We start from the raw sequence: 72,089 nt of genomic DNA on the forward strand, positions 1-72,089 counted from the left end.
CCACTCATTATCATCTTGTACATACAGTTAGGAATTTATGAATACAAATATATATTTACACTGTATTCTTATTTTTATTACCATAATTGATGTACTTTATTTTGTACAAGGATGCTTCTGCTTGATCCATTTTTGACTTTAGTCTTTAGGGGCAGTTGTTCCATGAGGGTATTTTAAAAATTGATAACAATTACATGGCCATTTTTCTTGCTCACTGTGTCACAGCTCTGAGTTACACACACTATACTGGTGTGTGTGTGTGTGTGTGTGTGTGTGTGTGAGAGAGAGAGAGAGAGAGAGAGAATGGTCTTTTCATTTAACTTCAAGGATGGTCACAACTGTAAATATTTCTGGTTGTATGCCATGCTTGTTAATATCAGAACAGTTTGCTTCAGTCATGGACTTCCACCGTGCGTACCTTCTCATGTGATGAACTTGTTTCCTACTGTAAATGTTTTAACAGGGGTTACATTTGCTGCCATATAACTTCTGACAAAAGGGTTGCAGAACACGTATGTCATCGTAAAAAAGAATTACATTAAATAAAAATGCTGTTGATAAACAAACTAGCGGTGCTTTCAGCGGTTGAACTCTACTCCATAAAGTGCTCTATAAATATCAACATTTTTATGCTGGTGATGTAAATTATGTTTACAGAGATGGAACGATGGCCACTTCAATCTCCCACCCAGTTAACACGGGTTGCTAAGGTCTGATTAGATATGATAATGCGCTGCTGACATCAGAAGAAATGTTGGAAAGTGCAGAGAGCCCACAGCCAGCAGTAAACATGTTATTTATGGCGGTGTGAATGGCTTGGCAAGTGCTGTTGCTGGTCTTCCATCCATCAGCCACACCAACCTTGGTGCCCGTGTCTGCCTCTGGCTTCCTGCCACTGGCTGATGCATCACCTGGATTGCAGTCTCCATGCAACAGGCTAAAATCGGCAGCACGGCACGGCTCATTCGAGCCTTTTTAAAAGCCTGCTCTTACAGCTCGGGTCACTGCTGTTAGCCTCCATGGCAATACTGTGCTACTGCAAAAATGTAGAGCAGTTTATTTGGTAATGGATTAAAAATCTATATTAGTTTTATTCAGATGCTTATTAACAGTTGAACTGAAATGCTGCCATTTATGATGGCTTTCAAGGATACCACCTCATCTTCCTGGTGACGAGGTAGTATCCTTGTGCCCACTTCAAGGATTCAAACACCTCATTGTTTTTCTGACAAATTTCATTCACTCCTGGAAACCTGTCCTTGTATCCATGTGCTGTGGCTGAGGTGATCCTGAAGAGCTGCATTTAAGAATATAAAGAACGTGCAAGGATTGTCATTATACCCTTCTAATGGTGCTGAGTAAGGAGCAGGGGTGCCATTAGGTGAAGGGCATTATCGCGTTCTAACAGATGGCACAGGAAGAGTTTTGGTAAATCATCCATACTCTGGTAAAGCAACAGTTAAACTCTTCAGCGGATGACTGTGATTTACGATCGCCATTAGAGCGTGTCCATATTTTGCTCTAATGACACACGGGAAGATGTTTACCGCTAGTGTCACATTCTCCAGTCATAACAGCTAACATCTAATTAAATGGCTTCTGAGATGAGTGAAGAAGGGGTTTGCTATATCCTGTGTTTGCCTTCGCGGACTGATTTGGGGGGGGCAATACAAACTGATTTGGGAATACCGGAATTTAAACCATCCGAGCACTGCCCAGCTGGAACTGGCATGTTAAAACTCCAGCAACACTGTTGCACAATTCTGGACAGCCTGATGAAATGCCTCCAGTTACACCAGCTGCTTATTTTGAAGACTTTTTGCTGCAAACATCCTGTCCTTCCAAAAACAGGTTAAGTACTCATTTACACTAACTGCCCTCCTCATTAGGTATACCTGCTCGGTCACTGATTAACACAAATGTTTAGCCAATCACATGACAGCAACTCGATGCATTTAGCCACGTAGGTCAAGACAACCTGGTAAAATTCAAACAAAGCATTTGAATGAGGAAGAAAGGTGATGTAAGCGACTCTTACATCACCTTAGCCAATTTTTCCTGCACAACCTCTCAATCTCTATGGTTTACAAAGGATGGTCCGAAAAAGAGAAAATATCCCAACTCTGGGAGAAAATGCTTTGATGAGGTCAGAGGAGAATAGCCAGACTGCTCCAAGGTGATAGGAAGGTAACAGTAGCTTAAATAACCACTACATACAGCCAAGGTATGAAGAAGAGCATCTCTGAATACACAACATGTGGGCTACAGCAGAAGAAGACCACACGGTGTCTGGTAAGAACGGGCAGCTACGGCTACATTTCACACAGGTTCACCAGAATTGTACTATAGAAGATTCAAAAAAATATTGGCTGCTAGAATAAATCTTGATTTCTACTGCAAGATGGGGATGTTAGGGTCAGAATTTACCCTAAATGATATGAAATCATGGATCCATCCTGCCACGTATCAGTGGTTTAGGCTGGTGGTTGTGGTGTAGTGGGGTGTTTTCTTGGCACACCTTGGGCCCCTTAGTACCAAATGACCATCATTTAAACACCACAGCCCTATCTGAGTATTGTTGCTGACCATAACCATCCCCTTATGAGGACAGTGTACCCATCTTCTGATGGCTGATGCCATAACGCACCTTGCCACAAAGGTCAAATAATCTCAAACTGGTTTCTCGAACGTGACAGTGAGTTCTTTGTGCTCACGTGGCCTCCACAGTCACCATATCTCAGTCCAATAGAGAGCCTTTGAGATGGTGAGCGGGAGATTCGCAAGTCAAGTCTGCTGCAACTGTGTCATGTCAATATAGACCAAAATCTCTGACAAAATGTTTTCAATGCCAAGTATTAGCACTACCACCCATTAGCCATGTGTTAGTCGAGTTACTAAACTAAAACAAGATTTAACCCATTAGCCTTATAAGGTAAATCTAACTTTTTAAAACTGTGAACTTTAAATTTGATTCATTTTTAAAAACTGCAGACTCTGTCTGCTCAGAACCTCTTTGGAACATTACATTTCTTTTACTTAGCTGAATACTTCAGTTAACAGCATACAGACACAATAATGTGTGGGCCTTTGTGAACATAGCCATCACATCTTGAAACTGTATACATTCTCTGAAAGTCAGTAATATAAGCAAGATGACTTTTGCGCATATTCCCTTGGTGGCCTGTTAGATGAATTGCACCGCGCTCTTGTTTACCAGAGACGGTTTGATTTATTCCAGCTCGGGATTATCATCAGCAGGAGTGGGGGGGCGGGGGGGAGTCTGATCATCGCCATTAATCTCCACCCTGTGTGTCCCTTCAGCAGAGACAGATGACCTGCCCTTCACCTCTCCGCCACCTTTGCGGAAGAGGAGATGCCATGTCGATCGGATCATTTCTCAGCTTTGCAGGGTTGGGTAAGAGGGTCCTGGGACTCATGGCCCTGATGATGCATGTGTGTGTTTCTGCTTTCTTAAGCCTCTGGGAAACAAGGGACTGTGACACATCAGGTTCTTCTCAAATGAATTGATTATTTATGGGAGCTGTCAATGCACACGAAAAAAAAAAGACTGATAGAGGGGTTGAGCAGTACAGTACTGGAACTCATGAATATCATTCTGGCCAGCATCCATATGCAAGGTGAAGGAGACGTGTCTCTTGTCCTGACATTCCTCCTTATGCCAAGTACATAAAAAAAGGAGCTAAGACAGTTCAGGCACTAAGTGTGTGGGTAACCGCAGCAGACAGGCTTAGCTCCAGAGCACCACAGATTGATTTCAACATGGACATGGATTTTAAATTTTCTTGTTGTTTGCTCTCTGTGACAGATTCCCCACCCTTGGAAACAATAGTGAAGATGGTGTACAGCTGTTTTGGGTCTTTATGTGACCGCTGTGGTTTCGGGTGTTGTTTGCTTTTTTCTGCAGAATCAGAAATCTAATATTGATGTAAATATTTTGTCAACAGATTGTGAAAGCACGTAAGCCTTCTGCTGGCCTTCTCAAGTAGAAATGACAGTCAGAGTCCTCATCCGTGCACTTTGGTTGTTGATGTTCCAGTATCCACGGAGGATCGGGGCCTCTGTTTGTGAGAAGACTTGTCTTTATGACAGGTCCCCGGTGCCCCAGCCGCTCTCGGGGACAGACATGACAGACGGGGGTGAGCCCAGGGCACGCCCTGTCACTCACTGCGTGTTTCACTATTTTCTGTCTCTACATCATAAAAAACATTAGGAAAAAAAAGGTTCATGGGGAAGTATCTGTTTCCTATGTGGTAATTACAGTTATAATTATGTACTGCAAGGTATCATTAAAAAACTATTTCTCATCTGGTATAATAAACACAGGGAGAATGTCTAAAGGCTGTTTTTGTGTTTTGACTTTTCATTTAGTAACTAAGCATTCCTACTAGTACTAAAAAAGAAGGAAAACTGTGGGATAATATTCAGACAGGGCTTTTTAATAGCGTCAGTTATTATTTAAATACTGTTACACTTGAAATACTTAAATGTTGGCTAAATGGATGAATGGATTGATAGATGGACAGAGAAGGAAATGATAAAAATAATAATATAATAAGAAAAATAAGTTAGAACAAAAAAAAAATGCTGGAAAGTTTTCAAATGTCAATAAAATGGCTTAATGATTTGTACTATGTACAAATGGTACCATATACACAGAAAGACACAGCATAGAGATGTTTTATATGTAAATGAAGTGAGAATGATGATATGTATTTCATAGCTGGTATTTATCATATGTGGATATTTTACAGTCTGAACAGGTACACCCATTTAACTGCTTGTTAACACAGTCCTCTAATTCGCCATGTACAGCATTTCGGTGCATTTAGGCATGCAAACACATCAAGACAGCCTGCTGAAGCTCAAACAGAGCATCAGAATATTGAATGTGTATCCTAAAACTGTGAAACGTCCTTTCAAACCCAGATTAAGACTATTTGAAATACTAGCACCTTTGGGATGTGGTGGAAAGGAAGATTTGCATCATGGATGTGCAGCCAGCAAACCTGCAGCAACTGTGGGAAATCTCTGAGGAATGTTTCCAGCTCAATGTTGAATTTTTGCCACAAAGAATTAAGACAGCTCTGGAGGCAAAAGACAGTCCAACCCAGCACTAGCACTAAAGTGTCTGGTGATTGTAGGTCTGTTGCCTCCTGCTCTTTAAGTATCTAAATGTCCTGATAACTCTGGAGAAATACGCCTATAACAGCACTTTCCTGCAATTTCCAGTCTGACCTTTTGAACCAGCATTGTTTACATAAATGACCCAACATACACACTGCTGCATGTAAAATGACAGCAACACACTGTATTTAAACAAAAAATGTAAAACACTGACAGTATTCATTTAGGATCTGCTACAGTGTTTTTACTATATCTATATATTTCATCTATTTTTAACAGCTTCCTGATATTATTTTTAACTGCACACAGGCTGTAAAATAAAACCAGTCTCCTGTTAGCCCATTTTTCAAAGCAGTTATAAAGTGCTCCGTGTGTGGGCTACAGCACTTTATAATAATGCCGGTGATTTACAGTATCACTTTGATGTATGGATCGGGTACTTACTTAGTCCTTGGCGGTTGTTACTGGTACTTAAATGTAGGTGCAGAGAATCACAACAAGACTAATGGCAACAAGTGGATGAGCGCAGGGTTTTAAAGGTAAGGAGAGAGAATGTTGTACACTCAAAAAAATAACTCTTCAAATGAACATAAAAAAATCATGGAAAGAATTTCCACGTGATTAAATTGCTTTATTTTAGCACTATGCAATTCTGTTACTCCAACTTAATGCACTCATGTTGGACCAACTTAATTAAAGATTGATGAATCAACGTATTTACTGCATTTTGATCCAATATATTTCAATAGTGTTGATCCAACTTGAAGAGTTTTGTTCCAACTCAATTCAGTAGGTTTTCTCCAACTAATTTACTAAATTTGGTCCCAGCTTAAGTTAATTGAGTTGAACCAACTCATACAAATTAAGTTATTCCAACACAAGTCTTTAATGCTAATAGAAAGCAATTTAAGCACATGGAAATTCTTTCCATGATTATTTTAAGTTAATTTAAAGAGTAATTTTTTGGAGCATTTAACAAAGTCTAGAGTCTGGTTAACATAGATTTCACTATTACATCTAAAAATTTGTCATACACATCTTTTTGTTTTCTCCAATTTATTGAATTTATAGCAAATTTCACATAACGTATAGTTCGTGTGCATCTAATTCCATAAGAATCTTCTGCAGGACCTCAAAGGTGTACCTGAGTTCCAGAGGGTAGCTCAGGTTCAGTGAATAGACCAGACCAAGCAACATTGTCACTGCAAAAACTACATTGCCCAACTCACCCATCACTTCCACCCCCTCTAGAACAATGATAACATCCTGAGGGTCATCGCCAGGCTCCGCACCCTCTGATCGAAAGACACAGATGCTAAAGACTGTCTCTGCTATGGCAGTGGCGATGCTTTTATCAACTTCCTGTAACAATAAAACAAACAAAAAAAAAGATAAGGATTTCTCACTAATATCCATTGCAAACCGTTTTAAAAGTACATATCTGTTTTACATTAATGTAAAATACCTAAAAGCTTTATTCATTCAAGCTTTATAATAATGTAAATGACTGCCCGATATTTTTCCTGACTCAAGAGAAGTTCATTCAATACCTCAACAATGTCCTGTCTTTCAAAATCTTGTGATAGGGGTGACTGTGGCACAGGAGATAGAGCAAGTTGTCTACTGGTTTAATCCCTGGCTTCTCTAATCTGATACTAAAACTATCAATGGGTAACATACTGAACCCCAAGTTGCTCCTGATACATCCATTGAAGTGTAAATGTTACATAAAAATCTTGTATGAATGTGTGTATGAATGAGGTTATTATAATGATATTATAATAAGGTTAGTATAAAACACTCAAGAATGGTGCGTGTAGTATCCAGTGGGAAACATAAAGCTCTTACTTTTCCTATTTTAAAAGGTCATTTTTTACAGCCACCGGTAATTTACAGGAAAACCCCATCCCCTGAAACTTTTTGTATGTAGTTCAAGCTTATCTTTGATCGTCTCCTTAGTTAAGGATACAGGCAAGTTAACATACCAGGTAATCCTTCACCAGCTTCTCAGGATCTTCATTCAGGTACACGCAAAGACCTTTGGCGATGTATTCTCTTCTGATTTCAACAGCATCAGTCTTTATACACAGAGGGGGGAAAAAACAAATATATACGGAAATCCATCTCAACGACCTAGCAGTGGGATTAAAGAACTTTTAGTTGAATTACCAGGAATTTGTGAGAAATACAGAGGCTATTGTTTTACAGTCTTAATCTTTTCAAATAGTATTTATGCATTTTAGACAAGTCTGTCATTTTAATATTGTTTTTTACTTTGTGTATTAATTTAATCAAGCCATACCCCCATTCAAGAAAGTTTAGATGATGTGTACATAAAATCAGAATGCAATGTTTTCTTGGTCTCAAAACTACATGTCACTTACAAATGAATACATTTGTAAGTGACATAACATGGGAATGTGATCATTTTTAAGAAAAATATTAGCTCACCTTGAATTTGATGAACTGGCCTGCCAGCTCTCCAGACCTTTCACCACCTGATAAGATTAAACATTTATTATCTTTACAGGAGGGAACTGCAAGTCTGCAAGTTTATTAAGTAGAAAAATATTTAATTTCAAAAAAATTAAAAAACAGGAAAACATATCTGTTCATGTTTTGTCTTTCCTCCTCAGTGTACTAAAAACACATAAATTGTTAAATAAACCACTGTCCATCAGTTGCAACTTACAAACTTACAAATTTCAACAACCCACACGTAAAATGTAAATTTATCACAACAGTCTCTGTGGTAGAGCCAAACTAGCTTATGTGCAGAGGTTAAGTTATAAACAATATCTATATTTGGAGTAGCTAAGTCTTTCATATTAGGCTATCATGCTAGCATGACATTGTGCTATATTCTTCCAATAACGTGTTAGCTAGCTAGAATGGCATAAACGAACAGATATTTGTTGTTGTTTTTTAAAAACAAAAAAACAAATGTGAATAAATAGAACTGAAAAGAATCGACAAACTAATGATACCTTTGTGCAAAAAGTATTTTCATCAAGATGGATGAAGATAGATTCACTCTTACCTTTCCAAGATGACCACGAAGCAAACCATGTGCTTTCCTGCCTCTTGTTGTTTAGAATCTCACATCGCAAGTCTTTAAGGCAGCTAACCACTCTTGTTAGATTTTATGATGTCATATCAACAAGAATAAATTTAAGAGGTGCTAAGTTGGTAAATTTCATGTAGATCCTATATGATTTTATTACGTTCACCTTAGAAACATAAATTCATTGTGTTTAAATTACATGTTAGAGTCTTGTAAATGCAATAACCACCAAATTTCACTTTTTTGAGTGTAAGTACCAGGTATGCCTGCACTATGTGACAGAAAGCTGGGAAGCATTATTAGTAGTTTTTCAAGTGTAAGCGTTAAAGTCACTATGATTTGAGTGACTTTAGTCATAGTGTATACTTTACCAAATAAAGCCTGCATTAAAAAAAACTGAAAACAAACAAACAAAATGCAGTCTTTTGTATGTCTGTCATGATTTGTCCAAAGAATATTCATGGCGTCTTGAGGCACAGGTGTGGTCAGGTAAATGAGATGGGTGAGTGTGTTTGTTTGGTGTTAAGCTTGCAGAGGGGTGGAGAGGGGGTAGTGGCAGTGGTGCCTGCCTGACAAGGTGTGTGTGTGTGTGTTGGCGTCCATAGAAAAACTGACGCCTACAGGCATGGTCCCGCCTCTTTCCCACCAGATCGACTTTCTTCAGCACAGGAATGAGACACAGACACCTCCTCCAGGCTGAGACATATAATCTGGGCCTGTCAGGGCCTTTATCAAGCGAGATCAACTGGCGTGCCGGGTCTTCCTCCACAGTCCCCACAGGCGGCAGGATACCTGCACACGCATTCCTCCGACACATCCCTGTCCCAAGAGGCGTATCGCTTGTCTTTTATGGCAGCTCCGCTCGAAGGGCGGGGGTACGGGGTACAGTTGCTCCTCTGCATTGTGAGGAATGGAAACCAAGACAGTAGCACAGTCTTGAGTTTAAGAGGATTTTCCTGACGCTCAAGGTCTCAATATGACAGACTGATGATAAACTGAAAAATATGTAGCATTTTCTTGTCTGCAGCCGGTTTCCAGTGAGAAGACAATGACAACATGACGAGCTGATTGTAGGAGGTTAGCTCAGCAAGCCTTTTACGGGTCCACCTGGGAGAGCTTAGTTGTTTCAGCACCAAATACCCCCCCCCCCCACACACACACACACACTCACACTGTGAGTGACCAAATGAAAGAGGGTATGAATCAAAGCTGCGGCGTCCTCGTACAGAAGACTCTAATCATATCACTTGCCCCTGAGCCATATGTCTTTGTACTCTCTTTAATTGAATTGAGCCTAGGATGAGATGGGCTGACATACCTTCCAGCGACTGTGCCTCACTTAGAGATAGCAGGGCAAGGAATTAGAGCAATTTGGAATGGTTGTTTTCTTGGCACAGTTTGGGAGGAAACCTTGAAAGTATCCAGCCTGCTTGTGCTCTGTCCCTTGCTTTCCATTTCACTGGCTTAGTTGGAGTAGTAACACCTGACTGAGAGCTCTAGCTTTATTGTCTTATATAAAATGATTATCAGTTTTACTGGCATGTTTGCGACTCTGCGATTGGCCGTCGAAGACAGGTTCAAACGTGATATATTCGTGTGGCCTGTTGTGACAGACACTTACTAACTTATTGAATTTTTGGTCACGTGTGAATGCATCAATGGCTCCTGACTCACCAGGCCTGACGTCAGCTTGTCCTCAAATTCAGCCAACTCAGTTACTGGCATGAATCGGCCGACGGCCTCATGGAGACACCTGAAGATGAAGTTAATGATTTAATGCCTCAGAATCCCCTGTTTATTTGTGCCCTTGTCTATCTCTGTTAATCAACTCGTGTAAAGAATTCCAGAGGAAGTGCACACGCTGCGCCGTGTCTGCGTGTGCGCACGTTTGACTGAAGCCTTGACAGTTTTGTGAATCCGCTGCCTGGAGCGGCTCTGATTTTCCCTGAAAAGAACTGAGGTGAAGCAAATTTCACCTCTCCTCCTACTCAGTTTTTTTTCTCTTTGCCTTTTCCTGAACAGTCACCATGCCAAACTATGAAAACCAAACAGAAATTGAAACAGAGTGACAGAGAGGTCTTTTCAGGCTGCTTGGCACATAATCAGAATGGGATGTGGGTTTGAAACGGAGGAGAACGGGGACGCTGTTCAAGTTGTGACGTAAAGTTCCAGTTGTCCAAATAGGGTTGATTCCCGGTAAGGCAGGGCTTTGGGGAGAAGAGGTGAAAAGTCTGGATTTTAGAACACCTTCGTGCCAGACAGCAGAGGATATAATGGGATGGTGAGAGTTTGGCAGACGAGAACACTTGTAATGTTCAATGACTAATTTTTGCCAAACTCAGCAAGTGTTCCTCTTAATGTTGAGCTCTCAGAGTGAGTGGTAACTTGGCTGAACTTTCCTTGATTGCCCGAAGGGCTGATATGAAACAAAGCAGTTCAAAAGGCACAGCTGTTAATTCCATATAATTCCTGACTGAGAGATGTGCTAAGGGTGCACTGCCTGTAGAAGCACAGTCCTCGAAGTTTATCCTCGGGGCTGTTAATGCAGTTACAGAATAAGCCTTGGATTATTCATGTTCTACTCGTCTTATGAGAAAAAATATCAAATTATTTATTTCTGCTGGCTATAACTAACTAATTGAAACAAAACTATGAAGAATTAAAAGTGAAAATGATGCGACAGTGTGCAACTTTTTTCTGTTTAATAGTGTTTTATAGACAGTTTTTGCTCAGTGTTTGCTATATAGGCCACAAATGTTATGCACAGCTTCATTTGAACTGCTTTAATCGCAGCCAGAAACAAGCAGACAGGGATATATTCCTCTGGAATAGGCAGAGACCAAAAGGAGGGCTAAAAATGGGTAGAGATGTGATATTAAACAAATGATGACACACACACAAAAGCTGTAGTATTATTTGCTTCTTGTTGAGATTCACAGTGCTGTGTAACACTCTTGACCCACCCCTCGTTTCTTTATATTTTGCTAGGGAAATAGGAAGTAGGTGCGGCAGTTTACTGAAACATGCAAACATACACGGATTTCCATGTATGTATACAGTATATATGTGAAAAAACAGAGTTTGCAAAGTTCTAATAAGCTTGAAAGTCAATATTAGGTATGACCACAGTTATTCTTCAACACAGCCACACTGCTTCAATAATACGTGTGTGTATTTTTCTATAGGTATGCTTTTCCTGCATTAGCAGTATGTTGGGATGATTAGCATGCTGAAGGATGAAACCACTGCCAATCTGACACTTATTGGTACTACATGGTTAATCAAAATCTGACTGCACAAACTATGACAGAGCCTCCACTGTGTTTTACATATGGCTGTAGACACTGCTGTACCTCTCCCCTGACCTCCTCTGTAAATACTGCTGACAATTTGAATGTTTTAAAAACACACTGCACTCCACCCTAAAATCCCGAGCCACGTTTCTGGCTAATATGTCCTCGTGAGTAATCTTGTTGATAAGAAAATAATATTTTAAAGCTGTCAGACTGTGTTATCTTTGGCATTTTTTTCATGGATTAAACTAAAGAATTTGGAATAAATAATTTAGTCTGCTAACAACAAAGATACAATTTAAATTAGCTTCTTTGCCAATCCCTTGATTTAGGTGCCTTTTTTAAATGCTTGATTGAGCCACAGGTCAGTGTTAAGTGGCTTGACAAACAAAAAAGATTCCTTTGAGAAAGGGTCAGATACAAGGACTGGACTGACAATGAGTGAAAAAGCAGCCAATATCCAAAGATCAACTTTGCAGTACACCTGGAGAACTATTGCTCAACATCACTTCTCAAAGCAAAATATAAAGAAATGAGGGGCGACATTTTTTTTTGCACAGTACTGTAGATTGTAAGCTCGGTGCCACTTTGATGCACTTCTAAAACTGAGTGATACTTTGTTCTAAGCCGAACTAAAAGCCTGCTGTGGGTACACTCACATCATGACTAAAGCTGACTGGAAGACTTCTCATCTATGTCTTGGCAAACAAAGCAATTCAGTGTTTAATTTTTTAAGGGTTCATTGTTTAAGACACTGAAATCATGCATGCTCTGATGTCATGATCGACTGAATTCACACAGCACATTTTTCCAAAACAGTATTTAAAACCGAGACCTATGATTTACTAAGTACACTTGTATGGGGAGAATTTTGTGGATTAAGCTCAGCGGCATTTCAGATTCCTCCGCATGGGCCATGTTAGGGTTTCCAGCTGCTGTTTCATGCTCCCTTCTTTATGCCATGCAATTATGCTGGTTCCCACCGGAGGTTTCGGATTGGGTGGAGCTCTGCAAGGACTTAACTGCTCCTGACTTGGCATAACTTGCATAAATCTACAAATACAGTTAGCACAAAAAAAATGAGACAAGTGCAAACACGCCACATGGAGTACAAAAGAAAATAAACAATAAAAATAGCTACTGTACAGGAAATGGCATTCCTAAACTGGATGAGGCACAAAAGAGACACCACCCAACTTTGTAACTGCTTCTCGAAAGCTGTTGCTGCAGCTTCACGAGTTTGAAGATTTTCAAAAACACTACACTCTTTAGAAGCTGCTCATAGATATGAATCAGACTGTCCCAAGGCAAAACAAATATATGCCCCATTCAGACATTTTTTGGTATTTTCTGCTTTTGGACATCAAGTAATGGGTTTGATTGTGTTTCACACAGTAAATCAGAAGAGAATATGGGACTGAAAAAACAAAAGCAAAATCACACTTTTGGTTACATGTGTCTGTTAAGAGTTACCCTCTACTTAAAAAAAAAAGTACAAAGAGCTGCTGCTTTGAATCAGATGATTAAAACCACATGCTGTGCGTCTGGGTTGGGAACAATGTGCTGAGACCTGGACAGACAGCACGTCGCAGGGTCTCTGCACTTGTGACAACAGAGTCGTTGTGCAGGAAAGCTGGTAATGCCTGGCACTGAGGTTGCAGCCCCTGCCACCAGCTACTTGGCCACAGTGCAGCTGACAGCCCTAAACATGCTGTACATTTTATTGACAACAGCACCACCTGGTGTCTGGAGGCAGTACTGAGTTTGACAGGGATTGCGTCTAATTCACGCTGGCAATCTGATGTTTATCAGATATTAGATGATTATCTTCATAATCCTGTTGCTACTTCTTTTGATAAACAAAATGAAAATATTCTAGAGAAAAAAATATTTGTTTTTGTAGAAAGGCACAAAGAGAGACTCTTACAGCTCCCATTGTGCATTTTATTGCATTTAGCAGCATGTGTTTTACAACATTTAAGCAATCAAGATTTCAATTTATTATTTAATTGAAAACGCTTTTTTGAACATCTAAAGCTCACCTAAAAAATTAGGTGATGGAACTTACTTTTAGGGTAATTGCTGTGTAGACAGTGGTTTTAGTTGTGTCAACACAAATAAATAGTACACTTTTCTTATATTTGTAATTGCACATTTGTTTATTCTGATCCCCATTACCTGCATTATGTATTTGAATATATTAAAGCAACGTGTATCACCATATAAACAATCTGTAGCAATAACACACAAAAAACAAGGGTTTGTTTTTCAGCCATTGTTGTTACTGATTACACTTTTTCCTGTTTACTTACACATTTGACTGCCGAGATTGAGAAACTCATTTCAGATTATTTCATAACATAATAATACACTTCTGTATATTGGGTAGCATTCATATTCTCCTTCTCACTTTTTTCTTCCTTCTTTTTGAGTCATGTTTATTTTAATACCTTCAAAATAAGAGAAATCTCAGCACTGGCTGCTGTTTAGAAGCAGACAGAATAAAAACACCCTCCCACACATACAACCACTGACACATGAAGTCATGCACGCACATATTGCCTGTGTCTTTGATGCCTCCTTGTCTGCTCTCCTGACTGCAGAAGCTTGACAGGATTCTGCACCTGATGAGACGTCTTCTACAAGACCCTCTCATCTTTATCCCGTCTCTCCCTGCTGCTGCCGCTGTTTTAGAGGTTTTCTGCATGCGTAATAGTAAATAATTCACTGTCAGCGGCACTGCAAACAGGTCCTGGTGGAGAGAAAGCAGCCTCGCTCATCATTCCTGCAGTGTGCATCCTGGCAGCAGCTCCTGACAGGGACACAGAAAAAGACTGCACAGATCCAGGGAGGCTGCAGAGCACCCACGCCCACCGAGGATACACAGGCTTACCCTTATTCGCCCTCCTTTCTACCTTCCTTTCCTCTCTCACCCACATCCCATCTTATCTCTCTCTCTCTCTTTCTCTGTCTTTTGTGCGCTTGTGTTGTAGGCAGGCTGACCACCGCCTCTCAAACACGCCACTTGCTACTGATCTAAAACTTTAAGAAGAAGCTCACTCAGACAGCTCCCCTTTCCTCCCGACCAACGATGCTGGAAATCGGACCAAGATGGGTGAGGCTAGCCTGCTTGTCGGTTCTGTGTCTGTTTCTCTGCCTGCCGGGGCAGTCAGACAGCAGGAGAGCCCCAAAGATACCCCGCTGCCCTGCAACCTGTTCCTGCACCAAAGACAGTGCCTTCTGTGTGGATACCAAGGCTATCCCCAAGAGTTTCCCCCCTGGAATCATCTCTCTGTGAGTTCTCTGTTTATATGTTTCCCTCTCGCTCAGCAGAAGCATCTTTATCTTAACCTGTGTGAAATCTCGGCAGTCTGCAGGCTGGCACCGACGGCTACATCACTGATGTCACCCTGCGTTATGTAATGATGCATGAAAAACCCCTCGCTTGCCTTTTAGTTACTTTAAAGTGAACAAAGGTGCGTCTCCTGCTGATGTTTTCACAATGCAGCTCGCCTCTGCATTGGCAGTATTATGTAACAGTGACAATAATGTCCCTTTACGGCGAAGGCATGGTAAACTTAGTTGAGGGAGCATGGCAGTAAAAATCCTATCAAGCTCCAGGGAGGAATACTAACAATAGCTCCCCTCTCTCACTGCAGGAGACCTGCTTCTCCTCTGAGAGATTTAATCTTGAAGAGGGCACAGAGAGCTGCTCGGTAAATGGAGCACAAATAATGAGGAGTGAAAGCTTGACTGGGGCAAGGTTATGTTTCACCGAAAAGGTTACAAGGCGCTGATGATGTTAACCCCCATCACTAGTGTTTGACTGTTGGGTCAAGGGAATTGAAGAGCACGGGCTGGTGGTGGTGCCCTCATTTAGTAAGAGAAAAAAGTAAAGTTCTGTTGGCCTATCGAATGATGCAGCCACGACTGCAATTCAAGCTGCAAGCACATGACAGGCAAAGATGACAGGCTTATAAAATGACAAAGAAATATTAAAAATCTGGTGTTTTCAACCCTTAGACACAAACATGGCGTGTGACACATCTGATGACATCTGCTGTTGTTTGTCTACACAGGACAATGGTGAACGCAGCCTTCACTACGATCCCTGAGGGAGCCTTCTCACACCTTCACTTGCTGCAGTTCCTGTGAGTTGCCTGACCACGCTACACCCTTAAAACTGCACAACATTGCAAACTTTTGACTCACAAGCTCTCAAGCAACCAGTGTACAGCTATTACCCCCTTTATAAAACGCACACACGCTGTCACGGCGCTTTGTCACACAGGTACGCTTTCATACAGCACGCGGGCATCTTTTGTTTAGCAGGGACAATGAAAGGACTTGAGCCACTGTACTAGAAATGAATGGTTATTGAAAACAGTGGTGACAGCGCAAGTAATAAGGGTTAAGTGGCTCTGTATCAGTGTCATTGCCAATGACTGACTCCCTTCACTTGTGCTCTTCTAAACAAAAGGGCCTTTATGTCCTCAGATGCAATCATAAGTAAGGCGCTCGTGTGCACATCTGCATTTGTGCGTCTCCTTATAGTCCTAATGTGTTATTGTTCAAAACATTTGCCTTGCATTGAGATTTACACACTGAAATTGTGACAAATCGTTTTAGGATAGCAGGACATTGGCTTTTTTTGGTTGTTTTTTTTTAACACTTTAAATGGCAACCAGCTGCTTTGTGTCTTCTGTTGTTGGACATGTAGAACTCTAACAGTAAGGTGATTTAACTTTTCCTTCTTTGCGCAGACTCTTGAATTCCAACACCTTCACTACTATAGCTGATGATGCTTTTGCTGGTCTGGCTCACCTGCAGTACCTGTGAGTGTCTCACTTTCCTCATTTGCAAATTACTTTTATTTTATTAATTTAGTCTTTAAAGCAATAAAATTCATTGTAGTATCATATTTCAGTTTACTGTCTTATATGCACTGATAACAAAAATGGTATCTTTGGTTTTTGTTTTAAAACAAGAGTTTGTATAGTACAGAGCAAAAATCTCCAGTCACCCCTCATTTCTGTATATTTTGCTTCCAGATTTTCTTGTGATTTCCCAAAGTTGTCTTGATCAATAGTTCTCCAGGCTTTCTGAAAGTCTTTTGAAAGTTTCTTTGGTTTTTTTGGACATTGGCTGCTTTTTCTCTCATTTTCAGTTCAGTCCTTGTACCTGAAATATTTTGTTTTCTTTGTTTAGTGTTTTATTACCAAACTCACTAAACAATTTTGCTGACCTATATGTAGTTACTCACAGATATAATTTTAATATTAATCTTAATAAAGCTATTGATGCTTCTGGACAAGATTTTATTTTCACCCTGGATAGCTTCAATCTTTGTTAGATCTGTTTGAAAATGTGTTCATCTTCCTGCCCACATTAAGGGCTATATGCTCGATTTAGTCTGCCGTTCTGGGGTCACACCTTTTCATTTTAATGCTGTGGAGTTTCCCATCTCAGATCAAAGCTTACCCTCTGTGACAATATTTTGCCTCTAAAAAATCTCAACAGAAACATGACACTTCCCCCTCAAAAGCATTAATCTCACCACACTCACCAGTTTAATTATTTCCTCACCCTTTATTTCTGCTGCTGCTTTGGTAAATGACTATGATTACAGTTTAACCTGTGCATTCAACTCGCTGGATCTATTTAAAACCCGCACTGTCAGAGTCTTCTTCATGATCAACCTCTGAGCTCTGCCAGCCTAAACCTGTGGGATGACTCAAAAGGCTGTCTAAGAAAATTGAATTGCCTGTGCATGTAGATTGGCTCAATACTTACAGATACTGCCTAATCAACAAATTACTCAGCTTGGATGAGACAAATGGAATAACCTTATATTCAATAACCTCAAACAGCTCTTGTTAAAATCACTGGTGACCTCTTTTTTGGATTAGATCCCATGCTTCTCATCATCCTCATCCTCCTTGACATTCAGTCCCAATTTTGATATAATTCTCCATCCTCTGTTAGAATGACTGCCAGCATTGGAATCCAGGACACAGGACTACAATGGTTCACATCCTACTTTTCTAACAGGAAACAGTTTGTTCAAGGCTCTCTATCAGCCTCATTCACACATGGTGTCCCTCAGAGATGCTGGGACTCATAATTTGTAATACTTTCATAATTTATTCAGAATTTATTTATAATTTATTATTTCTAATTTTGGAATACAGTTTTATTTCTATGCTGATGAAACACAACTTTATGTTTCCAAAAACCCAACACATACGTTCCCCCTTTTATCCCCACCACCTGCCTATAAGCCATCACCACTTGGATGGCAATCAATCAGGTCAAACTAAATGGCAATAAAAGTGAAGTTATCCTTATTGGCTCAAAGTAATCTCTTTCAAAAATCTACCCTTTTGTTGTCTCTATAGATAGTTGTTGGGTCCACACTTGTACAAGTGTCAAAAGTCTTGGATTCATCTTGGACAATACTCTCTCGTTTGCTGCCCACCTCAGTGATTATTTACTGTCAGCCTTCTTCCACCTGTGTGACATTTCCAGACTACGCCTTTTTCTTTGGATTATTTTTAATGCCATTCTCGTCGGTCTACTTAAAAAACTCATTCATCAGCTCCAAATGGTACACAACTCTGCAGAACAGATCATCACTAAGTCTAAATTTAATGGATTGCCATTGAACTAAGCGAAAAAAAATATTTTGCTCATTACTTTCAAAGCTCACAGTCAGTTGGTATCCCAAAATCTCTCAGACCTCCTTTTTCTCACAAACCTTTCTATATTCTACTTTCCTGACTGGTCCCTGTGTCAGTCATAACACTGTGTGTTTCCAGTCATAGCAGACAGTTCAGAAAAGAATTAATTTCAAAATATGACACTTCCAATGCAGTGAAAACATACCTGGACAGGTAAAAGATACTGCAACAGTATCGGTCATGGATTGGCCACCACTGAACCTCAACCTTATTGAATCAGCATGGGATCATGGTGACAGAGATCAGAACAAAAGGTAGCAAACATCCAAAGAAGAACTTTGAATGTCTTTCAAGAAGCCTGGAGAACTATTATCATACCAAATATTGATTTTTCATTGTATAAATATATATTGTGTTTTCCTTATATACTCCATTTCCATATTTCTTTTATGTTTGCCCATTTCAATAAATCGCTGCCCCTCCCATTTCTTGGTAAAACATAAAGAAATGAGGAGTTTTGCACAGCGCTGTATTTTTTAAATAGAAATAACATATTTTCCAAACTAATAAACTGAATCTTACTGTGCTACTGTTACATTATGTTTAAAAATAATTATTTCATTGGAGCTGTCAGGGATTCATTAAACTATGTCTATAAAGTAAGTCTTTTATATGGAGGACCACAACGGCAAAACTAACAAATAAATAAATAATTTTAAAAACCCAACATAAAATGTAGGAGACATTAGCAGGTTTGTTTCAGTTTGTGTCTATATTTCTTTATATTTGTATTCATTTCCATATTTATTTTCACACTTTGATTAAAGAATTCATTTTTCTCTTTAGATAGCAAAGCAAAAGTGTAAAAATAAAACACAGAAATACGTTTTATTAACAGTTTTGGGGAAATAAAAAGGCAATGTGAAAATAGTACATAAGTAGCTACGTAAACAAATTACTTTTAGATAATAATTTGATGGATAAAAGTCAATGGAAAAAAAAATATAGCTAAATAAATACAGAAGCAGTTTCAATGTTATACAATAATTAACTAATTCAATCCCAAATATATTCATTTAGTCAGTAACGGTCCTCCATAGAGGGCATCTTATTTCTCAGTGAAGTGCATAACAGTAATCTGCACAGAATTCCGCAGTATTGCAAAGAACGCCAAAAGTAAACCAGAAAATAAATTTGCCCGCGACAGCAAGTGTTTTGCTTCTGCAGTGTGATCAAGCTGAATATGCCATCTGTGAATCGATGAGCTTTAGAGAGTCGTTAGCTGATGCTCTGGGGTGTGCAGCTTTCCATGATGGCTATGCCTCAGGCTGCTGGCCTGCATCAGTGCCAGTACCATCGCTACCCGCTGTGAATTCTAATAAAGTAATAATATCATATCCAGCCAGAGAGTCTGCATATGATGTACAGCATGTCCTCGGATATCAATAGACAAAGACAGAACAGGATCAAATGATGCTGAACACAGAGCTCTCTGTAAGACTGTGGGTTTTAATCAGATAAAGCTAAGACGGAAATATATTTTTTAACATTTAGTGTTTCAATTCCTTGCAGTTAATACAAGGACCATTCAATAAGAATACATCCAATACAAAAAATACAACACAAAAGAAAAAGTCAGCCCTTGAAAAAAATTGACTAATCCCTGAAAACCCTGCTGCTGCTACAGCCTCCGTCCAATGACGAATGGCTGAATTTCAGAGTTTAACATCACTGTGTGACATATGAATAATTTGTTCCCTCCTCAGGTTCATTGAGAACAACGACATCCAGGCTCTCTCGAAGCATACCTTCAGAGGACTCAAATCTCTGACTCATCTGTGAGTACTTTTCTAGTAACGCTTTCCAATAAAGAACCTGTTACTTAGCAACACGACCGAGCTAATAATCTATGCATTTATGCAACTAACGCAGCCAACTGCTTACTACAAATCACGACACGATGACAACTGTTTTTTCAGCTCTCTCTCAAACAACAACCTGCAGCAGCTGCCCAGAGATCTCTTCAAACATCTAGACATCCTCACAGATCTGTAAGTGCGCCCACACTGAAATCTGCCTCAACATCTCGAGTGCTTTGACCCTACAGTCTGTCACTATGAACAGTGGTTTGCTCAGATTCCCCCAAGGCCTCAGTGGAGCGCCACACTCCAGCCAAATGGTCCACAGAGCTGTCTGACTGGAGCATGAGCTTTGTTTCTATTTCGGTTCTTGTTTGAAACACACACGTGTTTTTAAAAAATGAACTGTTTGATTTGCACTCTTTGCTGAAAGATTTAAGTTTGAGCTTTCAAGACTGAACTTCACATGTTTTCCCTGATCCCCACCTGCTACTTAGAGACCTGCGTGGGAACTCTTTCCGCTGTGACTGTAAAATCAAGTGGCTTGTAGACTGGATGGAGAAGACCAACACTTCTGTTCCCGCCATCTACTGCGCCAGCCCCTTTGAATTCCAAGGACGCAGAATCCGCGACCTTACACCACGAGACTTCAACTGCATCAGTGCAGGTTTAACCTTAATCTTTTATTAGACTACTAAGACTGAACTCCTGACTGACTACTTAGACTTCTCTTATGTCTCTGGCCATGACGCTGCCTCTGGTTTCTCCTCCTACAGATTTTGCAGTGTACGAAACCTTCCCTTTCCACTCTGTGTCAGTTGAGTCCTATGAGTTCAATGGAGATCAGTTTGTGGCCTTTGCTCAGCCTGATTCGGGGTTCTGCACCCTGTATATATGGGATCACGTGGAAATGGTTTTCAGGAGGTTTCACAACATTACCTGTAAGTTGCTGAGGATGAAGGCATATGAGTGTGTACAGCGCTGTGTTAAGGAACGGGTCCTGATGTTTTTTGACTTCCGTGTGTCTCTCTTGAAGCTCGTTCCGCCGTGTACTGCAAACCCGTGGTGATTAACAACACACTTTACATGGTCGTGGCTCAACTTTTCGGTGGATCTCACATATACAAGTAAGATTTGTTAGTTATTTCTCACATACCACTGGTGACCTGTAAAATGTCTCCAGTATATTAAATATGAGCAGCTAAGTACATAGTGCTTTATTTCCCTTTATTTTTGAGAGAGTAACTCCACTCTAATATCTGCTGGGTAAATTTGAAGCTTGAGTAAATACAGGGAAACAGGGAGAATCAGTGGAGCTTTAAATAGTGCAGGAACGCCACAGATCCACACACACAGGTCAATATTGTCTTTAGAACTTTATGCCAGGTTTTTCTGACACTTGGTTAAGAGTGTGAATGGGGTCTGTTTTAGCCCAAACAATGATTCTTTCTTAACCCTAACCAATAGTTTTGTTGCCTAAACTTATCCAAGTACTTTTGGTTCTTAAACTGTGTCTGAAAACTGAAACACAGATCTTTTGAAAAAAAAATCAACACTAAATTTAGGTTTACTGTGGAATTCAAACCCGCATTTGCCATTTATCCACTATTATGTCATTCTAATGTGGGCACGTTTGTCTCTTTATGTACTACCTCTCCTGTCTTTGCAAAGCCTTTCTGGCAGAAAGCCTTCACACAAGTGAAAAAGATTTCTGAGAGGTAGGTACAAGGATGAAGCTTGACCAAGTTCAGAGTGCAAATGGAGTAGCTCAGGCTCCATTCATTAGACTCTGCAGTCCGCAACACTTGCCAAGAGGAGCAAACAGCTGACCCACCTCTCAATAGCCACACTGCACCCTAGCTAAGGCTGCGGTTAGTGGCTTGTGGCAAGAAGCAGTCGTGTTAGCAGTAAGCTGTCAGTTACAGTGAGCGTTCAGCAGTACAAGCTGCAGTTTGTTTGAAAAATAAATACTGCTTGGCAGGTGTATTTTTACCTTTATAATGTAAAACAGACTCGTCAGATCTGTGATCTGCTGCCAGATGAAGCAACCAGTCACACAAGGTTTTATCAAAATATTTTCACCTCATAGCCTAAAATTACTGATGCTTTGCAGCTTTTCTGCAAGGCTAAGCTGACCTGCTGCTCTTACCTTTATCAAAGATGTGATAAAAGAGTCAGTGAACCACTCATCTAACTTTTTGAGCTAATTGTTTAAAGTTTTGGGAATGCACTGACAGCATTTCTGCTAACACAGGTGGGAAGAGGACCCGCAGCGCTTTGTAAAGATCCAAGACATTGACACCAGTCGAGTAAGGAAGCCCAACTTTGTGGAGACCTTCCAGCTGGACGGCGAATGGTACTTTGTGGTAGCAGACAGCTCCAAGGCGGGCTCCACTAGCATTTATCGGTGGTACAGCAACGGTTTCTACTCCCACCAGTCCCTCCATCCCTGGCATCGAGACACCCACGTCGAGTTCCTTGACGTTGGGGGAAAGCCTCATCTCATCCTCTCCAGCGCCTCTCAACCACCGGTGGTTTACCAGTGGAACCGAAGCCAAAAACAGTTTGCTTTCCACTCGCAGATCACAGAGCTGGCCGATGTACAGATGGTTAAGCACTTCTGGGTGAGGAAAGTTCTTTACCTCTGTCTAACACGCTTCATCGGTGACTCCAAGATCCTCCGCTGGGAAGGGCAGCGTTTTGTGGAAATCCAGACTCTCCCCTCCAGGGGCTCAATGGCAGTGTACCCTTTCATCGTGGGCCTTCGCCAGTACCTCATTCTTGGAAGCGATTTCTCCTTCTCCAGGGTATACCTGTGGGATGACCTCACTCAGCGCTTTCAGCCCTTCCAAGAGCTCAACATGAGAGCCCCAAGGGGGTTCAATTTGGTGTCCGTGGACAACAAGGATATCCTGCTTGCCGCCAGCTTCAAAGGCAACACCCTAGCCTACCAGCACCTGGTGGTGGATCTCAGTGCCAAGTAGACACGTTCGAGCAACAAGAGGTGTTCCTGGATATGTGTCAAACGTGCCAAACGAGTAAAAGACTGTTTTTGCCATGGAAATAAAAGTCTGCTGTTTCCTCTGATGTTTTAAGCGAGGCAATTAATTAAAAGAGTATTTAAACTATTTTTATGCACTATCCCTTGATATCTGAAAGAATAACATGTTCTTTGACTTAATAACACAAGTGTCATGTCATTGCTGCATCACTGCTCCAGGTAATGTTGTTTTTGGATTACGTTGTATATCATACTAATGTGACAATGAGATGCATGTGCATCTACTGGATCATTCACTGGTAATTGTACAATTGACAGTAAATCTTCATCAGTTTTCTAACTTCCAACATCTTGGCTAGCTGATCTGAGTAGCTACTTGCATGACATTGTATATCTCTATAAAACAATGCAATAACATAAATCCTTGACTATCTTTATCTTTACAAATGAGATATTCATGGATCTGTTTTGGATCTGCATTTCTAACAAAGTGTCAGAGCAGATCTGAGGACGCATGAGAAACAAACTAAACACAGAAACTACGTAGACCTACTTGAGCATTGGGCAGTTCGGTTTTCTTATGATGTTTATAAGATGAGTTTACACAGACATTCACTGATTTTATTATGCTGCAGATTTCCCTGCTTTTCATGGCTGAGTTGGAGGTCATGTACAAAACTTTGGGATTTGTGGGAGCAATACCATACCGTCTCTCTTTCTTCTTCTTTTGGCTGCTCCCGTCACAAAAGCAGCTCATCTGCCTCCATTTCATCCCATCCCTAGGATTCCCCTCTGTCACACCAACCCTCTGTTTTTTTCCTCTTTCACTACCTCTGTGAATCTTCTCTGCGGTCTGAACCTTTCCTCCTGGCCGGCAGCTCCATCTTCAACATCTTTGTCCAGTATACCCACTATCTCTACTCTGCACATGTCCCAACCAGCGTCGCCTTTCTAACTCTGTCTCCACGTATTCATTTCTAATTCTGACAGCTTGCGCTCCTGTCTTTCTGTCATTTCTTGTCTCCAAACTAACTGCCTCTCACACCTCCACCCGCTCCACCCTGCCTTCACTCTCTTCTTTACCTCTCTTGTGCATTGTCTGTTGCTTTGGATGGTAGATCCCAGGTATTTAAACTCCTTTCACGTTTCCCAACTATCCGACACTCTCTATGGAACTATAACAAAATCACTGAATTATAAGACAAGGTCAAGATCCTGTCGCAGTCTATGCTTTGAACAGTCACAAACTGTATTAATTCTTGCTGTGTACATCTGCACATGACTGGGATGGCTGTATAATTAAATCCTATAATTAATTAAATATGGGCTCCAAATAGTCTTGTGTCTTGTATTTTATGTGGTTATGCGTTGGGACACACCTTCATTTACACTGTGAAATCTGGTCCATGATGGGTAATGTCCATAGACTCCATTAAGAGACGTTGCGTACCTCTCGTATGCTCATAAGCGGCGCAACCGTAGCATTCATGAGCAAGTTGAAGGGGCGCTTGCTTTGTTGTTCGGGGTGTCCCTGTGGGTCACCCCGACGTTTTTACGCAGTGGAACGACTGTTGCCGCCTCTCCGTACGGCTGAGAATTGTGAACTCATGTTACCACACATTGTTGTTGTTGGAATGTGAAACGATAGCTCGCGTTAGCGAGATATTTTATTAATGGTTAAGCAGCTCAGTTTGCTGTGGCAGGTGGCATGTGAATGGTAGGATTAACCCAGCAGGTGACATCTGGACTTACATGTTATTAAACGTTAAGCGGTGATATTCTGGCTCTTTTTAAAGGGCTCCTGGTGGATGTTGCTAGCTAACCAAACGCTGCTTCGGTTTTAAGCTAGCTGCTTCAGCTGTCCGATTGGCAAAAACAGCAAGCTAGCCGATAAACAGGTTTACTGAAACTTTAGCTTTGTGTGTTACAAATGTCGAACTCCGCTGAAATTACGCTCCCCCTCGAATGGGACGACGATGAGCGGATGAATTTTATGTTCTCCGACTTCAAGGAGAACCGAGACGTCAACACTACGGACTGGGACAGTAAGATGGACTTCTGGACGGCTCTGATCGTGAAGAGCTGCAAGGACCGCCGCACCGTCTGTGTCAATCTGCAGGAACTGAACAAAATCTTCAAGAGAAAAGAAAAGTCACCGCTTGGCTTGGCTACTGTCATCCAGTCCATGGCCACGTAAGTGAATCTCTGCCCCCCCTCACTAAGCCTGCCAGTCTGGGTCAGTCTACTTAGATTGTCTGTATTTTTCTTTTTCGGCGGACAGATGCGGGAAGATCCAGAGGGAGTCGGAGTTTGCTGCTAATGTGGACTGTGGCTGGTTGTCCTGGGGTGTGGGTCTGCTGCTAGTGAAGCCTCTAAAGTGGACCTTCTCGGCTCTTTTGGGTAGCAGCCGGGTGCATTTGGAGGAGTCTTTTGTCATCATTGAACTAGTAAAGGTTTGTTGTTCTCATTAAAGTTCACATATTCATAGCAGCTGACATCCATACATTCAAGCCACTGAGATCTTTACATTTTTAGTTATACTGTCAATAACTTCTCTAAGTTATTACTGTGCGCATTTCTTATCTTGATCTCCCATAATGCACTTTAAGTTTCATATTGCAGTAGATGTCAAGCCCTGATGCTGCATATTAGTGAGCCAAATTAAATGCATCTTGCATATTTTGAATTGCAGCTAGGATGAGGGATTTCTCTTTCCATTTCTCCAGTATTTTGCAGCCATTAAAATACAAAATTCTCTTTTTGTTCCCCAGGAGAAAGCAGCAGAATTACTCAGGGTCTATCGCAGCAGTGAATTTTCAAGCTGCTCCATTGTGTCATTTCAAGATCTCTGCACCCTCTCCTCTAACATCTGTGCTGATGAGGGCACCCTATGCATGGCGCTCCTGCAGCTGCAGAGGGACAAGCAAGTCATGGTTTCGTTGCACGAAGGCGAGAAGGTAAGTCTGCCCACCATTAACAATCTGCACATTTAACATTTTCAGCGACATCTTTATGTAAGGAATCTCTCTGTCCTTGTGTGTTTTCTCTTGCAGATTGTTAAGTTTTGTCTACCTGGACAGGACCGCGTGTCTGCGGTTAGTGACGTGGACATAGGCATCTATCAGCTGCAGCGCAGTGAGAAACTGCTTGGAGAGCGAGTTGAGAAATTGGGCCTCGAGGCTGACAAGTAACTCACATTTTATAATAAACGATTGATTTGGTTTGTGTGCTACTCGTGTCATCAGATTTCTTTAAATTTTATTTTATTTTTTAGGAACAGTGATTCAGAAAGACAGATTGTTGCTGAAATTGCTTTACGTGATCTAATTGCAGGTGCAAAGAGGAAGCAAGGATTCTGCTGCGGGAAGGGAAGAAATCACAGGTTATTACTAATGTTGACTGTTTAAAAAACCAAAAAAAAAAGTCATTTAAGCACTTGCAACCAAATATGCGATGGCAGTCACAGCACCTATTTATGTTTGCTGTCAATCCAAAAAGGCACTGAGGTGTTTGAGAGGTCGCAAGAGGGTAGAAAAGAGAGCAGACAACTTATTTGCCAAGCTGGAGTCCATCAGGGAAATCCTGGATCGAATAGCCCAGTCACAGAGTGATAAGATGGTAAGGGCAACACTAACAGGAGCTGCCACAGCCTTATTGTACAGCTGTTTATAACCAAGCTGGTTGTTGTCTCATGTCTTTAGGTTATGCAAGCATATCAGGCTGGAGTGGCTGCCCTGAGGCTCTCTCTCAAAGACGTGACTGTGGAGCGCGCTGAGAGCCTTGTGGATCAAATCCAGGAGGTACACAACTTCTTTTTATGTTCAACTTAATTGCATGTTTTATTATTTTTAAGTAGGACTCATTATGATGTGTTCAGAATTTGCAAACTGATGATGACACACAGCTCTCCCCTACATAAGCTGCCTTTTATAGGTTAAAAGTAGTGGTATCAGTGCTGATATTAGATATACTTAGGGATGGGAATTGATAAGAATTTAGCAACTCTGATAACATTATCATTTCTCATTGGCTCCACTTTGACAGTCACCACCATCTCTAAAGCAGCATAACAAAGCACCTAAAAAGGGAACTGCTTCAAAAAAAACTCCAACAAAGCACAATTCCTGCTAAATATGAAAACAACAAGTAAATGTGTTTTCACTGTACAAAAAACATCACTGAGTACAAACAGGCCATGGCGGAGGAGATGATAGCAACTAGGGATGTGCAACTCTGAAAAATTACTGATGTGATCACATGGTGCAAAAACAGAATACAAAATACAACAACCCAGGTAGAAAATACTTTTCAGTGTTATTATATGACAGCATGGTTAAGTTACTTTAATTATTGTTGGACTAAAGTCTTAAGTGGTTATTTTATACTTTTTCTTAAAATGTACATGTGGACTGACCTCATAACTTGAAACTTTAGTCATAATTAATATGAGAATGCATCACTCTAACAATATATGAATGACAAAAACATAAGGAGAAGGCATAATAGATCCACTTTAGTTAACTCCAGCATTTAACGATCTTCATGTATCCTCTCTGTAAACAGTTATGTGACACTCAAGATGAGGTGAACCAGACTATATCCAGCGGTGTGACTGCTGCAGGTAAGTCATTCTGTTTGAGCTGTATCTACAAGATGCTTTATATCTGATTTTAATAGAGCTCTAAGTTAATCATGTCTTTTTGTGTTTTTGTTCTGTAGATGAAGACATGGATGAGCTGGAGGAAGAACTGAAATCTTTGTTGAATGATTCAAAGCCAGATTCCGTCTCCGGTTTACCCACAGTCCCAGCAACCAATCTGCAGCCCTCTGCTGAGTCCATCCTCAGTTCTCTGCCCGACATACCTCAACGCCCCTTGAATATTAGCACCGAGCAGCTGGAGGAAGAATTAAATCAGTTGACTCTTACAGATTCAGGTTTGCACTTTGAGTTTTGTTCTCTATCCAGCTTTGTTGTAAGTCTTTTGAAATAACACACAGTCATTTCTCTGTCCAGGCTTTCAAAAGAAGAAATTGACATCGCCAGCCAAGATATTAGATCCTGCACAGTGACGGAGCAGGCAAGACGTGGCAAGCCTGAAGGTCTTCATCGCATATCAAGACAAAGTGAAGCTCTTAGAAATTAAAGCGAGTTCGTACAAGTTAAAATAATACTCAGTAGTGATTTGAGGGATTGTGAAGCCAATACCACGTTGACAACAAAGCACTTTCTGTCATTTGTCGTTGAAAAAAAAAATTTCCTTATTGTGGGGGCATGCCAAAAAGGACTTTAAAAATATATATATTTCCCCCTCTGTGCACTTTTTAACTTGAGCGCTTTCAAATGCTCTCAAGTCAGGAGTGAACGTTTTAACCCCTTGAAACTGGTTCTTTGGTATGTCACCACTAGGACATAATTTTATGCTATTTTTGAGAAGAGTAAGAAAACAAACTGTATTTGTTGTTTATTGTGTGTTTATTATTGTGTGTAAATGTCCATCAATAGCAGTCCTGTAAAGTGCATTAAGTGGCCTTTTGGATTGTAAATATGAACCTAAAAGGAAAGAGAATGTTATGCCAAATGATTTATAAAAACTGCATTTAGTCTCAATACAGAGTACCTGTAAAGACTGAGAAAAGCCTACCTTAAGTGAGTTTAACCAAATATGCCATATCAAAAATAAAATTTATTTTAATCACTCATCTGTGGTGCTCGTGCGTCGGTCCCTGTGCTCAGGCTGTGCAAAGGAGACAGTTAGTAGTTGTTTGGAGCCGCCTCTGGAATAAACGGAGAATAAACAAGTGTAATTTGAATTGGGCAGACATAAAGCATTTTTCTATTAGAATTGACCACAAAAGCACTCTGGACTGGGTAGGGAAGCCCGCACAGGAAGGCCCACTAGGAAATTTACTTCTTGCATCAAATATGACCCTAAATATAGTTGTACTGTAAATATTTAGGAAATTACTAGCTTTTCCAAAACTTCTGTCACACAGTATCCACTCGTCAGCCACTTTAACAGGACCTCCTTTGAGTACAGTGAACCTGCTGGAGGCAGCCATCAGACTATAGGTACACTGTGGTCCTGGTCAGCAACAATACTAAGGATAGGCTGTGGCACTTAAAGGATGCTCAGCTAGTACTAACAGGCCTAAGTGTGTCAGTAAATATCCTGCACATTTTCACACCACCACAGGCTCAATGGATATATTCATGCTTTCATGTCTTTGTGCCAAATTCTGATTCTATTATCATGTTACAGCAAAACTCGAGACTCGTAAGACTAAGTATACATTTAATCTTAAAGTAACATTTTTGCCCTAAGAACTGGTTCTTACAACCAAATCATTGAAGTAAAATATTATGTTTTACAAATGTTTTTTTGGTCTATGACTTATGTTTTTAAGGTATTGTTTACATGTAATGCAGTCTTTGTTTTCATACAGTGACTAATATCCCTTCAGTGACATTTTCTTTTAAAAATTGGGACACCTAGTGTCTGGTAGACGTACATACACAGGTAAGTATAAAAAGGCAGATTTTTTCCTGATGTGATTCAGTTTTTATTTTTGTTTAAATCTAAGAACAACAGACTGTAAATGGGTCTAGCATAACAATGGTATTGTGAGTTATAGTCATGTGACTGCATGGCTGCTGGTGTAGACAGGTGTGCAAAACAGCCACAGTTTGGATCATGGAGAACACTTTCAGTGTGGCCCATCAGCCACTAACAGAAACCCAGTAACCCTTTGAAAAAAATCATTTATTGTTTATTGTACTGTTTTGTATAGTACACCTTACAGTGAAAAGCAGATTATTTAGTGATTTTAATTACCGTCACATTGGTGGTGTAACTACAGTGAATATCTGAGGTGTTGTTGTACTTTCTATTGAGTCCTACAATCAATAATAAATAAAAAAAAAGGAATTCATTACAAATGTACAGCTTTTATAAAGTACAATTAATAATATCACAAAAATCCTATTACAGCAGTGTTTTTGAAAAAAATGCCCTTGCATGACAACATCAATGGATAAATGTTGAAACTAAAATTTAGCTGTCACAGTGGCTTACACTGTCTCTCAGAAACACGCACTCGCTGTCGCTCTCTCTCTCACGCCTATTGCTGTTTTTCCCAGTCAGCAAAGGAAAAGATGAGAGTCCAGTTTTCACCTTCGCAACTGCCAATCGTCTAATTGCATATTACACAGCTCATACCTACAGGGCTGTTATTATACTGATATCACAAGCAGATGAAAGACATTCAGGGAGTAATAGTTTAATTATTTCAGCTCTATCCTAAGCAGCTGCACACAGCTTGTTATACAGTTTGTTGATATGTCCAGAGAAGATGAAGAAGACAGAGATATGTAAATATAACTATTAGCCATGACTACATTATGGAGCTCGTGTATGGTAAAACTGGTTCAGCAGGCACTGATGCAGATATTTGGCTAAGAATTTGTTGTGTGCACCATGTAAGACAGAATGAAGTGAAAGCCTAAGCAAAAAGTCAATGTGTGATAGTACAAGGACTCACTGGGGTGTACAGTAAATAAACATTTGGCATGCTTTATAGTAGTCCATTTCTACTGTATATGAAAAAAAACAAAAGTCCTAATGGAATACCATCACCAAATCATAATATACTTTCATAGTTTCTTTTTTAATATTGCAGTGTTGCGTCAAAAGCAGGCTACAAAGTGGTTCAGGCTGCTTCTTGTTCTTGCAGTGTGGTGTGTATACAGTAGATGTGCATTTAAGGTGCAGGTTTGCAGTGCAGTGTTAAACTGTCCTGTCGGCTCCCGAGCGCTTCCGAACAACCTTCTCCTCGTTGACCTGGTCCACTGCCAGAGTCTCCACATCCGCCTGTGGCGGAGCCAAGGGAGGAGTGCCATGTGGAATGCGGTGTGCCACGCCCACGTGAGCCCTGTACTGACGGTCCCGTGCGGGGCTGTGTCGCGGACTTGCCGTAGCGCCCAGTGGAGGAGCATGTGAGCGCTCAGGGGCAATGGGAGGGATGACAGCAGGCCGCTCACGAACTACCTGTGGTTCAGGAGACTCTCTGCCTGCCTGCAAGAAGGGTGTTGGGTCAGGCATGGCATCCACTGTCTCCCGCAGCACCATCCGTCTACCGTCCGCTCCAAGGCGATACACCTCTGTCAACTCTGGATGTAGAGGCTGGGAGAGGCTCTTCTTCATGCGGCGACGTGGGGTTTCAGGCTGCCTGTCCTTGGCCGGTGGAGGCGTGGGCTTGTACGAGGTGACAGGACTGGCGTTAGGGCTGGCCTCAGAGGAACTGCTGGCTAACAGCTTTTTCTTAGTGGCATGTAGTTGTGAGGTAAGGTAAGCAATGGTACTGGCTCTCTGCTCTAACTCCCCAGACAAAACAGCCAGTTTATGGCTCTTCATCTTAAGCTCCTCCAGGTACTTCTTTTCTCTCTCTTTGATGGTGTTTTCCAGGACAGAAATCATGGCGTTCTTTTGCTCCAGGTCCCTGAGAAGCTCTGTGTTCTCCTCCTCTTTCTTCTTCAACTGGGCCTCCAGCTCCTCACACCTCCTTTGCAGCTCCCTGCATCGGGCCTCGCTGCTGTCTGCACACACAGAAAAAAACCCAACAGCTCTTACATGGAGTACTGTGCAAAAGTCTCAAGCCACCCAACATTCCTTTATATGTTGACAGGAAAATAGGAAATAGTGCAGCAATTACTGAAAGATGCAAACATACATGTAAATACAGAATAAAAGGAAAAATAGTTTGATAATTCTAACATGAAAGTCAATATTTGATATGACCACCTTTATTCTTCAACACAGCCTGAACTCTCTTAGACAAGCTTTCTTGAAATTTTCTTTAAGCAGTCTTAATAATGTTGAGGTCTGAGCTCTAATGAGGCCAATCCATTCTATGTTTTTCTATCCAACTATGCTTTGACTGCATTAGCAATCTGTTTGGGATCTGAAAAATAAAGAAAATAAAGCTGTTGCTAGTACGTTGTTACTCCAGATGGTGCTGCAATGGTATTCTACTTTTCTGCTTTCATAATTGCATCAATTTTGATGAGATCCCGAACTCCACTTGCTGAAATGCAGCCCCAAACCATGACAGAGCCCCCACTGTGTTTTACGGCTGTAGACAATTTCTGAATACCTCCGTATATACCGACAATCATTTGAACAAAAATAAATAAAATAAATTTTAAAGAAATTTCAAGTTTGGAATCATCACTCTGTAAAGACCTGTTGCCACTGACTATCAGTCCAATTCTTCAGCCTTTTGTCCTCATTTCCCTTGCTTAATAACAGCTTCTTGACAGACGCACTTCCACTGACATCATTTCTGATGAGGCTTCAGTGAACAGAAGATGAATCAAATGAAGAGTCAGATGCATCTCTCAGGTCTCAAGACAGGTCTTTCTGTTGGAAACGACTTTCAGATACTGTTTATCTAGTGTAGATCATTTTTAAAACCTAACATTTCTTCTATCTGTCCTCTGCTTGTTCAGTTTTAAGGACACTGCACAGCATGCTGAGACATGCCAAGTTTTCAGCTAACAGCTCTTTGGGAATCACTTTGTTGGTGCAAAAATACTCATGTAAATCTTAACTCTCTTAAACTGTGTAGTCTTTGGCATTTTTCATTTACACAACTAAAGAAACTGGAAGAAATTTTGTGTTGTTGTGACTGCTAGTAACAAAGTGCCTAAAGATACAATTTAAAATAGCTTCTTTGCTGGTTCATCCCTTGACTTAGCTACCATTTTTATGCTTGAATGATTAATGACAAAATAAACAAACAAAAAATAACAACAAACCACCACTTTAAAAAACTACAAGAAAGTCTGGCTCCTTGGCAGCAAAATATTAAAAATGACTTAAGAGTATATATATATATATATATATATATATATATATATATATATAAAAAACAAAGACCACCGGACTAATCATTAGTGCATTAAGTGCAGACGCTGACTATAGGCTGACAGAGATGGTATGATCCTACAGAGACTCATCTGCAGTGGGCAGAGAGCTCCTGTCTCACATTACATCTCTGGTAGACAGAGTACCATGTGATCTCCATCACTGCTGCCCCCACCCAGCCTTGCCCCACCCAGGTACAATCAATGTATAGCTATGTTTGTATATGTGCAAAAAATATGGAATGAAGCACATTTGTGTATTTTTTATTCAGTAGAAATCCTCAATCCTTTGCAATTCCTTCATTTAGTCTAATCAAATACAGGGGTGGTTACAGCAATGTTATATCATTTTTTTCACTTTCTGAAGGAGGGGCTGGTACATGTTTGCTACAGCTAGAACAGCTGGGCCCTGCTAAAGTGAGCATTTAGCAGTGTGTGCATTAGTGCTGTGACACATAATCTCATTTCCTGCACTCCAATCTCTGAGATGTCCCCCACTAACATGATAGTGCTTCTGACTGGAGGCCTTGACAATACTGATTGAGGCTGGGCCTTTAAGGACACCAACTACGTAATGTGCTCCTGGTGACATACTCACTTGCACACATCAGTGTGGCCATCAATAGTTTGTACATAAATTAAATTGTATTCCGCCTATCAGGTGCCTTTGAGGCTGAGCTGTGGAGCAGCATGTGATTCAGACCATGTCATGGCCCTGGTTTTATGGGGGAGGGGCAGGTGGCAATGAGCAATGGGAGCTGCAATAAACAGCAGGGAGGCCCACACTGCAATACTTCTTGGGTGGGAACAGGGAGAGTGCTGTGCTCCCAGGCCTGTCCACTGACACAGACCTCTATTTCAAAGGAAAAAACACTGATTTACAGCCTTTACTGCTGTGGGGGTTTTGTGCTGCACAGTTTGAAGTAGTTACAGAAAATGTAATATATCATTCTAAAACCCAAAAGACAAAGAATAAAAAAATATTTTACCTGGGGGAAGTGAGTATAATTTGAAACAGTTTTTTTAGCTTCTCTTGTCAGAATACCAGTGTCATGTCAGAAGATTGAACTAATAAGACTGACTGGTCTAAAAAGAAAAGGGCTAGACCAAAGGGCTCACACTGGGAAAAACAGTGTGTAAAGCATTAGCAGTAATCACCTTTCCACAACAAATTAATGGCATCGCTAACTCATGACAACAACGCTGAATGCCAGTGGTATAACTGGTGCTTGTGTACTACAAATGATGCTTACCTGAGGGATCGGAGCTTCTGATAGTGAGCTCATACGTCAGGTCTATGAAAGAAAAAGAAGAGGGTTATTTACAATGCCTGCGCTACATGAGGCTAGAACAGGGCAGCTATCTAACAGCATGCTCCTCACATACTAATTAACAGCAAAGCAAGTTTGGGGAAAACATGTCTGTGCTTTCCATATGGCAGTGTCCATTTAATAAGATTAGTGAGAGCTCATCGTCAGCTTTAGTAAACAGGTTAGCCCTGGATACAGGAAGTCAGGGGCAGATCATGCTGTTTTCTCCTTTTCCTGGGCGACCATATTTATGTCTGCTGCGTGTATCTATTACTGCCAGTAAGTCGCCATATTTTTTCAGACATATTTAGCACTGGAAACGCATCATCTTGCTGACCTTTAGTTCCAGGCATAAGCTTAGGTTCAGCAAAAGCCTCTGTTTTAAATTCATGAGCACTCCCTACCACAGTTGAGATTAAATGTGTTGGTCTTCCACAGCAGCGTGAAGTCCTACTTGTGGCCCTTCTCACCTGTGCACTGCTGCTGTAATCTGCGGATCTCTGCATGCAGCCCCTTTAGCGTGTTGGCGTGGTCCTGCTGGAGGAAGAGCAGGTTTTTCTGTGCACTCTGCAACTGATTTTCCAGTGTTACATTTGCTGACGCCATGGTGGATTTTGTTCGGACACACAACTGGCCTCGCAACCTCCAGGCGGACATGACAGAAAGGAGACGAGGTAGAGACAGAGAGAGTAAAAAAAAAAGAGAGACAGAGAAGAAGACCATAAAAAAAGTAATCACATCAATTCTCACCCATTTGGCTGTAAACGTGAGATTTAGGATACGGTCTAACTTTGCTTTCTAAGCAAACCAGCCAATACGGGATGATACCATTAACCCCATTTACAAAGAAGGGCATTTTACATTTAAACTGATCATCCAAAGGCAAAAACAGCAACTCTGTTTGTTGTTTGTTATGCACAGTAGCTGTGTCGGATATCATTATTGCCTGGGTCAATGCTAGAATAAGACTATAGCAGAGAAAGGCCAGTAATGGCTTGCTGTACTTAACGACCAATCACTGAAATTAGGCTATTGATTTATAATACAGAGTGGGCCCTGCTGGCCTTAAAAAAGGCATCTGAAAGGTAACACTAATCTAATACGTACTAATCCAATTTACATATTATCTTGTAATTTGATAAAGCGACGCAGTGGAAATGTTTTTCCTCTGTGAGAGTCTTTCAAATTCAGAATATCTAACAGACCCCAACAGTGAAACAGCATAACATATGTCTCTATTACATAATGCTCTCATTAAGTGTCCATAACACCATCAGTCATAACACTAAATCAAAGCTGAACACATTAACAGATGTCACGGTGAGTGACACTGGGTGTGGCTTGCCCCACCTTCTTCCACACTCTCTTCACTGAACATCCTTGTCTCCAGAGGCGAGTCTCAATATCTCCACCCTCTGTTAAACTGTGCTGAGGCTTCAGAGAACACTGATCTCCGCTAAAATCCCCTCCTGTATACAGAGGCAGCCTCTGACTGCAATCATAAGTGTGTTTCAATTAAACATCTCTGAGCTTCCCACTCTTACATCATCTAACTTATATGAATAATACATCCCATGCACCTGACCTAACATGCTCCCTAGTTTTAGCTCTCACGCGCCTGTGTGTTTTTGCCATGAAAACATGTGATAACCAAAACACAGCCTGGCACATACAGCTGGGGGTGTGTCACAAAGGCTGAGGAGATAATCTATTATTGATGAGTAATGTGCGGTCCTTCCGGTAGACCCTGCGCTGCAAGCATATCTCTCATCCCATCTCCTTCCTAGAATAGCTTTGATAGCTTTCCGCTTGCAAAGACGTGACCTCTGCCAACTTTAGTAATATGGCTCATGCCATAGCATGGAGGTGATTCAAAAAGTGTATGGATGCTCAGTGAATTAAAGAAAGACAGTTCCTCTAAGATGTAAATCCTTGCCATTTGAACGTGTTTACTTGACTCTCTTTTCCTAATGTAGCAACCAGTATTTCCCCACACAGAGAATATAAATAATCAATGAACTGCAGCAGCAGAACGAAACATTAGCAAATAGCTACTATCCTCAGCCATAACTCCTTCGCTGTCACGCCCTGTAATGACGCTGAAACTGCACGCAAACGTGCATCCTTCAACCTTGGATTCCACACTGTAAACAGAAGCTTCCCTTCCAGCATCTTCTCTAAATCTGTTGCTTGTATTTTATGGAAAGATGCAGTCTGGGTTACTCTCCACAATAATCACGTCCTCACATAGAGTCATGTTTATGTCATCAACAAAAGAATTAAAAGGAAAACAGAGGCAGCTAAAGCTTAAGTGGTCTAACTACAAACAACGCCTGCAACTGCAACAGGACAGATAACGCTACGTGTTATTAGACTGCGCTCCACGACACTTTTTCAATTTCAGCACCTGCATTGCGGACAGCACCCCGAAATGAAGCCTCCGCTGGTCCTGGCGGTAGCTGCCAGAGGATCATTGTTTTAACGTTAATCTTCATCCAGAGACTTAATTCTCGACTTGACCTTCTTTATCTGTACCGAAGAATAAGAGAAAGTCGTAAATCAGGCCTGGCGAACGGTGGAAGTGAAAGGCTTCAAAACACCCCACTTTATGTGGTCTTTTTGACTCCGCGTGCTGTTGGATGCCATTGCTGCGTTTCAAGGGGTCATTACAAAGGCTGTCTTGCAACCAATGCTATGTGCGACTGTGGTCCAGGGAGGAGCTGACCAGTGTTCAGCAAACAGTACATTTTCTTTCTCTGGTGGGTCACACCAAACCACACTTTACAATCACCCAAAAACAGCCTGCTGCACGCACAAAGCAACCGACCAATCCTAGCATGAAGATGGGGTTTTATTTAGCTTTGTGGAGGTGGTCAGGTAAATTCGGGATACACTGAATACATCCAACAGGGCTTATCCGTACTTTCGATGAAAGTCCTGCAGCAATGCGCACACATTAGCAGGTGCCATGCCATTATTAACGACATTAAGGCTTTTTCTGACGTGGAATAGACAAAACAATTTAAAAGTTAAAATGTAGTTTTATTGAGTGTGTTTAGATTAATCCCAAATAAAACTGAAGCACACAAAAATTAGCTTCAGATAAACGAAACATATATTTTAATGTGCCGATAGCCTCCTTCGAATAAAACGGGGTAACTACGTAAGCTATGAGGCTTTCATTGATGCTAGCCTAGCTTAACTGCTAACAAGGCTACAACAGTACCTTGACGTTATATGACGGAGAGCTTACCTTACAGCTAAAAATACTCGGCCGTCGAATATCTTCTAAAATATCGGGAAATGTGGATAAACAGACTAGCCACACCGGCTAAGCGCAGTCCGCCTTGTGGGGCATGTCAAGGATGCTGCTGTCAGGGGTTCGCCTCCGCTGGGTTAAAGAGAGGGGTGGCTGTGTCAGTTTCCTATCATCTCCCCGAGCTACTAGACAAAATAAAGCGGTGCATCATGGGAAACCTGAACGTTAAGCGATACAACCATAAAATGTTCCAGACCAGTGACTTTTGACCAGTTACATTAAAGTTAAAGGTTAGAATCACAGCTTGAATTTACGTGAGCTGAAACTAAGCAGCTCACGTAAAAGTAGAATAGAGTCTACTAACCTTTAAACGTCATTAAATGTGGAAGTAGCAGCTCTTACGGACGTGCCACCGTTTACGGGGAGAGCGTCGTCACCATAGCAACAGAAACTGTCACTTGTTAAGGGGTGAGGCGTACACGCCATCTAGTGATAGAGTCGAAGTAAGTAGTTGTTATGTCAGGTGTGACGTGTCATAACTTCTTGATGCTTATGATAGTTTATTCAGGCGCTAGGTTTGATTTTTAGTTATGTCAAAGCGCCTGGAATGCGTGAAAAAATAAAAATGAACGAAAGCTGTTGGACAGTACAGCTGCAGGGCAGCAGGGGGCAGTATTGCCCCTCAATTACTGCGTAGGCGGTAAAACAACAGCAACAGTTTTTTCCTTCCACTTTTCACATGTTTTGACATTCCACTCTCTCTATCTCGTTTTGGCTGCACTAACAGAGTCACACTCTCTAATCAACAATTAAAATGATCACTACCAAGTTCATCACATTAACACATAAAAAACAGAATAAAGGTAAATTAACAAATATCTGTTCAAATTAGGAGAGAGCCAGTTGAGATTAAATGTGTTGGTCTTCCGCAGCAGCGTGAAGTCCTACTTGTGGCCCTTCTCAGCACTGCTGCTGTAATCTGCGGATCTCTGCATGCAGCCCCTTCAGCGTGTTGGCGTGGTCCTGCTGGAGGAAGAGCAGGTTTTTCTGTGCACTCTGCAACTGATTTTCCAGTGTTACATTTGCTGACGCCATGGTGGATTTTGTTCGGACACACAACTGGCCTCGCAACCTCCAGGCGGACATGACAGAAAGGAGACGAGGTAGAGACAAAATGATCACTACCCAGTTCATCACATTAACAAATAAAAACAGAATAAAGGTAAATTAACAAATATCTGTTCAAATTAGGAGAGAGCCATCAATATCAGATCTGATATAATGATTATCAAAGTCAAAGTCAGTGCTTCATGTAGCTTTGTCTGTCAGAAATTTTGTCAATGAATACAATGAAACAAACATAAAAAAGTATTGATAATTCTATAAAATATATTAAATAATAGTTAAATAATAATCTCTTTTTATCCTCAAAATTGAGATCATGTGCATTCCTGTTTCTGATCATCTCTCAGATGTTTGTAAAACTTGATAGTGGTAAATTCAGTTAATTAGACATGATTTGGAAAGGCACACACTTGTCTATCTATGGTCCCATAGTTGACAGCGCACGTCAGAGGGCAAACCAAGCCATGAAGTCCAAGCAGTTGTCTACAGACATCTGAGTGTATCAAGGCACAGATTTGGGGAATGATACAGAAAAGGCCCCAGTCAGCACAGTAGCCTCCATTATCTCTAAGTGGAAGAAGTTTCAAACCACTAGGACTCTTCCTAGAGCTTGGCTGCCCGGCCAATCTGAGTGATCAGGGTAGAAGGACCTTAGTCAGGGAGGTGAACAAGAACCCAGTGGTCATTTTGACATTATTCCAGCATCTGTGGAAAGAGGAAAATCTTCCAGAAGGACATCTAGTTCTGCAGCACTCCACCAATCAGGTCTGTGTGGTCGAGTAGCCAGACTGAAGCTCCTCCTCAGTTAAAGGCACATGACAGCCTGCCAGGAGTTTGCCAGAAGACACCCAAAACACTCTCAGACCATGGTCACCAAATTTGTCTGGTCTGATTAAACAAAGATTAAACTCTTTGGCCTGAGTGCCAATCATATTTGGAGGAAATTTGGAGGCAGCACTATCATCTGGCCAATGCAATCCCTACAGTGAAGCATGGTGGTGGCAGCATCATGCCATGATGTTTTTCAACAGCAGGAACTGAGAGTCTAGTCAGGGTTGAGGGAGAGATGAATGCAGGTTCAGCAAGACAACAACCCTACAAGCTGCTGCAGTGTGGGATTTTCATGAGCTATTTTTTTTATAATAATAATAATAATAATAATAATAATAATAATAATGGATTGCATTTATATAGCGCTTTTCGGGACCCCTCAAAGCGCTTTACAATACCACTATTCATTCACTCTCACATTCATACACTGGTGAAGGCAAGCTACAGTTGTAGCCACAGCTGCCCTGGGGCAGACTGACAGAGGCAAGGCTGCCATATCGTGCCATCGGCCCCTCTGGCCATCACCAGTAGGCGGTAGCTAACATTCTCTCGTCTCCCCAGCAGGCAGGCATGATTTGGGTTTATTTTCTTTCTTTGAAAGGTCTAACCCACTGTGCATTTATCTGTGCAGACTCCACCAGACCCCTTCTATTGTCTGAACTTTGAGTCAGTTCATGACACCCACTTTGACTGATGTTTCTACTCTCACTAGCCACTTTATTAGGTACAGTTGTTCGGCTGCTTGTTAACGCAAATGTCTAATCAGCCAATCACATGTCAGCAACTCTAAATATGCAGACATGGTTAGAATGTGGAAGAAAAATCATTTAAGTGACTTTGATTGTGGTATGGTTGCTGGTGCCAGAAGGCTGAGTGTTTCAGAAACTGCTGAACTACTGGGATTTTCACACTCAATTGTCTCTAGGGTTTGCAGAGAATGGTACAAAAAACAGAAAATATTCAGTAAGTGGCAAGTCTCCAGGGGAAAATGCCTTGTTTCCAGACTGGTCAGACTGCTTTAAACTGCAGTAACACAAATAACCACTCGTTTGCAGAAGAGCATCTCTGAATGCACAATCTGTTGAACCGTGAAGCATCAGCAGCAGAAGATCACACCTGGTGCTACTCCTTTCAGCTAAGAACAGGAAACGGAGAATACAGGCAGCAACTTGTTGAATCTATGGAAGCAGTGCTGAAGCTAAAAATCCAGCCCAGTCCTGGTAAGGTGTACCTAATAAAGTGGTCAACAAGTCTATATTATATTGGCAGAACTGGCAGAATTTCCATCAACCTAACTGCATTTCAATGGTATGATATGTATGTTTATTTACAGTGCTATACCGATAGAAAGTGTGGTTGGTTTGTCTGAAAGAACTAACTGTGGAAACTGTTGTACCAAGTGTGAAATAAATGAAATGAAATTTAATGTATTTTGTTTCATTCGTTAAAATATAATTTTCCAGAGGAATAAATGAACCTTGTCTAATCCCACGTGATATCAGCAAGTTTGACTTAACTTTGCCCAGGGTGTAGTGGGGAAACAGTAGCCTTTTCATTAGTGACCCCAAATATCACTTTAAATTATTTCTGGCTGGGTAAATTCCTCAGTGACACAGCTACTGAGTGAAATGATACAAAACAAAAGCAACAATTTTCATTCCCGACCTGAGAATGAGTCTCGCATGTACAAAAACAAAATATCGTGTGGTATAACTGAAATTATTGTCCAATCTCCAGGAATGTTATTTTTTCGGAAGCGGCCTTTAATATCTCCCTGGCTTTGGCGTGTTTGCGATAGGGATTAAATTTTTCTCATTTCTTTATTTTTAGTGAGTTTGGCACGCTTCCCAGCTTCCCACAGAAAGTAACCAATTTAAAAGAAGCAAAGTTATCCTCGCACCAGCAAAAATAATGTGAAAAATAATTCCCCAACAGAGACCCCTATACCTTCTATGTGATTTGTTTTACTTGCACATTGCCTGAGGCCTCCATACATCATAACTGGTAGTTAAAGAATCTCGTTGAGAGAAACTAACCAAATAAAACATGCAGGATTGACTCGGGACTCCTGCAATTCTAACCGCTGTTTTTCTTTTTGGCCTTTGCCTGCGGGGGATCCACTGACCAAGGCGTCTCTCCCACTTGAGGCGTCCACAGTGGCTTTTCCTTTAACAATCATCAGCTGCAATTTCATTTTTTATTGATCATCTGTTTTGTTTTTTAATGACAAAACCTAGGAAATGCATTCTTTCGAACACAGTAATATTTCCAAGTGATGGTGCACAGACAGTACTGGAAGGTACCCAGGCCCAAAATGGCATACTGATGGAAAAGCAATGAACTTCTTAGCACCAATCACACTTATGCTATTTTTTATACAGCGGACAAAGAAATGATACCATTCCTCATTCTTACACGTGTGTTGTTGGTAATGCCTCTGGATTATTAACAGATTGCGCCGCTTCTCATCAGAGAAATACAAATGAAACGTCAACCTGTCTCAAATGGCACTGTTTTACTGCCCCTGCTCTGACAAGCTGCCAACACCAACACTTCTCAGTTTGTAATAGTTTTACAGTTATTATATTGAGGTTGGCAAGGCAAAACGCAAAGCTCTGAAAACCTAATTTGATTTTCCAGGACCCTTTTTTTTCTTTTTCTTTCTTTTTTTTTTTCCTGCTTAAAAGAAGACAGTCATGAAAGTGTGATTTATGTAAATGCTTCCAAATGTGCCAACTGCACTTTTATAATGCTACATTTAACGCTTGAGATAACAGCATCTGAACGTAAAATGCAACCACGCTTATAGTCAAAAACTAGTCTGCATACAGATATATGTAGCCTTACAAAAGCAGTGGTGCAGGCCTTTTTATCGGGCAGATCCCTGTGTTTTACTCATCTATTCAGTCATTTAAAGATATTTGCACTGTTTTTTTTTTAATCACTCGGTCATAGTGGACCCAGAGGTTTTCCTGCTCATACAGAATGTACAGTGTGAAAGTGCTGGTAGCATCTGGACTTTATATGAGGCCATTTGAAAATAAAGTGGCAGAATATGTGAAATGAGCACTTAAAGTAAAGGTTATTTCAACAGCAATCAGCTTCTCTGACAAGTTTAACCGTCCAATTTGTTCATGACAAATTTACTAGCTGACAAAACACAGGTGAACACAGAGAGGAAATTACAGCCAGCATGTTACATAGGACCCTCATGGAAAGCCCTGCTATAGAATCATTACACAGCCACTGCCAAAATGTCACCGCATTCATTCTAGTAATGAGGCTGGACTTCATAAAACTATGTTTTCTATGCAACCTTTTTTTTTCCTTTTATAGTCCAGAGAGAGCAGCGTACTCAGTGCCATTTAAAGTGATACTTCAATTACCAATGGTTAATAGACCCTTACACCAGACTTTGAAGTGGCTGTAACTCACAGTGCCAACTTCAGCAGGAAAAACTTGGGCCATGCATGGTTTACTCCTCCCACTCACACACACACACTCACACACACACTAGTACGAGACAGTGTGATAAGATACAGATGTGACTAAAATGAACTAATGAGATTGCGAGGGCTCACTGGAAAAATCAGAGGGACGCAGTTATGGAAAATGCCCCCCGGGAGTTTTGATGTTTTTTTAACAGTTAAATTAATACACAATATAGGAGTATTTAAAGTTAAGGAAGTTTATTGTTTATAAAGCCACTTTATGGTCATATTTTGTAATGAATGATGTACTGTATTCCAAAGTTAGAATAAACTTCTTTTTTCTCAGACAGGTCACAGTTATGCAGTGATTCTCTGTGAAAACACAGAATCGGTAGCTTCTGAAGAGTCTGTGGTTTTGTAGATAAAATTTAGGCCCCAGAAACTTTCTGGTTTATAGTCATAGTTTGTTCGTAAAGCATTCATATTCGGGTAGACTTTGGCCGAGTGCAGATTAACAAACAGATGACGACAAAAGCATGAAGGGACTGCATTACCATGAGAAATCATCTAACGATGATGTAGTTCTTTTTTAGCCTTCATTTTATTCAGTGGTTTCAAACATCAGGCCCAGAAGTCAAAACTGATCCAACAAAGACTCCATTTGAGCCCACTGGACAGCTTTATGCTTGTATGAATGGGTGAATTACGCATGTTGTGTGAAGTGTTTTGAGTGCACAGGTAGAGTAGAAAAGTTTTACAAAAACCATTTACCATTACCATCTCTCGACAACCATTCATATCGACCATATAAATGTATGGATCCTATATGTTACACCTTTGTGATCGGAATCTAGAAATGGAAATCATGGCCTGAATATCCATTAGCTACAATGAAAGCTTCAGAATGCTGCACTGTGTTATAAAGTAAAAACAACAACAACAAAAATTAGAGTACTTAAATAAAGCTTTATCAAACATAGAATTTATTTGCTTTGTCACATATGAAGTAGCTATTTAGAAAAAATATAAGCAGTCTATAGGCTAACTTTTGTGGTGAGGTTATGTGCAAACCCTTTGTTTGTGGTGGGTACACACTGCTCAGATTATCGCAGTTTGAGTCAACAACCAAAAGAGAAGCAGAAGCACACATGTGTTTCCTGTATTCAGAGCATGTAAAAAAAAATCCCCCAAGCTCCTATTTCGACCACCTCAGTCATTCACTGTACCACCATAATCACTGCTCCGAGATAGAGCTCAGAGATTCTGTTTTTCCAGAGACATAGGAGACTGGCTGTAGGTTTTTCCTGTTTTCAATAGAAACTTTTTATCCTGGTCTTTAGTCACAATAAGGATGAGAATTGTGCTGACTTCTTCATTTCATGTGCCCACTTCTATTCATCCTCAAACCACTGCTGGGGTACGCCAAAGGAGCTCTTACAACACTGGACGTTTATATGCAAACATCCAAATCTTTACCAGGACTCAACTAAACACATCCCCAACACCTCAAAGAGTGATTTCACATGTTGGAAAGTGCATTTATTTGCTCCCTTGCTAAAATTTCTAGAGGTCCACTAAGGTCAGCTGGGGAAGAAAAGACTGTTCCTTTTCTTAGCACCCAAATTCAGGTGCGTATACGTGGTTTTGAAAACAACTTTCCTCAGACAGCTGACATAAAAGGAATGACTGCAAAACAAAAGCGTAATTAATGTGAAAAGACATATGCAGACCAGAACAAAGCGTTAAATCCATAAAAATGGATAAAATGGATTTCACTGGCCCATTGTCTCACCAATAAATATCCACTCCTTCTTCTAGTGACATATTTTAGCACCTACAAGGTCCGCTACTTTAACTGTTAATTCAACTCAAAATTAAGAGAAAGAAATGACAACTTAAGCCAAGCTCAGGCAACAGTTTTGTAATTTTGTTGACCGACTCTGTCTTTGTCATCCTCCACTTTTCCAACAATTTTCATGAAACGAAAATGTTTGTTTTTGCACACAAACAGCAGTGATCCCACAGAATACTGGGTGAATAATCCTCTTTTTAAACCTACATGTGCCATACATATCAGGAGCTTTAATTATATCAGTAAAATCACTCTCATGCTCCCTGAGTCTTGGTTTGAGTTTCTGTTTCTTTATTCTCTTCTGGTTCTTTGTGAAGGGAATTATGTTCAACTTTTGTTTGTATTTTTGTTCCATTTTTCTTTAAACTTAGTGTCATATTTTTCCTGGTGTTATCTATCATTACCTTTCCAATGCCCTGTTTGTATTTTCTCAGTTCCCTGGACACTTTATAAGTCAGCTTCAGAATAGACAATGGTGAAAACTTAGCAGCACCAACATAATGGCTAATTTGCAACCTTTGTTATACATTACAAAAATACAATCTAGGAAATGTCCATTCATCTTCTTCCACTTATCCAGTTTAGGGTCTTGGGAGGGGTGGAGGGCTACACCCCGGACAGGTCACCAGTCTGTCACAGGGTTAACACAGCGACACAACCATTCGCATGTTTGGAGCCCGTTGGAGGAAACTCACAAAGATAGAGGTAGAACATACATACTCCACACAGGAAGGCCCCAGACTGGATTATAAAACCCAGGACCTTCTTGCTGTGAGACACCAGTATCAACCACAACAGTGCCGCCAATAAGAAAACTTTTTCTAAAAATATCTAAGGCAATAATTAGGACATCCAGCTGCTGAATTTGTTTTCCTTTTAGATCAACACTAAACGATTTTAAACGTTTTCAAAATTTTATGTTACTCTGGTAATCTAAGGATCTTGGAAAGAAAAGCATCTGGACTCCACCTGGTTTGAAAGAGGAGTGAAAGAAGCCATTTATGTCCACTGTGAGCGACCATCTTTGAACAGAGGCGGTGGTTTACGACACCAACTGTCTGCCATCTATAATCCAGTTTTGAGATCCCTTCCCAGACGCCTAAACACCTACTCACATGCTGGGCCATCTGACCTCAGGAAATCACATGATAGGGTGGGGCCAGGTTTCACAATTAGCTCACTCGAAACCCTGGCTGATTTTGACCCACACCCATTTTCACACCTTGGCTCATGTGATTAGGTAGAGGATCATCAGGGGGTCCTTTGTCCCTCTTTGGGGGGAAACTCCCACTGGGTTTAGATCTGGGACTCTCCACCATTTGACCCTTAAAACTGAAGAAGCTTCTCGGATGAGAGGTGAAACGTCTTCAAGCAACTTAAGGAAGTCCAAGCTCCTTACGATGACCTGGATGACTGAGAACCTTCACAGACATGTTACTCTGGTAACCACTGCATAAAATAGCCTAGCGCTCAACTTTAACCAAATAAGGAACAGGTGCCTTGCTTGCTGCAGTGCACAGCTCATGCAATTGCTAGATGCTGTGGACTCGTTGCATAAAGGCTTGAAATGCAAAAAGACAGTTAGTCTAGCTCTACTCAAACATAACAAAATCCACCTAACCACACCTCTAATGTTAACTATTTACAAATATTGCTTGTCTAATCCAGTGAAGACCTCCATAAAAAAAAGGTTCGTTAGTTTAACAGGTTAGTCTGACTACCTCTCCTTGAGGTTTGTACTAAGCGAGGCAAAGCAGCTGCTAGTTGTAACATTATTAATCTGACATTCATGTGTGATAGTGAGCAAATGAGCACATTTGCCAAATTGTCAAACATTCCTTTAATCTCCACGGACCTGGATGTTGGCCAGAACCTGGCTGCTTGACGTGCTTACATCCTATAACCTCAAAATCTGCAGTAAAATAAGAAGAGCGTGATCAATTATATTCTGGGGAAGTAAAATGACTAAAATGGCAGTGATGTCTGTAAACCTTGCCCCAGCTTATGGTTTCTGCATGTGTTTCTTTACATTACAAAGCCTAGATATGTCAACTCCTCTTTCCAGAGTGTGGCGCTAAGCATGAGACACATGCTGAAAGATCAAATGCTGTAAATAAACACTGTCTGCTGTTTATACATCTCACATATGGATTTTAGTGCCTGTGTGATCTCAAAAGGCCTTGGGCTCTCTCCAGTCAAGCTGGGCTACTCATCCTTTAGTGCAGGACTCCAAATAAAACAGAGCTGCTTAGCCAAGCAAAACCCACTACAGAGCTATTTTCCACCATCTGTGTGGCCAGGCAAAATACGAGGAAACCATTTACCCAGGCCTTCTCAGATCAAGGAACGCTAGATCAGTCGGATTGACAAAAAGGCCCAATCAACGCACTGTCAAGGCCCTTCCTAAAGTTGTCCACTTCCTCTGTGGGGGTAAATGAAAAGCTTCGCCTATCCCTGTGCCTCTCCCAACAGGACAGCTGCTTCACCACGTCTGAGTAACCCTTCTGAACTAAGAATATTTGCTTTTGAACCAACGTCTTTTATTTCTTCCCACCATTTGAGTCAGACGCATTTCACCAATATTGACGACATCCTGAGTTCCCACGTTGGGTCAAGATGTTCCAGTCCACTTGCCAGATATTTCCCTTCATACTGGTCCTGCATTCACCTGCTGCCAACATCCCCACGAGTCTCCCAGAGTCCCTTTCTGCAGGCCTGTTTTTACATCCTTGCAACAAGGACATCTCTCCTCAGTGAGGCTGCAGTGGGTGTATTCTCAGGGACTCACAGAGGGACTAAACTTGACTATCCTCTTTCAAAGAGGGCTGAAGGAGACCACAGAACACCCTAGCCCAGCTGCTTGGATGGAAACTCAACAACAGCTGGCCTCTGTGAGACTAGTAAGCACAGGAAAGCCATGGATTACAGCCTCCACTGCCACCACCGTCTTTACGAACGTCGCTGTCATCCGTGGCTATCAGTCCACTTGAACTCAACAATGGAAAATTTCAAGGTCTAAGTCAATATAAACTGGGGGAAAAAATGTAATTTTGCATTGCATGTAAGTAAACTATCTACTGAACAGAGCTGCCCTGTATAATTCTGATTGTGCCTCCACTATTCTACAGAATTGCTTTTAACAAGCCCCTCCAATCCAAGACTTTGCAGATGATTCCTCCAGTGCATAGTCTGCTGTTTAGTGGCAAAAGTGATTGAGTTTCATTTCAGGAAATTCTTTCCATTCTGTATTTTCATTCAGGCAGGGGCACAGCTCTGCCTTCAAACTCTGTGACTGCCCTGCTCCAGTGCCCCAGAGAGTGCAATGAAAAGAGTCTTTATGTGCCACTCACTCAGACTCATTACCATAAGTGACAACATGTCAGCAACGCTCAGGCAAACAAATGAATAGAGCATCTCTTTGGCTTCACAAATAAACGCCTTTAACGCCGTTTGAAAGCATTTAAATGAGTCTTTAAAAAATTGGCTGTGATTTTAAATCTGATGACGCAAGCAGCTGCTATACACGGACAATAATTTTAGAATTCCATTCGATTTTTCCTGGAGCAATATTCCTGATAAACACACCTTAACATAAATCAATCCGTTAACTGTTATGTTTTGTTTTTCTTGGAGGAAGAGCACTCTTAATGAATCAAATGCTTGGCAGCGTCTCCTGGCTTCGATAACAGCACCATCAGATGGCTCAGTGTTCTGACTTGCCTCTCTAAATACCAAAACATGAATATGCCAGGGTGACATTGCTGCAGATCTGTATTGGAAAGAAAAACTTCAGTAAGGTTGACTTAGCACATGGTGCAAGCACAACAGGATCTGTTATGTGGTGTGAAGCAACTGTGGACTAAACCGTACAAATCACTCCACAGAGGTGTGGAACTGTGACCATCTGTGACCAGAGGTCTACTGGTGTGGTGTGTGCTGAAGGAAATTACACTGACATGGGTGACACGCATGAAATAAACTGCACAATCGTGATGCAGGGAGAAATTGGAAGTGGGGGTTTGTGTAAACAAAACTGGAGGTTGCGCTGTCAACTCAGTGCCGGCTGAGCAGCTGGTAGGCCATCAAGGTGAAGTGAACAAGGCAGGAGCAACAACATGCTGCCAACCCAGCTCCTGCCCCAGGAGAGGCAATTACCAACAGAGCAAGGTTAGACCAAAAGTTTGGAGAACAAATTTTAAACATTTACTGTTTTTAATAATATATTTATTAACAATAAATTATTGTCAATATGAGTCTTAAGAGTATGGTGAAACTCTAAAGAGTTAACTTGAGTTTCTGTTGTTGGTCCAAATTCTGTAGGAAGAGAGTACAAATAGGTTTTTCCTGCCCACTGTCACCAAAGCACTTAATCACAGGGGGTCAAATGATTGGTGGGGTTTTCTCTGTTTTCTCTGTATTATTGTAGGGCCCTTACCTTACAATATAAAGAGCCTTGAGGCAGCTGTTGCTGTGATTTGGTGCTATATAAATAAAAGTGATCTGGTGTCAAGATCCTGTGGCTGCAAAACAAGCCCAAATCAATCCCTCTCCACCACCATGCTTGACAGCAGGTTTGAGATGTTTGTGCTGATATGCCGTGTTTGATTTTCTCTAAACATCTCCACTTTGCTCTCATCTGTCCGAACACAGTTCCAGAAGTCTTGATGTTTGTTCAGATGCAATTTTTTAAATCTAAGCTGTGCTGCCATATTCCTTTCGGAGAGAAGAGACTTTCTCTGGGTAACGCTTCTGAACAAGCCACACTTGTTCAGTCTTTTTCTAGTTGTAATTGTCCTGAACGTTAACATGCTACCTGGGGCCTGTAGAGTCTGCTATGTGGCTGTTGGGTTCTTTGCTGTGTCTCTGAGCATAGCATGGTCTGACCTCAGGGTAAATTTGTTGTCTTTTTGTTTGTAGACTCTTCCAAGTTTATTCAAATTTGATTAATTTAAAATACTTTAAAGACTGAATAAAGAGAGTCGAGTGTGAGAGCGTTTTTCAGCTCAGAGATTAACTGACCGGCACAAAAGTATCATTTCACTTAAATTACTTTCTTTTTTGTTTCTGTGTCTATTAAAATTTGTGAACTTGAAAGGTGCTTCTGACTGATCCAGACTAAGCTATACTAGGACAAACTAAACAACAGCTGGTTACTTTAAGTCTTAAAAAGAAACCCGACGCATGTATTTCTCCAAATGCTGAACTTTTCATGCAAACATCTTAGCACTAAATATTTGCATGCAACATTTTTCAACTCAGAAATATTAGTTTCATCTGTCAAATGTCTGCAAGCTGCAGGTAAGACAAATGCATTGAGAAAACGGGAAGAATCGGATGATACTGAGAACCAAAGCGAGGCGGAGTGTTTGTGCACATTCCTGAAAGCCACAACTCCTGTTGGCAGGTTGTCCTCCTGTGCCGGTTAGCCCTCCCTGACCCACATGTTTATGTCTAGGGTTTCTCTCCTTCTCCCATAGTTTCCAAATATTTTCTGATGCCACTGAGGAATGCTCTGATGTTATTGAAGCTCAAACTCAATGAGCAGGATCCTTGTTTTTATTTCAGAGGACTCTTTATAAAGAGGCCGCACTTATCTTTTCTAAATCTAAGGACCAAAAGCTCGTGTGAAGAGGTTCTTTTTTTCTTTTAAACTGATGAAACACACACACCAGTGCAAGACTGTACAGTAGCACAGATGTCAATATGTGACATGGTTTATTTCTATAGCTCTCTGAGAAATATTTGCTTTTGGATTAACCTGAATGTCTTCTTTGTTGAGTTGAAGAATGCTTGCTAAAAATAAAACTGTGGTGTAATGGAGGTTTCTGAGGCCCAGTTGGTTCTCCAGCCAGTGGGCTCACAGTGGGTCTGCAAGACCTCTCTAATTCAGCCCACATATATTTCTGCATTTTTCATACATAAATAAACAGAAATCACGCAGTCTGGCAGCGGTGTGACAGGGGAGGTGTAAACTACACAACCACAATATAGGGGCTAGCCTCACAGAACTTTACCATGCCACTCAAGTTAGACTTGGTGGTAGCTGTATTTGCAGCCTGTAGAGGGTAATTACAGGTAAAGGAATATTTTCACATTGTGGAAAGAAAACACATACACTCTGCCACTGAAATTTAGCAGATCTATACCACTCTTTTATCTGTGCATTAAGCCATAAACTGAAGCCACAGATGCATTTAGCTTGGCACAAAGCAGAGGCTGGAGTCATTCACACATGTGCAACTCACAAGTCATAACCTGACAGTTAGAGAGTCTAGCTGAGCTGCTGGAGCGCTTTCTCCTCCAATTTCCATACAACACAACTGAAATCTCAGTTATCCTTCCAGGTGTATGTATTTGATCTCAGATGATTTGTTCTGATCAAAATATCTTATTTTCATGCATTTCTGCAGTCCCGCCTTTTCAGGCAAGTAGTCATGTATTTGATAGGGCACAATCCTAATAACTCAAGAAATGGAGGAAAAGCTTCAAACATAATGCAATGTGATGTTCCTGTGTCGAAAAGGTAATAAATCAGGGTGCACTTTATTGCATTAAATTTTGCTTTGATATGAGCATGTACTGTTTTTGGTTTCTCAGTCTCAGTTATATATAGCCAGTGATAATAAGCACATTTTTAATAAATCAGTTAAACTTCATTAAAAGCAAATGTTCTTCAAGATTATTTGAAAAGTTTTGGAGGCTGTTCACATCTTTTGATATATACATGAACGTGCACATTATTGTGGCATCTAATGACGTGAATGATAAGTGATGGCTTACAGGTGCAGTACATAAATAGCCACAGCTATGCTTGCAGCAGTGGGAACAAGTTTTAATATGCAAACAGGGCAAATCAGGTAATTCTGTTCATGGCAAGTTGCCTCTGCTTAAGTCTGTTTGCTGTGTTTTTAAACAGGACAACATGCTGGTGACATCTGCCCGCTACTCTATCACATTATGTGTGTGCACACAACATACATAGCCGTACCACCCAATCCACTTTCTTCCACTTTTCCTTTTCAGAGTCGCCAGAGACTTTCACAGCTTTCGCAGGTTACACCCTGGACAGATTGCCAGTCTACTGCAGGGCTAACACAGAGAGACAGACAATCATTCTCACTCATAGCCAACTTAGAATCACCAATAACCATAACCCCGTGCATGTCTTTGGACTTTTGGGATCACCTGAGAGATCCCACGCAAGCAAAAAACATGTGCGCTGTACATGGTTGGTGGATTCAAACCTTGGTACTTCTTAATGTGAGGCAACAGCGCTAACCACTGCACCACCGTGCAGCCCATGCTGCTCCATAATGGGAATGTTAAGTCTTTTAAAAAAGACTTCGTTGAATCCACAGATTTGGGAATGTTCCCATTCCCCATTCAGTGGAATAGGTACATTACAACATTTGATCACGTCTGACTCATCCATTTGATTGAAGTTTACGGTCACTGAAAGTCATGATTTAACTAAATAAAAAGAATTATGAGCTTTTCATTCCAGATGTTTTTCTTTATGAGTAACAGCTGTAATATCTGAGAAATTCAGATGATCTATTCTCCATAATACATTCAATAATCTACTTAAAGTTTCAGTTTTCTCTCTGGATGTGTTACTGGATGTTATTTAAAAGACCCAGCAGATTTGCCTGCTTCAAACAAGCTTCTCCCTTTCCCACAGTAACTCTGTCTCCCCTAAACCAGCAGAGACGGAGAGGACACATCTGCTGCAGCTGTGCAGATACAAAGCTGCCTATTACGGCAGGTAAACTCGCTCATTACAGCACCGAAATTGAAGGGCTGTGGCTGCCAACTACAATATTTCAACACTGCACAGTAGTTTCATCACTTGTGATAAACAACATAAAAATGTTCCAAAGGGATAATATATTGAGATATATAAACTGTGCATTTGAGGTTGATTGTATGATTTGTGTTCGCAGCTGGCAGAGTATATTTAGACCTATATGCTTGGCAAATTGTACCAAAGGGTGTCTGCTCTGGAGTGTTTCAGGTGCACTTGGATATTTACCTTTCACCCTTAAGTCGTGGAGGAGAAAGCTTCCACCCAGAACAAGCTTCTTTAATCAGGAGCTGTTTGGTCAGGTGAACTAGCCCCGACTGAGATGTTTTCTGTGTAATCAGTGAACTACTAATAAAGAGCTGTAAGCCTTTGAAGGCTAGTACAAAACAGACGGTGCAAAGAAAATCATACCTATAATGTTTTGTATGTGCAGGAAAATTTGATCTCTCCAGCATTAGCAAGAAATATAAGTTACATTTGATTTATTTACAGCATTTATAGTTGCATCTCATTTATCCTTTGTTGATGCAACATAATGACCTGTATTTTTAAATTAAAGCTCCCTAATTAACCAGCAGTTTTAAGACTTTTAATTAACCTCTTTACGGGAGCTTTTCTTTACGACTTTCTCTTAGTGAGAAGAGATGTTGAGACCGGCTCACAGGTCCAAGCACTTAAAAAAATCCCACAGAATTAAAGAAATGTTTTATGAGAACAAGCAGATTCATAACAGGCAAGCAGTCAGGGAGTTTTTCCACTCGGGGCATGAGCAACGCAGGAAACTGCAATGAGCAACAAAACAGCTGTTAAAGTTTATGGGCTTGGAGCAATTTATTCATACTGTGCATTAAAAGAGCAAAACTTTGAAGAGGGTGTTTACTTGCGGTCATAGAGGACAGCCCATGCGGTAAGAAAAAGACAGACATGGGGGAGAAATAGCGGGGAACCCACCTTTTCATTTTTGAGATCACAAAGATTCAGACAGTGTGAGTAAACATGTAAAATCATTTACTTTTACTAAGGTAAAGGTTTTAAAATCCTAACAAACTAGTGCCAGTCAAGATGCTGGCATACAATGCTACACTTACCAGTGAGTGACTTAGTTTCCTTCCACGTTTTAAATACAGGTAAAAAAAAGAAAGAAAGAAAAAAAAGCCATAATTCTTTTGCCAAAAGAAAAATGAGGCCCAAATTGAGATTTTCTGAACTTAAAATTTGTACATGCCACACATCGGCTATTTACATCCACTCTTGTAACACCAGGGTTTCTGCGGATTGACCCCAGGTATGAATATGACCATTCCCCTGGTATGATACTTTCCAGACCAGCAGACTTGTCTGTGACACCCACTGGTCTGAACCATTTGTTATAGTTCCCTCAGCGGTCTGGAATTCATCAGGCACTGTCCTGGAGTGTCTATCATCTATACTTACTTGTGACATTTAATAAACAAGCATTAGTCTTGCACCACAAGCAAGCCAAAATGTTTGATTTATCCAGTGGCACAACTTCACATCTACAAAACAGACTGGTACAAATTTTTTGGATGGACATTCACAGTTTCCAGAATATGACTCTATAACTGCCTCGAGTACAATCATTTGTTCAGGAATTTAATTTCCACAATTCTTTTTGTATTTCTTTTAAATAAAACACATGCTGAACTAATGACATTAATATCACAGACTGTATAAAAAAGATGGACATAGATTTCAAAACAAAAACGATGCATAGGGACACTCTCAAGTGGAGTTCTTTTACATTCTCGGTGGTTTAAAGGTGAATCCATAGACCATAGACCAAGTGTGTCACGGTCCTGGGTCGGATTGACCCAGCATTTTGAATTCCTTATGTTTTGGTTTATTTTTGAATGATGGATTGTTCTTTATGTTTCTCTGGTGCTTTGTTGATTTTTATTATGAATCTGTGTTTCAGTTATTCTGGTATGCTTCTGCATTATGATTAAGGTTCGGGTTGTATTTGGTTATTTTTGCCGGTTTAGTTCAGCGTCTTGTCTGTCTCACTCTGTCGAGTCCGTGTCCTAGTTAAGTGTGTCTTGTTTCCTGTTTTACTCTGAAGGTTCATGTTCCTGTCATATGTCAGTGTTTCTAGCTTTGTTCCCCCCGTCTCATTAGGTCTTATTCCTCCCAGCTGTGTTCCCCTTCTGTCTCTAATTCCTTGATGACTTCCTCAGTGTATTTAAGCCCAGTGTTTCTTCGTGTCAGTGTTGCATTGTACCCTCACTTCCTCTGTGTTCTGGTTGCCAGCCTGCCAACCTGTCTAGTTATTCTGTACTCCCAGTTTAGTTAGTGTTTTTCCTGTTCTGCTTCATCCCAGCAATAAAGCTGTTTATTTTGAGTTTCTTCCGCCTCCGTGAGTCCTGCATTTTGGGTCCTCTCTTCCTGCCTGCCTACACAGAGACATGACAAAGTGCTGTTTTTTTTTTCAAATGAATCAAATCAAAAGAACCAAAAGTCAACAAAACAACAAACATGGTCAGTCCTGTAAAGGTGAAACTTAGCAGACAGGGACAGACTGCAACAGCTGTGTGAGCATTTACTTACCAGTAAAGCAGCTACACACTTAACTTAAGCGTATATAATATTTTAACAGGTAAATTATATTAAAAATATTAACCTTGGTATAGCTGTCATGAATGGGGGATTAGCTATGGAGAGAAAAACAGTTTTTATGTGCTCTAAACAGTTGTCTTCCATCGGGGCAAGCACAGCAAATACTGCTTGCCCAGTGAAATCTAAAAATAGAAATCTAAAAATCAATTAATCCCAGAGTGAAACCTCTCTTTCCATCTCAACAGTATTCTGTGCCATTAGCATCTTTCACTGCGTCCTTTTAATTGCTGCTATCATGTGGCCACAGTTGGATATTGTCTGAGAAAGCAGGGTTAATTCTGCTTGCCTCCAGTTCCACTGAAATCTGCAGTGAAGGTTGATTTCATGGGCGCATCCATTTCCTTTTAACAATGGCTTGAGGACTGAGCAAAGTATACAAGCTTGTTTACTAGCACAAGCAAGTAAACAAGAACATTGTGCTACAAATTATTACCTTTATTTTTTATCATTTATATACAATTTGCCAGTAATCCATATGTGTGCTGAGGCATTCCCATAGTGTTTTATGGTGCCTTTAAAATGAACAATTAAGTAAAATTCCTCTAGGCTAATAGCAAATATTATAAAAGTAAATTATAATTGTTCAGTCAGGAAGCATGTGGATGTTACTGTTTAGCTCGAGGCAACTGCTGTGCTTAAGCACAGTCTCACAAAGAAGCAACACAAATATTTTCTTCAAAGCAAGTTATATCTTGTTGCTCTTTAGAAAGACGTCTTTCATCGTCATAATTATCCTGTTTTTTCTTTGTGTTTTCTTTTGATAAAAGTGAAATGACTGCATGCTTTTCTTAACCAGTTGATGAAGACTCCTGCTTTGAGTCTTTTATCCTAACCAGACATTTGACATAAAATAGCATCCCGCTCCTTATCTATCTATCTATCTATCTATCTATCTATCTATCTATCTATCTATCTATATATATATATATATATATATATATATATATATATATATATATATATATATCTTTTCTGCATTCATTAGTTGCAGATTGCTGAATCACATACAGCTATAGTCTCTGAACTATAAAGAGCTATAGCTGAGAACATAAATGCAAATAAGGCAATAAAATATACTACCACTGCGGTCTTGGCTTTGATGCAGGCAAGATCCTTCTTCTGTCTGACAAACAGGGCGGTTACTGCAGACTTTACCAAGTTCGCCAGTGCAAAATTACAAACATAGAGGCTTTACTCATACAGCTTTCATATTTGGTATACTATTTTATAAGTTCATCATTTTGTGTAGCTAAACGTGTAGCCTTGTGCTTAAAAATGTCCTTAAAATGTGTCTTGAATTGAATGTGGACTCTCCTCTGCTTTCCCTCTCTCTGTATGTTTGTACAGGTGCACGCGTGATGTATGCGTTGCAGCCACTGTGTGACTGTGCACTGACCCACTTCCAGCATTTGGCACACTGGCACTACTGCCTCTGTCCTGAGTGGAGAGACGTTGAGGCCCAGCAACAAACAGCCCTCTGTCACTGGGAAGAAGTCGTACTTAGTTTTAATGGCCCTAAATTCTGCTCCTAAATTTATAATTACTCCAAGATTTCTGAAGTTACTGTTCTGCTGGTGTGCACATGTATAAATTTGCACACATGCACAGAAGCTATAAATCTGCACTGTAAGTGTCCTACAGAACTACCGTTGTTATAATTAACACCTGCAGCTCTGCTGATGACCCACCATCACTTTTACAAACCCTTTTACAGATTAAAAAAACCCAGCTAGAGTAAGGTTTGACAAATATAATCAGCATGGCAGCCATCAGCATGATGGGATCTGCGAGGTGAGTGGGGTGCATAGTCTGGCAGTAATGTTATTATAAAACTTGAACTCTGGGGTTGGGTAACATTAACTCCTGAGCCAATTAAAGCACATTAAATGCTGGAGACTCATCGGGCAAATGTACCCCTGTGTGTCCCATACTCTGGCTGTTATTCTTCAATGCTCCCCTGCAAAGTCTCTTTGCTGTTGGGGTTAACAGATATTAAGACATCTAAAAACGTTGAAGAGAAGAGAAGAGAAGAGAAGAGAAGAGAAGAGAAGAGAAGAGAAGATGACGAAGATGTGTTTTCAGCTGTGATGTTAATATGGGCTATGGTTAATATGGGTTTTGTATTAAATCCAAACAGGCCACTAGGTGTCTCCTGTCACTGCTGGCAAACACACTCAACCTCTGGCGCTACATAAATACATGGTGAGTTTCTAACAAAGGTACGCCCAGGGCTAGTTTTACATTTCCCTCAATTCACAGACCTTGAAAGTATTGTTTGCTTTTGTTAAAATATATTTGCCAACCTTTTTTCCATTTTCTGGAACTTTATCCATGTCTCGCTGTGCCTCAGTGAGACAATTTTAGGGTTCATGGGTAGGCTTTATGAGACTTACACCACAAATCCAGTCACACAGTGTCATTTCTGGAAGAACCAACAAGTCTGACATGGGTGATACTGGCAGACATGGCAAAGTGACAAGTAAAAACGCAATAAAATATACGTATGCAAATAGATCATCTAATTAGTTGGCCCACTGTATTGCTGTCTGAGTGAAGTGGAATCTGTTAGGAAGTCCAGCCCATCAGGCTGTCTTCACTGAAGCATCAGCCCACCTCAAAGCCTTGACTCTTTCATGCTGGGAGCAGTGTGTGAATCTGTCCCCCTGCCAGTTCCCTCTACAAGAACTCTACTGCATCTTAATGCTCTGAATTACAGTCATGCATTCGATGGCTGTCTGGCAGAGAGGGGGTTCCCACACCTGGAAGCTGACAGGGCAGCAAAGCCGATTGCTCCTGGCAGAGGTTAGGCTGCCACTACAAGGAACAGTCAGTTCTGTCATAGCTCGGGAGCTTTTTATTCAAGGTCATCTCTTCTCTTTTCTGGAATTAGACCAAGGATTTTGGGTGTGTGCCTGTTTTCATTACTTGAAAAAGCAATATTCTCTCAAGCTGGCATGCCTGTCCGAAACACAAATGACAGCTGGGCTCACACAAAGTTTGGTGGGGCTGCAGGTCTTTTGGTTCACTCCCTTTGACCTTAAACTGCAGGCATGTAGTAAAGCAGGTAAAGTTTCCCATCAGTTCTGGGTGTTCGCAGAATGTGAGGGTGCATGATATGATTTTATTAGCAAAATTCAAATACGTTTGCATTTTAAAAATAGTCCCCTTAAACTAAAACTTCAGCTCGAAACAACAGCAGATGTTGCATTTCATGAGGCAATCACAAGTTCTGAGAACGTGTCCAGTGGCTGAGATAGAGCGCTGCCACTGGACATTAGCACATTTTGATGTGCACGGACTCTTGATCCCAGCTTCACAGATCCTGACTGCGCATTTGTATGAGCTAAAGAAAACTCTGCACTGGCACCCAAATTCTTGATCTGCATGCGGCTCGTCAGTGCAGCTACCAAAACCACCACCACCAGCTCTCCAGCAGATGGAGGTTCTGGATTGTCTTCGCTGAAGCACGGGTGAGCCTATCCAAAAGAAGCTCAGGGAAATTAGTAACAGCTGTTGAGATCCTTGCAGATTTGAGATGCATCTTTGAGGACTGATTTTAATTTGTTTAATCTACATTTCTGTGTATTTGCTTCAGTCTGACAAGAACAGTGTGAGAAGTAACACAGTAGCAAAGGTTTTTCTGGAGGTTTCTGGAGCACAGATTTTGTGTCTGGGGCTGCAGTATGAGCAGAGCTCCTTCCTGTCTCTCACAGGATGTGGGGTGTCCTGTCTGGCAGCAGCAGAGAAGGCCGCCCGGCTTCAAAGCCATGAGGAAGTGGTCAGGAGATGAGAAGAGGTAGGGAGGACGGGGGAGGAGGCGCCAGAGAGCCCTAGCACTGCTCCGATGAATACCTCCAAAGCCCTCTGATTTGAATTCAGTATATTTCCACATGAACTCAATAAAGACACAGTATAAACTTCATGGAGAGGCTGATATATATGGACGTATAATTTATTTTGCACACAGATGTTTAGCTTTTGCGATACTACTTGTAATGAAGACACACGTCCAACCTGCAGTCTAACAGTTCAGATATTCATGCGGCGGATACACACTGTATTCTACTGAATGCTGTTAATAGCTCTAAGTGGAGTTCAGTTTCCTTCCTACAGACCCTAGTTCTGTTTACAAGTGAGGGGGCTGTCTGAAAGACTCTTGCAAATCTTGACTTCAGAAGTATGTGCAGTTGGCTCTGGGAGACGCACCCTGTTCCACTGGCATCTCAGTCAGGCCATAGTCAGCAGCGAATGTGTCGAGAGGCATGCGTGCTGCACACACAAACACAAAGCAAGCAAGTAGGAGATAAACCCGGAGTGTCAAGATTTTTCTTGACACTCCGGGTTCATCAAAGAAGAGAGGAGAGGAGATTGAGAGTGAGATTTAAAAAATAGCAGCAAGAAGGGAAGGAGAGAGATGTCCTAATTAGACACATAACAGTAGGGTTTTTAACATCATTACACTCTCTTGTAATTTTATGCTTGTCTTGCAAGCTGACTTGCGTGAGATCAAAGGCTAATGCCAAGAAAAGCAGAATAGGAATCAAGTAATTATCACTTAAAAGATGAAGCATTTTTTCCCTCTCTCTGTAAAGCCTTTCCCTCTCCACACGTGTTTGACATTAGCCGTTCTGTGCCCCATATTGGTAAAGACATTCTGACACGACCATCGGGACCTGACTAAAAGGAGGCCCGAGGCACAGGAAAGACAATTTATAGACCTTGGTCGAAACATGCTGCCACTAATTAGTCAGGTCCATCGTGGGACGGGAATATAGTGAAACACAGTGGGGGGATACGCGCTGTAAGGAAGTTTGTTTACAATGTTGGACTGAATTTCAATACACAAAAGATAAATATCATGGCAGAGACTCTTAAATTGAAAATTTACCATTTATTTATTCATTCATATTGTCAGTAATCAAGAAAGTGGTAAAAAACAATATTCAGAGTATACTGTAGGTATAAGTATGTTTTGAGCAACCCTTCATTTCTTTGTATTTTGTTAAGAAAATGGGAAATTGATTTACGGGTGACCGTGCTTCAGGGGGTTGGGAAAGCTCATCTTGTAACCGAAGGTTGCCGGTTCGATCCCCAGCTCTGTCTGTTTTGGTCGTTGTGTCCTTGGGCAAGACACTTCACCTACTGCCTACTGGTGATGTGAATGAATAGTGGAATTGTAAAGCGCTTTGGGGGTCTCGAAAAGTGCCATATAAATGCAATCCATTATTATTATTTATGGAAACAAGCAAACGTATAAAATACAGTGTATAAAGCGAAAAGAGGTTAATATTTGCTATGAACACCTTTATTCTTCAACACAGCCTGAAATTTACGAGCTACGTAGTCTTTAGGGATACTTCTCCAGGCTTCTTTAAGGACTTTCAAGGCTCATCTTTGGATATTTTCTTTTGATTTTTTCCCTGTCAAGATGATCCCACACTGCTTCAGTGATGTTGAGGCCCATCCATGAATGACTGTGTTCCATTGTGGGATTTTCTATCCAGGTATTCTTTACTGCATTGAGATCATTGTCATGTTGAAAAATGAAACTTTCCAGACGGTTTCTGTGAGAGCCTTCACCACGTTCTAAAGAAGGCTGTAGACACTCAATTTTGCACCCCTCTCTTGACTTCCTCTGCACATTTTGACAGTCTGAACAAAAAAATGTCCAATTTGGGTTCATCGCTGCATTGTTGGCACTGACTTTCAGTACAGTTCTTGTGCAATTTGGCATACCTCAGCGTTTTCTTCCTGTTTTCCTTCATTAAGAACAGCTTCTTGACAGATAACCTTCCACTGAGACCATTTCTGATGAGGCCCCAGTGAACAGTAGACAGACTAGCTGAAGGTCTGGGTGCATCTCTCAGGTCCTATGTCATGTCAAGTTTTCAACTAATAGCTAATCACTTTCTTGGTGCAACAATATTATTAAAATGGAAAAATATTTATGTGTTTTGATTTTTGGTTTTTCAACAAGCTTCCAGTAGCCTGGATGCTAACATTCAGATGCTAACATTCAGATGTTAACATCTGAGTGAAAACATCTGTATATTATCATATTTTGGCACATGTATGAGCAGATAAATGTCCAAGGTTGCTTATCTGCTATATTCTGCATACCTGTCAAAAGAATAATGCTTGCTGTCCATGCTATCTTGGCTACATGAGCTATAAGTTGATACTCGATTACCTTTAACTGCATTTAGCATGTGTGAATGCACTGTGAGAGTGAATTTGCTTGTCTTTGTGACTTACAGGGTATTTCAGTCAGTCCTCGCTGGAAATTTGCCATACACAGTCTGCACTGCAGAGATCTGTACCACAGCGAGGCTTTAGGCATAAATATAAAGAATACATTGGGTAATAAACTTGACTGAGCCGGAAAAGTAATAATATACGTCCTTTCACTAGCAGTTCCAAAATCCACTAATGTCATGTGGTGCGACTGAAATACTTGGCTGATTTCTTATTTGGTCTGTGGCTCTGAGATGGAGAAGTTAGTATTCACAAGAGCAAAAACGTTGGAATAACAAAATGCCGCTGATGCCAGAACCTCCTCATAGATCCTGCCAGGGTGTCAACATGCCCCGCAAAAATGTGCTGAGCTCTACTTTCACCAGGGGTAAGTAGAGTCTGTGTGTGTGTGTGTGTGTGTGTGTGTGTGTGTGTGTGTGTGTGTGTGTGTGTGTGTGTGTGTGTGTGTGTGTGTGTAGCACTTGTATGTGGATATATTTCTATCTGTGGGATTCACTATCTGTGCGTAAGCATGTGTGAGAGGGGTTTAGGATGAGTCAGCTGGACCGCTATTTGAAGAGAGGCTGCAGACGGGAGACGAGCAGCTCAAGTTTAAGAGGGTGTTGGAGGACAACCGCTGACCAACAGTAACCAATACAGTCAGTTGCACTTTAATGCAACATTGTAGCAGCTGTCACTACATTACAGGGTGAGTTTTGTGTCAGTAGGCACCCGTGCCGCTGAAGTGTCCTCGAGAAAGCAATAAATCTCTCTCAGCTCCAAATCTGAGCTTTGACCTTCCTGTGGATGGGGAACATTTTCCAATTATTGTCAATAAAAACTTGCGGTTGAATGCTGAAGAATATAATCATCTCTAATGTGGGCATTTCAAGCTCCCAGATGCACCCTTTGTGGGTTCTTTAGGCATGCTAATTGTAGTTAAGTATTGTGCAAGCATGCACACATGTATCTGAAACACACTTGCCCTTCAGTAAGGTGTATAATTTTCTTCTTGTCTCACAATATGTAAATCACATCTTAGTCCTGTTTATGGGAATGGGGAGGTGGAATTTTTCATCTCCATTTTGTTCGGCATCTGTTGCCCAAAGCAGCAGTCGCGTCTGCCTGCCTGGCAGTGTCTCCGCAGGCCAACCTGGCCCACACACTGTGTGGATAAGAAATGGCATAGTGAACTCGCTGGACTATCCCATAATCCCCCTTGGTAACAAGGATCAGTCACAGTAGAGGCAGGAAAGGTAGAGGGATAACCTCTATTCTTTGTGTTTTAATGTCTTAATGCCTGTGTCCGAAGTTTTCATTGCTGGGGAAATTCTCCCACAGAGTGAATTTTAGGTTCCCACTGGAGTATTTGCACCCATTTTGCACCAATGCGGGGAGGGGAGGGGGTTGTTAAGGTGCTTTCAGTCAGATGGAGAGGTGGACAAGGTCAGTGTTTGTCACAAAGGGGGAAATACAGTTAACTGCTGTCAAGGATGCTGCTCAGAGACACAAAGACTGCTTTACAGGCCTAATGGGAACATGTGTGCAACACATGGTGAAGTTTGAACAGAGCGAGAGCCACGGGCTTGAGAGGCCCACAGAGACCTGGCTACAAACAACCACCGCACACGCACACACAAACGCGTGCACAAATAACCATGTTCTTGTACATTCTCTACTTTTACAGCGGGTCGAAGGTTCATCTTATTACTTTAGCTTCTAGGTAGGACTCGGTGTGAGTGCGTGTGTGGGATGTGGTGATGAGAGATATCCGGTGCCAGCGTGTGAAAGTATTGTAGAACACCCAGGGAGCTCAGAGGGGCTGATTACAGCTAATTGCCTAGGAAAAAGCACAACAGCAGGATGTACACTGTCATTCAAAGACAATCACGCACAGACCTTACCTCTCCTGCACATCAGTGATCTCCCATGGTTTATATTTGGTCAGAAAAGAGCTCCCTCTTTGCACCTCACTCCACATTCACCTGGCTTTCTGACTCTTGGCAAAGATCTGCAGCTCACAGAGAGCTCTGCGAGATGACTGAAAGGTTGTTGGAGTCGATTTGAGCTGGCAGACTGCTGAGCCTGCTTTTTTCAGCTGTGGGGTTTTCCCCCTTGCTGTGGTATTGATGGAATCCTAAAGATGCTTGCAGCCAGATGTCTCAAAGACACAGAGAAAATGGAGAGAACCAATCAGCATGCACCTCACAAGGAGCCTGCAACATGCTTGAGCGCTCTTTGGACTTGCACAGCCAGAAAAACAAAAAAAAGGATCTTCTAGAAAATTAGAATATACACAGTTTTCTAAATGTTATATCATTCTTTCCTTTGACAGACACAAATGCAGCAACAGCCAAGTCTGCTGCCATTGTTTGAATTATAATAATAAATGCTGGAATCGACCTGCATTCTGTTTCTGACAAAGTGTTATTGTTTCAGGAAGATTAGTGGTTCCAAAAAAGATGAAAAGAACAATTTGTTTATCGTAGCTTCAAGCAGATTTGGTTAATGTGTGTAATCACATTACATTTAAGAAAGTGATCACTAGCAAAGTCATACATCACATTCTTCTACACTGCTACGCTATAAACCAACTTTTTTGTTTTCTCTCACATGAACACAATCTCGCTCCACATTTTCATGCCTCATCTACCTCCTCTTTCTGTCTCCCTGACCCCTTCCTGTCAGTCCTCTGGTCTTTCTCCTGTAGAGTAGCCCTGGGCAGACAGGAAGTGTGGCCTCTTCTGGGCTGGGTCCATCACTGCAGTGTTTATTGTTCTAAGCTCAGAGAATTAGCATTGTAGACACCGAGTACAAAGTCAAGGGCATTGGTGCATTGGCTGGTGGACATTGCAGGGGAGGTAGAGGAAACAAAACAGGGCCTGACTGAGTTGTATATTTGTTTAGTGTGGGGTGCAGGGCTGCTAACAGGCTGTGAGATGTTTAGGTGGTTGAGGAGGAGGTGGAATCGTGCAGGAGGGATTGCTCTAATTTAAAAATATCTTAATGAGCTGGGAATTTGTTGCATGCATTTTTCCGATTGCTGCACTCCTGATTTAAAAAAAATGAATTTCCAGGTTCTTAATGACTTTTAAAACAGGACTTTGCATCACTTTACATTATGTGCAAAATAGTCAGTGGACGATAAGAATGAAAAAGCACTTCCTTTGCTACTTTAGTGGAAAGCTAACAAATGAAAGTGCCTGTTCCTCCTTTGTAAAGTGCCAAGTTAAGCCGTTAAAGTTCTTCGCCTCCTTATCAGCAGAGAGTAAAAGGCAACAGGAATGTGCTCTGTTCACACAAAGGGAAGAAAGAAATACGCAATACAGTGAAGGAGAAACCTGTAAGGAGATACCAGCTTCCACCTACACAAAGAGTGTAGTAGAATTCCTTCAATTCTCTTTTCTAAAGTCAAACATATGTTTAATATAGCCTGAACTGATTCATATGCAATTAAAAAAAACTACCCAATATATATAATTAACTCATTTAATTACCCTTAAAATTTTACAGTTAATCAAATAAAATTTCGTTGGTACACTACATTCAGTTTATACCAATTACATTTTTCTTAATGACTGATTATTTGAATAAATAAACATTTGATTATACATATTTCAGTTGTATTGTACTCTGAATTTTGTTTCTTCTTTTTTGGGGGGTACACAGCTAGTCATAAGGCAAGACTGTTGTTTCACAGGCTGACAGTGTTGGTGTAAGACATTTCAAAGCAAAGCATTACTGTAATCACATGACATTTTTCAATTACAGAGTAATATAATGGTTTATTGTACTAAATTCAGTAATTACATTACATTTACAATTATGTCACAAGAACCCAGATTAAGTGTATGCAGACCCCAGCACAGCAGCCAGAGCCTGAACTTTAACAGGTAACAAAGACAGTTAGGCTTGTTGCCTTTCTACTTATTCATGTTACTAAAGTAGAATCTCCATTGCAATAGTGCATTACAGGTCATGTTACAAAGTAATGCAAAAGTAATGAGTAGTGTAACAAAATATCTTCTGTAAAGAGTAATTATGTGAGGCAATGCATTTCATTTAAGAAAAGTAACAAGTATTGTGTAATGCATTAATTTTTTGAGTAACAAATCCAACACTGCAGGTTGAATATCTACAATTTCTGACTTACACAATTTTAGCCCAATAGCTAACAATATTTGGCTAAAATAATATAAAAAATATATTTCAACATAAAGCAGTCTCTGAATAACTAGCAGTTGCACATGCATTCTGATTCACTGATACAATGTGTACGCACTGTATATGTTTTATGTTATCTCCTATCTTATTATTATAATCTTATTATTTGACATGTATTTTAATAAATGCACTATGTGGTATTTGCATGTCCAGATGCAGACACAGACACATAAACAAACAAACAAAAGAAAATGGTCAGCCACAAGGGCTGGACTGAAAGAGAGTGAAGAGCTGCTAATCTAAACAAAGCCCTTCAGAAAGCCTCAAGAACTATTGCCCAAGACCTCTTTTCACCAAAGTCTGGCTCACTGAAAGCAAAATTTAAAGAAAAACTTTCGGACAGTATTGTTTACAGTTATATTGTTTGTTTTGTACATACATATTATTAATACTAATAGTTAATAGCTAAGCCATAATAATAAAGCGCGAATTATTAACTAGAAAAAATTAGAAATCAGAGTAAATATTTTTATCAGAAAAACATTTGTCTATTCGGGTTCTTTCGGGTTCTGTTTAGCCTTCACAGTTTTCACCATGCATTACATTTACTTTCATCATATCATACAGAGATTATTTTGGTTTTACCTGCTGGGGACATGTAAGAAGCTAGCAAAAAGCACTGTCATATGGTTTGTGTTGGCATATAGTATGTATTTTGTTACTTTCAGCAGACCTGGAACAAGATTTGCATACAGTGACACTCATATTTCTGGCCACCTGATCAACTTTCACTCTGCTTTTACAATAAAAACCTTCATTTTGTTCAACAGCTATTTATTAACTCTGCGCAGCTCGTGGTTTTTTATTTTTTGTTTTCTGCTGGGCATGATGTGTGCGTCACTTTATCACAATCCAGCTATTGACAATGGTTAAAAAATGAAATGCAAAATAAAAAAGAACTGTGAAAGGGTGCAGTAAAATAAACGGAGCTGAAAAATGCAGTGCTGGGTCACAAAGTCCCTGTGGGCTTATTAGTATGAACAGAACTAATGAAGATAATAATATAAAAAACTGGTTAGTGCATCCTTAAATTTTCGGTTTGCTTTAAAAAATTGATTTCGTGCTTTAAATGTCACATTCATTAATATATAACAGGATTGGCTTAAATATACACTTTTTTGTTTATTTACCTCGATGAGAAGCATGTGGAGGATCTTTTTGTTGAGATACTGCCGATTCACGCCGAACAGAGAAGCAAAGGAACTTCTGTGGCATTTTATAAACCAAGTCAAATGTCAATGGCTTATGCAGTTAAAGCTAATACCCATAGTTTGTGGTACTGAAAAAACGCCAAACGTATGAAGCCAAAGTGGCCAATAAGACAGAGTTATCCACATTTCAGTGTGATCCAAGAAATTATCTGTCTCATTAGATGAAGAAAACTTGTAATGACTTGCAGAGGAAAAACTCAGTCGACCAAGCTCCTCTCTGGTGAAATAGAAAGACATTTTTCTCCCTGCAAAAATCCAAATGGAGAGTAAGCGACAGTGTAAAGAAGCAAAACACCGGCTATTAGTTACGCTGTGAGCAGCCAAAGGGAAAGAAAGTTGGACGTACCATAAGAAATTAAGTGAGTTACAAATAAAAACCAGTGGGGTAATATAGAGGTAATGGGATAATAGATTTGTCACCTGTTTCCAAAGTAAGGTGGTTAATGAGGTGAGTTCAAAACACACAGCAGTAGTTTGGAGGCTCACTTGCGCCTGCTTCCATTCAGCCAGCTATGAAGGGAATGTGTAAGTAGATGAATTCTTTAGAGGTGATTGGGAAGTTGTCCTAATCAGATGTCACACAGAGTTTATGCGTGTGCCTTTGTCAGGAAGGGAAAAAAATCACAGGTTGCGCCACATCACTCCAGTGTAATCAGACTCTAAGGAAATGAACGGACACACAGTGTGACTTTGGGAGAGACTTGTTTTGGCAGGATTAAAGCTGCAGTTGTTTTGCTTCAGGTTAGGACCACAGCTCAGTCAGCCATGCATGACAAATCCTATAGATGTAGCTGATAGAAAGGATTTAGCCGCATGGGGACCGAAGGTCTGGTAGTTGGTTAAAGCAGGAAAGCCTTGGCGATTTCAGTCACTGTGCTCTCTGATGCTAATCAGGAAAATTTTGATTTATTTACACAGCACCACATCACAACAACAGTAGCCTCAAGGTGCTTTATTTTAGGGAAAGACCCTACAGTTTTCTGGAGGTAACCCCACCAATCAAGCAACACTCTGTGAGCAAGCAGTTTGAAGCCATGTTTGTGCCATGACTGGTTGAGTGTGAGGAGTAAGAGAAAAAAGAGTGCACACAGGGAGACTGGATAAAACCCACACTAATGGAGAGAGAAGACAAAAATGTAATGACATGCTGCAGTGGTATATAAACACATGTGGAGTGAAAAGAGGTGAGTGGAGAGCTCTCAGTGCATCACAAGTCCCGGAGCAGTCGGAGCCTATTGCAGCGCAACTGAGAGATAGTTCAGGGTCACCTGCTACAGCCACAGGATGGAAAGTTTAATTTCTCCCCAAAGTAGAGAAATTAAGAAAAGAAAACACAAAATGTTTGAATGACTTGACTCCACAGTGAGAGCTGCTGTAAGGTAAGATATGGCAAACTGCCCCGAGCTTAATCTTGAAAGCAGAAACGGTTATGAGGGAGTGCCTGAGATAAAGGCGCTGATTATTGTAAATATAGGCTCCGGTGTCTGATGAATCAGCCCGTCTGGCTTTCAAAACACATTTCTACGCCTGGGAAAAAGAAAAATCTGGTGGTGGAGAACAATAACTCAGGACCTTTAAGCATGTGTGGTTCTGTAACTTTTCCCTCAGCTCTCCTACCATTTTCAAATCCCTTTGGGTTGAACTGGCGAGAGCATGCTTTAAAACTGCAGCTTGGGAGCTTGAGTCGAGGCATTAAAACAATTCAAGGCATGATTCTAATTTATTTAAACTCATCTGTTTCCCATAAGGGAAAGCTAATTAATGAGCACGGCTGGTGGAAATGCTAGGTTGCACAAATGAGAGGCAGAGAGAGAAAGAGGGGAAAAGAAATGATTGTGTGGCTTGGGGAATTAGAGGACACGGAGATGCTATACATTACTCACTGTCCCATGTGTCAAATAGGATTACTTCTTAAGTTAGACAAAACGGCTGCATTCAAAAACCATTTGCACTTTCACAATGTTTTGATTTAGACCAATTTGGCGCCTTTGTTTGGCGACTGGGAAAGCAAGGTAAACAAAAAGAGGCCGAGCTTCACTTGTGTTTACTTTAACGTTGCGGTGAACAGCGTGTGTCTGCGTACCACTCATGACAGCAATTTTCTCAATCCCTGCAAGACGCATGGAAATGATTAAAGGAGAAATTTGCACTGTGGTGGCCACAGTTATTCTGGCAACAAGCACTTGGCAAAAGCCTCAGCTGGTTGTTCTTGACTTTTTTCTTGCACCTGCACGGATCCTGTTTAATAAAGAGACGCTGAAGATTTTCCCTTTCTTCGTTCTTATTTCAATAATCACATCCAAGTGGAAAGAAATGCAAAATCCATCAGCTTCACATGAAAGCATAGAGTACCTGGAGATTTCCCATTCAGACAACCATCAGCCTGTTCTCATATCATGACAGGAGGAAGTCTTCTTGATCCCATGTAAGACTAAATCTGCAGCTAAAGTCTGCAGAAGGACAGAGTCAGCAGTGCAAAGAAATTCAGGTAGTGAAAAAGACTCACACCCCACCTGCTGCAGGCTGCTCGAATTCTTGTTTGCACAGCTGCAGCTTTTAGACTTTCTCATACTAAACTATTTCATGCACTCCTATTGCATAAGAAGAGCATTACAGAAGCCTTCCCGCAAGTAACCGAGCTCCTGGATGACCATAGCCTGACCGACCCACCGGACGTCCGCTCTCACATTTGCACCGGACAGGCTGGTGTTGACAAAGAAATATGAGGACATCTTAACTGGAAATGTGGTTGTTTTTTTCCACCAATCTAATAAAAGGCTCAGATTCCTAGAAAAGCACTAAGTCTTGGTTGACTACACAGCTGTCAGCACTTGATTTCTTACCACCCACCAGCTGAAGCATTATATATATAAAACCTCTACAAATAGACAGTTTTTGATAGATGTGATGTACCGCATGAGATAAGACAGGATTTTAAATAGAGAAGATTTTAAATAGAGAAGAAGTTAGTTAAGTAGAAATCCATTTAGATTAACCCGTGTTTGATTACCTGCCTGTGCAAGTCCCTGAGGATGAAGTTCTTTTAATTGAGTACCATGAGGTTTCAGTTTAAATATGCTGGACCCCATCCCAGATGTCAGTTTTGGTCTCCATCCATTCATCCGTTTCCTTCTCTTATCCAATTCAGGGTGGAGGCTAACAGCTAGGCTATCGTAGTGGTTAGTTTGGGTCTGTCTATAGCTAATTTCCCAGTTAGATTATTTTTATAAGTCAAAATGTACAAAGGAATGAAGTTCGAGCATGTGTAGTGTGAATGACAGTTAGGCGTTTGTAATCATCAACTCGCTGAACTGGATCTTTCAACCTCATTTGCTGTGTCGGTGCTTTTTTAAAGCAGTTATTTTTCCAAAAATCACGACTTTACGTGTGGAAGCTTACATCTACTAACAGCATATAGAAGAAGTCTGTTCTGTGCGGGTGAAGTTTGTTGACCATGAGGGTCTTTTTGATGTTAACATGTAATTATGTAAAAATCCAAATGCTGAGTTGGCTCAGACGCATCAAGTTGGAATCCTGTACACAAACACACTGGATAAGAGTGGGAGTGATCTGAACCCATTAAGATCATGCTTTTTCCATTAGATAGGTCATCTGCTGCAGGGTGAGATGGTAATGCCGAAGATAAGACATATTGACATAAAATGTGCCAAATCTGATTTAAGGGTGTGTTTGTTGACTCTGGGTTTTTTTAACACGGCTGTGCCACACCAGTTCAAGGTCATGGTGAGGTTAGGTTTCCTCTCAGTCAACACTGTTGATAAGCCTGGGATATATAAACACAGTTTCACTCCCACCCTCACTTTTGTCTTTCTCAAACAAAAGAACGCTGATGCTATCGCAACAGACACAAAGGGCAAATATACGAATACAAAAAACACAAAATGTGCCAGTGTTTTGTAGCGCTGTTGAAATCTATGTTTGATTTATCTGTGCGAGATTTCCACATTTTACCAGGAAAAAATAGTTTTGGCAGTTTTACTGAACCTGTTAATAAACTAGAAGTAATCACATACCCACCCAAACATCAGCCGCATATTGTGCACTATGTATTTTTGGACAGTGCCACTGTTCCTATAGTTGGTGGTGTCTCAGGATATTTTCAGGGCAAGTCCCTTTAAGTATTTTTTTCTATCTCATATTCACCGGGTGTGTCCCATTGCCTTTTTTTTTTTTTTTTTTTGCCTCACTAGCAGTCAGTTACAGTCTACAGTAAAAGGCGGCAACACTAGCTATTACGGCCGTAATAAAGGTCCAAACTTCACAATTGGCAGTGAGCTAATTTTAGCCCACATGTGCTAGCAACAACCAGGGAGGCCCAGCAACAAACATATAGAGGGAAATGAATGTGACAGGGCGAGCCAGAAAATGTCTCTGTATGAGAGTCAGAGACGTAGATTTGTCATCTAATCTGTCACCAGCCGACAGCCAGCAGTGCTGTGCCACGCTATCACGTCTCAGTTTCTTTCTTTGCTGTTTAAAAGTGGTACATGTGACTAATATGCACTTCTGTCACTGTCTAGACACATTAGAGTACAATGTTCTGTGTCTGCGAGTGAAAACTGAGCCTGTGTTTTATTTTAGTTCAGTGCAAACACATTTCAAATGGCACAAGAGAGCGTGAAGCCTGTGAAGTATGGTTTCAGTTCAAGTACATGCAGTTCATATGTTATTCTGCCATTTCTAGCCCACTGTAGTTCACTCAGTCACTCTGTCTGTCAACCCACCACTAAGATATTATCTCAGCACTGTACTGTGCTGAAGTTTGTGATGGTCTTACACAGCTAATCTAAGTTTGCACATTTTTATTTTTGCCAGTATTTAGTTGGATTGCTGCTTTGTTTGGGGCAGATATTTATAGAGCCTGGTGTCGGTAACATGTCTGAGATTATTTATGAAGCGCACGACTATGTCTTATACGTGTCCTCACTGTTCTTCTAGTGTAAAGTTGACATTTGTGGTTTTGACTGGTTATCACATACAGCACTCACATTCACACCTAAGACCAATTTAGATTCATCAATTAACCCAACCACATCTTACTCGGACAGAACCCACGCAAACGCATTGAAATGCAAACTCCACACAGAAAGACCCTGACAAGGTGGTGAAGTCAAAGTCAGGACCTTCTTGCTGTGAGGCAACAGTGCAACTGTGCTGTTCTCTCACCCTATCGGTCTTTAAGTGATGAC

The 72,089-nt window shown here is 40.8% G+C and overlaps 3 protein-coding genes across 3 annotated transcripts; 2 read left to right on the top strand and 1 right to left on the bottom strand.

The window, feature by feature from the left end:
- The first annotated feature begins 14,593 nt into the window (after positions 1-14,593).
- On the top strand, positions 14,594-23,025 carry lgi3 (leucine-rich repeat LGI family, member 3). The gene is made up of 9 exons (XM_085367971.1): positions 14,594-14,796; positions 15,582-15,653; positions 16,266-16,337; positions 19,949-20,020; positions 20,162-20,233; positions 20,539-20,708; positions 20,818-20,982; positions 21,078-21,168; positions 22,296-23,025. Exons 1-9 carry the CDS (start codon positions 14,594-14,596, stop codon positions 23,023-23,025), a joined length of 1,647 nt encoding a protein of 548 aa, XP_085224097.1.
- A 1,639-nt stretch (positions 23,026-24,664) lies between these two features.
- Positions 24,665-28,731, top strand: chmp7 (charged multivesicular body protein 7). The gene is made up of 10 exons (XM_085367972.1): positions 24,665-25,235; positions 25,324-25,495; positions 25,814-25,999; positions 26,096-26,229; positions 26,376-26,424; positions 26,541-26,660; positions 26,744-26,842; positions 27,606-27,663; positions 27,762-27,977; positions 28,057-28,731. Exons 1-10 carry the CDS (start codon positions 24,973-24,975, stop codon positions 28,110-28,112), a joined length of 1,353 nt encoding a protein of 450 aa, XP_085224098.1. The 5' UTR covers positions 24,665-24,972; the 3' UTR covers positions 28,113-28,731.
- Positions 28,732-30,826: 2,095 nt separating this feature from the next.
- ccdc92 (coiled-coil domain containing 92) lies at positions 30,827-34,880 on the bottom strand. Its single transcript, XM_085367973.1, has 3 exons — positions 34,745-34,880; positions 34,218-34,259; positions 30,827-31,635 (listed from the first exon to the last, which is right to left on the bottom strand). Exons 1-3 carry the CDS (start codon positions 34,878-34,880, stop codon positions 30,827-30,829), a joined length of 987 nt encoding a protein of 328 aa, XP_085224099.1.
- Between the last annotated feature and the right edge of the window lie 37,209 nt (positions 34,881-72,089).

This window comes from Diplotaxodon limnothrissa, linkage group LG12, assembly GCF_057381915.1.
Source record: "Diplotaxodon limnothrissa isolate DT_005_m linkage group LG12, D_limnothrissa_male_GT1.1, whole genome shotgun sequence".
Classification (NCBI taxonomy): Eukaryota; Metazoa; Chordata; class Actinopteri; order Cichliformes; family Cichlidae; genus Diplotaxodon; species Diplotaxodon limnothrissa.

Bases quoted from the DNA above. Each gene is read 5' to 3' on its own strand.
- chmp7 (XM_085367972.1), top strand. From the start codon at position 24,973: ATGTCGAACTCCGCTGAAATTACGCTCCCCCTCGAATGGGACGACGAT. The intron at 25,236-25,323 runs GTAAGTGAATCT...TTCGGCGGACAG, and splicing joins GTCATCCAGTCCATGGCCAC to ATGCGGGAAGATCCAGAGGG. The intron at 27,978-28,056 runs GTTTGCACTTTG...TTCTCTGTCCAG, and splicing joins GTTGACTCTTACAGATTCAG to GCTTTCAAAAGAAGAAATTG.
- ccdc92 (XM_085367973.1), bottom strand. From the start codon at position 34,880: ATGGCGTCAGCAAATGTAACACTGGAAAATCAGTTGCAGAGTGCACAG. The intron at 34,260-34,744 runs GTGAGAAGGGCC...TTTCTTTCATAG, and splicing joins ATTACAGCAGCAGTGCACAG to ACCTGACGTATGAGCTCACT. The intron at 31,636-34,217 runs GTAAGCATCATT...CTGTGTGTGCAG, and splicing joins CAGAAGCTCCGATCCCTCAG to ACAGCAGCGAGGCCCGATGC.
- lgi3 (XM_085367971.1), top strand. From the start codon at position 14,594: ATGCTGGAAATCGGACCAAGATGGGTGAGGCTAGCCTGCTTGTCGGTT. The intron at 20,021-20,161 runs GTGAGTACTTTT...CTGTTTTTTCAG, and splicing joins CTCAAATCTCTGACTCATCT to CTCTCTCTCAAACAACAACC. The intron at 20,709-20,817 runs GTTTAACCTTAA...CTCCTCCTACAG, and splicing joins CTTCAACTGCATCAGTGCAG to ATTTTGCAGTGTACGAAACC.